The sequence below is a fragment of the Nothoprocta perdicaria genome, unplaced genomic scaffold, assembly GCF_003342845.1.
Source record: "Nothoprocta perdicaria isolate Ctin4 unplaced genomic scaffold, notPer1 scaffold_156, whole genome shotgun sequence".
NCBI classification, from domain to species: domain Eukaryota; kingdom Metazoa; phylum Chordata; class Aves; order Tinamiformes; family Tinamidae; genus Nothoprocta; species Nothoprocta perdicaria.
The window spans coordinates 1,229,010-1,301,098 of record NW_020454716.1 but is presented as its reverse complement, the minus strand read 5'-3'; the positions used below and the strand labels follow the sequence as shown (position 1 = coordinate 1,301,098).

The 72,089-nt window shown below is 38.0% G+C and overlaps 2 protein-coding genes and 1 long non-coding RNA gene across 3 annotated transcripts in view; 2 read left to right on the top strand and 1 right to left on the bottom strand.

Annotated features, from left to right (window-relative positions):
• SYT13 (synaptotagmin 13) overlaps window positions 1–2,831 on the bottom strand; it is a 15,849-nt gene extending 13,018 nt beyond the window's left edge. Inside the window, exon 1 of the mRNA XM_026035128.1 lies at window positions 2,308–2,831. Within this exon, the coding sequence (XP_025890913.1) occupies window positions 2,308–2,490 (183 nt within the window). The 5' untranslated portion in view covers window positions 2,491–2,831. The remainder of the gene's footprint in view (window positions 1–2,307) is intronic.
• A 17,107-nt stretch (window positions 2,832–19,938) lies between these two features.
• LOC112943827 (astacin-like metalloendopeptidase) lies at window positions 19,939–31,728 on the top strand. Its single transcript, XM_026035124.1, has 13 exons — window positions 19,939–20,007; window positions 20,247–20,271; window positions 23,413–23,429; window positions 24,149–24,179; window positions 24,918–24,989; window positions 26,011–26,151; window positions 26,806–26,923; window positions 27,620–27,798; window positions 27,925–28,009; window positions 28,718–28,845; window positions 29,899–30,014; window positions 30,442–30,667; window positions 31,694–31,728. Exons 1-13 carry the CDS (start codon window positions 19,939–19,941, stop codon window positions 31,726–31,728), a joined length of 1,242 nt encoding a protein of 413 aa, XP_025890909.1.
• A 6,100-nt stretch (window positions 31,729–37,828) lies between these two features.
• LOC112943840 lies at window positions 37,829–52,092 on the top strand. The gene is made up of 4 exons (XR_003248664.1): window positions 37,829–37,952; window positions 39,062–39,125; window positions 50,150–50,234; window positions 51,808–52,092. It is a non-coding gene; the product is annotated as an uncharacterized LOC112943840 (long non-coding RNA).
• The last annotated feature ends 19,997 nt before the right edge of the window (window positions 52,093–72,089 follow it).

Below are 72,089 nucleotides of genomic sequence, written 5' to 3'. Positions count from 1 at the left end.
TAATTATGAATCAATGACAGCAGAGAGAATGCATGTTCCTGGCAGTAAAATTATTTTAATTGGAAAGAATTGGTAAACATACAGAATATGCAAACTAAGAACATTTTGCACTTTCTGTGACAGAATGTTCATTCAGCAGCTATAATTTGTCCAATTATAACTCTTTTTATTAAAGAAAGAAAAGGATAGTAATACTTCCAATTAGGAACTCTATAATGTTAAAAGAACGTAGTGGCTCAGAGTAGAATGATTCACTGAGAGAGAGGTGAATAATTTGATCCCATATTGGTCAAATATGATATTAAATTGCTGCAAAACTTAATGAATCAATATAGAATTTTGAGAGGACCATAACCTGTGACACACTGGGTACTGAGTGCTTAATTGGCCTTCATGGGAGTTTAGTGGTTATCTCAGACATGAAGGCTGGATGTCACCCTGAAGGAGAAGCTCCAGGATGAACTAACACTTTCTCCAGATGTTTCCCAGGAAGCTGTATGACAGAAAAAAAAAGAAGTCCAATCCAAGAAGGAAATTACAGCAAAGATTTGAGATGGTTTTGAACTAGAGAACAMCACATTAAAAAAAAAGTATCTTGTAGAAAAAGATGTAGTTTCTTGTAGGAAAAGTATCTTGTAGGAAAAGATGGTGAAGTGATGGTGAAAAGATGGTGAAGTGATTTGTGGGATTTGTAGCACTGTTCAAGACACTAACAGCTAGAAGAAAAATGCAAAGTGATGGGACCATTAAAGTTGCACACATACACACTTGTACAGAGGTTGGCAAATCCCCTCTATGTGTTAGTCAGAATGAAAAATGAACCTGGAATGAACRTGACAAAACTAGGTAGCAGAGGAGATTCATCCTGGGAAAGACAAATTGGATTGAAGAGGTATTCACCAAATCCAATCTGGACCAACTGGATGGGTACAGAATTTSCAGCAGTCCTTCAAGAAGTCCTAAACACAGTGATGGTTGGTCATAGTTAGTCCCTCCCTATCCCTATCACCCCTTCTCTCCACAAAAGCTACCATAAAAAATTCGGAGTACATGCATCAACTGTTGAAGTACAATTATTAGGTATGGTCATCTTCCCTCAGAAAAAGCACTGCAACAGGAGCATGAAGGACTCCTCTCTAGAAGAGAAACTGCCTAAAACTGGCAGCCAGAAAGCAACTGAATATCTAATTGTAAACATTACAGAGAAATCCTATTAGGACTCTTGCTAAACTCTTTAATAATACAAAAATAACAGGCACTTACAGATAATTAAAAGGCAAACAAAGACAATGTTTTACAATGGATTTTACAATGGATTTTACAATGGATTTTACAATGGATTTACAATGGATTTTACAATGTTTTACAATTGGCCATTGGAACTGTCTGCTGTAACATATCATTTTGATGAAAATGAAAAGGACTTATTCACATACAAACATTAAGAACTAAAGCCAACAGATAATACTTTCAGGGTCTGATCATTGTTATAGCTCATGCCAAACACCATAGTCAGACAAAGAAATTGTTCAAACATTTCTCACAGAAGAAGAGCTTCCCATCAATAAGTATACTAGAGGCATAGGACTTGGATTTAAATTATTTTTTTGTTGGATCCTAAGTAAGAAAGACCACACAGGGATGCCTGACATTATCAGCACATCACATTGCCTTTATAGTAACTGAGAAAGCAATATACAGTGTAATGAGTTTCTCCAGTCACCCCACTCCAGACATCCAATAGTGTCATAATTTTCATTTCAATACCTTGTTTTAACTTCTTCCACAATTAAAGCCCTCACTCAGAGAGGCAGAGGCAGGAGAAGACAGAGTTTTCATAAGAAACCAGCTGTTGACAGGGAACTATCCTGCTGGAGCCATTAGCTACTGGGGAAAGAGTTAGAGAAATCACTTTGTAGGAGATCCCAGCAGGAGGGATACTCTATCAATACTGTCATCTCTCCTTTGCAGTGCTAGCTTTATCTGGTAAAGTCCAGTCTTCTCAGCAAATGATCTCCCTTGTGATCTAGCTTGACAACTGAACAGCATTTCCAATTCTTCTCCCTTATTTTTGCTGATAGCAGCCTTCTCTTTGGCAATGTGACAGCTGTGTCCTGCTGTGGTAATTCTGTGGGTCACCCACCTCCCTGCTCTGTGCCTACCCTTAGTCCCCRTTAACATGGTGTTGCATCCTGAACCCGATAAGCAGATAGACTAGGCAGTATAAATCACACACTAACACGGAAGAAACATTCCCACCCTCTGCATTTAAAGAAATATCACAGTAAATTAAAGGCTATGTCTTACTTGCTGGGCTGGCTGAAGCACACTGGGTTTACCATTTTCCACATCCTCATCTTGGTCTTTTTCTGAGAGTCCTTTCCCAGCTTGCTTGCATTTGCAGAAGCAGGTGAGACCGCAGAGGGCAAGGATGCTAGTTGCAGTCCCTAAGGTAGCCCCCAGGGCAATAACTGGGGCAGATAAAACCATCGTTCTGAGCTGCACAGCCACAAAAAGCACTGAAATCCTGCGATTCCTTCTCCTCCCTGGGAAAGCAGCTTTCGCACATCCACTCTGACTTCTAGCCTGGCTTCATTCTCTTTGAAAGTCTGATAATTCTCTTGTACAGCAAAGAAAAGGGACCARTCTAGAGACAGAGATAAATCATCCCACCTTTGCTAGGCAATAATGCTACCTTTCCATCCTGCTGGTGGAGTTTCTGCTCCAGGTCAGGCTGAGGAAACAGTGATTGTGGTGCTGGCAATCTCCTTATAGCTGCAAACAGGCAGTTCTCATTGAAGCCTCTTCTCCAGCTCCACAGGGAAAAGTCTGATGTGCGATAGAGAGGAAAGACGTCAGCAGAAGGGGCTGGGCCTTGCTCGCTAACTCACAGAAAGTGCATCCAAATGTTGGATCAGCTCTCTAGCAAGCTGTCTGAGGGCTAGTTTACCAGTTTGCTTAAGAGGTTTTGAGAGTTGGGATTTTTCTTTTTTTTTTTTTATCTTAAATGAAAGACAGCCATTGCCTGCAAGTGCTGGTGTGGGAGCCATGGCTATGAAAGCCTCGCATGACAGCACTGGCTGCAGTCAGGGCAAAACCTGCACATGTATCATAGAAAATTTTCTCAGGGGGACAGTTCTGAGGCTGGGGAACAAGAACTAAGCAGTGTCCCACATTTTGGCACCTTCCTCCTGAGTACTGGGTGTACACCTTTCACAGCCGTGCTCTCTAACATCAATGCAGAACAATATTCCCATTAAAGCAAAAGGAGGCAGAAAATCCTCTCACACACCTGCATGCTTGCTGCTTCCTCTGGAGAGAGGATGAGAGCAAAAACAGCCTGTGCAGGGTATTAGTCATATTGCTTATTAGACCAGTGCCAGGCAATGAGTACAAGTGCCAGATCCCACCTGAACACGCTCAAAGGCTCCGCTTCCCCCTTAGCCAGTTGCCTTYTCAGCTGATGATGTCACTGGCTTTTTCTGGCTCGTTCATTTTTACCCTTTTTCTCAGAGTCCCTAAAGAAGGGGAGAATGAAGAAGGAGAATAAATGCCACCTCCCAGTGTGTTTCTTGTGGCATGTGCACCTGATTTCGGGGTCACTTCACAAGGATTAGCTAGTAGCCAAAATATGATTACAGTTTTCGGTCACTACATATCTGGGCCAGAGTAGCACTAACGAGGGAAAAGCCAAAGGTTCCCTATAAAGCTCTGGAAAAAAGCATCCATTTCTACTGGGAGCCTTTCTGTTTTGGAACACAGTTGCTGCCTGTGAATCAGGAGAAAGCGAACTATCTATACAGATATTTTAACTCTAGCTGCAGCCACTGCATCTGTCTATAATGGAGGCTTATTTTTAACACTTCCTGTTCTAAAAAAAATGGCCCATAATTGTGCTTCAGAGTCAGTTTTATCCTTGATGCTTGCTTTGCTACAATTGATGATTGTTTCTTTTTCTATAAAGAAATAGTGAGCTGACATGGGGCCATTTAATGACAATTTCACTGGCTGTTCCCACTGCTCTTGTCCACAATTACACTGTTTTTTATCTATCATGTGTGCCTTTGGAAAGTGTTTTGCCAAGGCCCAGTTAGACTGTTCTTGCAAGCAACACTTTAAGGGCATGTTCAAGCCTAAAAACTCACTGTGCAGTTAGTCTAACTACATTTTTTTTTCTACAGATTCTGACAGAAGACCCATATAAGAATGACCAGAATCTATATATGATTCTAAATTCATCATCTTATGTGCCATCTGCTTAATGCACATTTCTAATATAAACATTTGCCCTGGCTAGATATATCAGCACCACTGAAGAGAAGTAAGAAAAGAAAAATGAGGACAGCCCTTGGGCAATAATGTGCATCTTTCTTGACAGGACAAAGAAAGATGTGGCTTTCCTTAAAACAGAATCAGCCTATTCCATCTCCATCAGGAATCTGGTAAGTGAAGGTTCCCAACTTCCATCCCAGTACTACAGTAACACTTCCATTCAAGCTCACTGGCAGCTGATTGACTCTGTCAGCTCTGGGACTGTGCTATAGGACTGACAGATTTGTTGTTGTTCTTCATGACTTCATCCAACCTCCAGGGCCAACTGCCAGGTAGATTGCTTAAGGACAACAACAGTATCGCAGACTTACTCATTGCTGTGCATATATAAGTCAAAAGACTTTCCTATGCTAAAATTAGGATCAAAAGAACATACAATTATTTTCCTCTGGGTTAATCTATCAGATTTGGATTAATATTAACAACAGGGCATGAATGAAGTGGAGAATAAGCAGTACATTCCAATTTTAAAATATTTCCTTAGCATGGTTTTCAGCTCCCACTACTTCAGACATATGAATATTATGTGATGAGAAAATAGAAAGTCCTGGCCAACCTTTGGTGCTTATGGATTCTTTGCTCCTGCTTTGAGCTTTTCAGCTGAAATRCTGAAGCTTTCCATCCATTAGTTGTTTCCAAAGAAGGCAGTTTCAGACCCCACTGAAAAGGACCCCTAATGTCAGGAACTAGAATAAGCTGGCCAGGGACTTGCAAATTTATGCTGGCATTAGTAGAGTTAAGTTAAACTTCCAATATCCCTCATTATCAGAAAGAAAAGCCCACATACATCCAAGTGAAAGATGGTGGGAGGCTATATTTCCTTACTTAGCCCTTTCTGTCAGGGGCTAGTATGTGTCAGAGATCTGCATGATTCYCCCTGAGATGCTGAGAAATTCTGCAGAGCAGAAGTAGAGGCTTATGGAAATGAGAAGTGGAGAAGAGTGGTTTCTGCATGGAAAACCTTGTACCACTCATATTTAGCCAGAAGGCATAAGCTCAGGTTTCTGCTTGTATTGACYTTTAAAAATATTCTAGGACTCTACACTCTAGAATTTGAGCTGTTGGAGCAGGATGATGGTCTAAAATAGCTTACTAAATCAGATAAAATTGTTTATATTACTCAGCTTTGGCACTGAATTAGGCAATCAATGACAGATGATCACATGTGGCTACCATGCACTTTTTAAAAGAAAACAAAGCACAGTAAAAATGAAAGTGAAGGTAAAAGTCTTGTGGTTACAATGACTGCATCCATCCACCTCCTCGTGCTTTTGTGCCCTGATGTTTCAAGCTGTAAATGCTTTGGGAAAGGGATTTTGTTTTCCATCTGGAGTAGATAGGGTGTTGATAGGTGATAAAGTACAGACCACTAAAAGAATAGTTTGTGGTGCTATTAAGACACAACAGCTGAATCTACATTTTTTATATGTAAAATATGAAAAAAAAAAAAAGATTTGCAGAAGGGTTTTCTCCTCTCCTTTAATGTCATGCTCCTCCTATACGGTGAAACAGACCCACACATGTAAATAAAGTAAATTAAATGATTTAGAAAAGAACAAAGAATCATATTCTAGAACAGCTACACAATTAGCCTCAAAAAAAGGCAATGGTCAAGCTATGGTCCTTCAACAAACAAGTCCTTCAGGATAGCATGCAAAAGGAYAGAGCTAGTTTTAAGCGTACAATTTAGGATTCATTGTAAATGATCCTTTAGTATGACATTTGGTCCTGAAACCAAAATCTTTGGGATTCAGGAGATCTCTGAAAAATATCTTGTTGCACACCTATTCCAGGAGGTAACCATGTGGCTTGTGTCACCAGAATCCATTGCTAGCTTGGCTTCAGTGTGGCCTTTGCATCTCTGAAGGCAGCACAGGATGAATACTTGGGAAGCAGATTTTCAAGCCTCTCCTCTTTGTTTTGATTACGAAACAAGATGATACCAGAATAGACTTGCATACTCTCTGTGGATTCAGGGCTGAGTAGTCAGCATGTTTAAAAACATAATTGTGAGAGTAAACACCACCAAGGAGCCTGCCCTTTGTTTATATATCCTTGCTAATAGCTTAGGAAGAAGTCCAAATCATTGATGAGAAGTCAATGACTTCTCACTGAATGGCTTGAAGTTGAGGTGGGGGATGAGGAAAGAAGCAAAGAGCAGGGACTGTGTGATGGTTAAATGTAAAGTCAGATATTGTAGGACAAAGAASAAGAGCTATGCCCATAGGATGGGAATCACAATGCTAGGAAGCATGGACTCTGGGAAAATCCTGGACTCTCAGAATATCCTGGATTCAAGAAAATGACAAGGGCTGAAAATGGTTAGAAAGGGTAGTGTTATCCRTAAGAGGACAAGAAGAAAACACTGGTTAGGACCTGGAAGCACCTATAACATCTGCATTTGGCAGATGGAGATAGTTGCACTGCTGTAGAGCAGGGCTGCATCCTGCTGTGCTGAGCAGAGCACCAGCTCACTGGAAAAAAATAGAGTTTAGGGAAGAGTCACATAAATGAGTAAAGTACTGAATTGCACGGGATCAGAGAACGATTCAAGGAGGTCAGGCTACCTATCGGCGTAAAGCCTAAAAGATTTTTAAAGCTAAGGGACTCAATTAGAATCCATAGGTACTAGGAATACCTAGGGAATATTCTAGGGAATAAATCTTTGATAACAGAGCTCTTCTGTCTAGAGGACAAAGTGTTAACAAGAGCTAGTGGACAGCAGCTCATACCAGACAAACTCAGGCTAGAAACATGTTCCAAATGTCTAATCCTAATGGGCATAATTCCCCTGGGAGTAATATCCCAGCAGTTGTGGAGGGTTCTCCATCACAGACAGTTGTTTTAAATCAAGCCTGGTATTTTATAACCTGTGGTTAAGGCATCTGTTTTTATTGACTCAAGAATTAAGCTGAGGAAAATCAATGGCCTGTGTGATATGTGGAGGTCACGCTAGAGGATCAGAATGAGTCTTCCTGGGCTTTAACTGACTAGTTCATCCAGCAGCTTTCTACCACCGCCACTAAGGACTTTCCTATTCCCATTTCAACCATCTCATTACTATATTTAAAAATATACTAGCTGATTATTGTAATAATTCCCTTGAAAACTAACTAAAGTACTTGTTAGGCTCCCCTTTTCCCCCCGCTGTGAAATTAGAAGAATTCATGTTGCTGAGCTGATCAGAGGATAAATTAGGAATTAAAAGCTTTGTATGTCAAACATAAGCAACAGTGAAGTAGAGGTTGTGAAGACCTCATTGGCACGAAAAGTTTAGTGTTTCTGTGGTCTACAAAATCTTCAAGCCATAAATCAACGTGGTGTCCTCCACTGCTTTATGTTTATATAGGTCCCAGTTGGGCTGCTATAAAAGTAATAATGTGTGAGGTAATTTTTCAAAACTCACAACTCCTTTGAGAGCGCCAAAAGACCATCTGTGTTTGCAGATGAGAAGGCAGCTGTGCTTTAGAAAGTCACATCGCACCACAAAGCCCAGCAGAAAAATAATGCCTTTACCTCACCAGGTGAATTGCTTTAGGATGAAGTCTTAGCATCTTAGTAACAGTGACCCAAAAAGCAATGTTAGTTTCAGCTCAGGATGGAGCTGAGTGAGAGCAAGGAAAATAACATCACTGCAAAGTTGATGGGCTGATTTAGGAAAGCAGCAAGTGTGAGCTTAAGTACGATTCCAGCAAACACGATTCCAACTTTTTCTAAGTGGAGGATGTCTTGCGAACAGCAGATGAACAACCTAAATATTCTGCATTTCCATCAAACTCTAATAACTTGCTATTGAAAATCTTGGAATAGACAGCCTATTTTATGCCTGACTATATCTGTATCATGTGAGAATTGGTTTTTGCTGCTTGGAGAAGCAGGGCTCATTTTTGCACAGATAGCTCCATCGCAAATATAAATGTTTATTTCATTTCTACTACAATTTTTTTTTAATCATAAGAGATTAAGTGTCAGACACTGCAATTTATGCATTATATGTTTTTGCAATAAAATGCTGCCTCCTAGAGGTTACAGTGTTTTTCTTATGGCTTCTTCTAAGAGTGGGTGAATATGCTGACTTTCTGTAATGCCATTGCTGTGCAGGCTGTTTTATAGAGAAAAGCACAGGGATCTTGTACTTACAGCTAAAATGACTTCCATATCTATGTAGAGAATGAAGGCTGCCTGTAAAACCTTAGCTCTATCCACTTGTGAGTTGGCATTGTCTTTATATATTTAAGTATAGGATCATATATTATTTTATTTCCAAAAGATCTCTTGAAAAATTGATGCTAAGATGCATCCTTTCTAGATTATGTAGTGCAGGACTTTGTTTTTTGTGGCACCCGCCTGGACAGTGAAGAAGCAGACTTAGAAAAATAAGATTTCACATTATTTCCTTCCAAATAAGAAGGAAATATCATGCATGTTTGCCCTGTTCTTATGTACTCTTCTAGGCAGCCACTTTGGTATCTGTTGGAGAGAGGGCACAGGGTCATACAGGTCTGTCCTGGATGGCTGTTCTAACAGATGCCACGTGATGTACAAATTTTGTTTTCTACATTTTTTAGGTAAAATGCTGAAARGAAAACCTTATTTTCAGAAAATGTTGAGTTATGCAAAGTACCAGTTTGACAAAAATGTTAATCTCTTACCCTTTTCTTCCCACCGTTCCTTTGACTCTTAGTCTGAATTTTCACATAGTCTTTCCCTCTGTCAGTGGCGCTGGTAGGAAATTGCCCTGAACAGATTGTGAGCCAGACTGCCTTGTCTGGCCACTCAATGTGTTTATTAAGGGGCTTTTGCTAGGTATTCAATCAACAGAAGCTGCAGGTACCTCAGCAGTGGTACTTCCTAGGTCTGTGCCAAATGGCAAATCACTTTGCAGGGATTTGTGTACTATTAATATCAGGAACTCCACAGGAACTGTTTTTTCCCAAGACAAAATTGCTTGACCCTTTTGCTTAACAGAGATAAAGAGCAAAGACAATTGTTACAAATAAGAGAGGCTCTCAGACTCTACTTCTGGAATTCAGAAATTACATTTCTGTTCATGTTCACCTCTAGTAATTGCATGTGACCTAATGATTTCTTCTATTTTTGGAACATTTTCTATAACACTGAGATTTTACATATTTCAATCATCTCTCTGATAAAAAGAGTTGGTACACATGATTATACACCCCAGTCAGAAACACGCCTTATAAATGCTCTTTATAAAATGAATCTTTTTAGAAGCCATCCTTCAGCCATCAGCACAGATGCCTCCTATTGAGTTCATAGACAATTAAATGCAAAAAGCAGCATAAGTTCATTGTTCATGTTATCCTTACTGCTCTACTACTGTGAACTACCTATGCCCCATGTCCTCCCATGAAATAGTTGAGACTGGGGATTGTTTTTGCAGAAATATATGCTATTTTTAGCATTTCAGTCTGAGATCATAGTACAGATCTGACCTTGTCCCAGTCAAGTTTGACAGATAATTGCTGCTCAGAATCAGTGTTGGACAGTGTGAAACAGGGCAATAGATCTTTGCTGTCCACATCTCAAAACACTAACCACTCCAGCTAGCACTGTTATTGACAGTCAAACTCCAAATTAGTTATGGCAGAACCTTTCTCTAACATGAGGCCAAAAAAGTTGCATCCAAATTTGAAACAAGGCTTCCTGTGTGAGTTCTTTCTAGTAGCTCTGGGCATTCTTCATTTTCACAATTGCCCAGATTGTGTTTCCCAGAGAGGGGGCTGCTTTTCCCCAGGGGGTTCCCTAATCTGCAGCCTTAGATCCTAAATTGCGCGCTAGTCCCTCACAAAACTTCTGAGTAAATTGTCTTCCAGRTGCAAAACTGCATAGTGGGTCAGAAGCTCTTTCCTAGGACAACAGAGGAGAAAATCTGACACAGGCCTGACAAAGGGAAAAACCCTTATTGCAAATGTCCCTACTTAACTCCATCTCAAATCTTTTCCACTCTGGTTTCCATAGCCTCTACTCCATTGCTTTGCTTTTACTGGCCAGTTTATTGTGTCTTTGTCTCCTGGACATACTGGTGACTTTTGACATTTGGTCCTCACTTTCATGTATGCCCTCCCTCTGCTTTCATTAAAGTCCGTTGCTCGTTCTCCTCTTGCTTCTTCTATTCATTTTGTATGTCTTGTCATAATATGAGACTCCTTTAAGACAGAAGTTGTCGTCGTCTTCTATATCCTTTCTCTATCTGATCTTTTCCTGGTACATTCCCACAGCCATATTTCAGAGTTAACCAATCCCATCCCAACTTCTGATTCATCTGCCTTTTTGTAGTGCAGATTTTCAGGCTAATGCTGATGTCTTCTCACAAGACACTTCATGTGAGTTTAGGTTAACATAGCCATAAAACTCTTCATTTTCCCAACCAAGTTGCCTTCACCATCCAACATCCTCTGTCAAATTTATAGCCCCTATTGATCAGCTTTTATTTCCCCAGCAGTGCCCGTCACACCAATAGCAATTTTCTTCTTCCTTGATCAGTGCCAGGCTTTTCAGCTGCAAATACAGCCTGATTACTATGAAGTGCCAGTTCTAGTCAAGATATTTCATGAGATTATCAAACAAAAAGAAATGTGAGCAAATTCTAATCACTCCAGCATTATGAATTAGAAAGACATTTGGTTACAACAAAGTTTTTACATTTTCCCTTTCACCTAAATTGGATCAAAATACATCAATTCTGTGTCAAAATTTCTGTTCAAAGTTGAGACACAGTTGGTACCAGACAGCAAGGGGGCAAGGTCAGCTGCTCTCTGTAGAACAGGAACAGTTGTGTAATCTTCAATAGTTGCATGGCAAGGTGGATAGAGACTGCTGTCCACAACTTCCCTTCCCTCTTTGGCTAACTCTGTACGGATCAGTATGCAGAAATGATGAGGCAGAGAAATCAGGCTATGACTAAATTTAGAAGCTACTACTTCATTTAAAATAATAATCCTCCAAATATTGGTAGGGTTGTTCCAGGCCACAGTAGCACACACAATGCCTTCTGTGGCAGAGAAGACTCTGGATGAGCTCCCAAATCCCCTTCTTTTCATGACACAGGTAGAGAACAGACATGGCAAGGCGATCCCAATCTCTGCAAAATGTGGTACTGCTCTCACACTCACCTTATGATGTTGTTTTTTACTAGGGTCTACTAGGTCTACAATATGTGTGGCTTGAGCTCTTAAATGGCATGAGGATCTGACAYTTTGCTCATGTTGCCAAGAACAGGAGCTCTTCCAAGCCCAGCAAGGAGCTTTGTCTTTGGTGCAATCAGAAATTCAACTACTAGGATRAGCATGAGGCCAACCAACCAAGCAAAAAATATTGCCAACCTTTTCTCAGGCTGCATCACCAACAAATGTGAACCTGTGACAACTGTATCTATCTGGTGGCACAAGGATGCAGAGGCCAGATCACAGTAGAATAAGTGGGCCTTCCTCACCCTGTCCTGCAACACAAGGAATCATAAGGAAAGGTGAAAAGCACAGGAAGGGAGAAGAGGAACAACAGTATTCACAAGTTGAATGCAAAGAGAAGGTACCGAGTTATTTCTCCTCAACTTTTCTCCAAACCCACTCAAGTGATCACAGGTAGACATGACTTGAGGGCTGGAAATCCAGACAGTTATCCAATATAAGAAGCAACCCACTGTTTCACCATCTTTGGCATCTTCACCTGCATGGAACAGGGGAAGTCCCTGGGGCACAGGAGCTCCCTGAACCAACATGAGACCAAGTCGAGGCAAGAGAGCTGCCTGAGGGAGAAGGAGCCCTTTCTGATGGGATCCTAAAGGAAAAGCCCTTCTGCTGTCACTCTGGAGGAACACCAGTGCTTCCGTATTTCTAGACTTCTTTCACCCTTAGCAAGTGGCTGCCAGTAAACATGTATGTGGAATCAGCAGTATATGAGGAATGTAAGTCAAACTAGTGCTTAATGAAAGGCTTCTCCAAATCACCCCGGGCTAACAGTCAAGCAATCTGCTACAGTATCTTTATACTGGAGTGTGGAAAAGACGTAATTGTCCCATAATCACTCAGAATTTGATCTGGTTGCCTTCACTGACGGCAGAGAACAACCCCATTATTTTCAGCCCGTGAGTGACTTAATCAAGAACTCCCATCAGCAGACATGTATGCAGTCATGCTCTTGTAGGGACTACTGAGTCATGAGGACTGCTGTCCAGTTAGTGGCATCATTAGGAAAACAACCAACCAACTAAACCAAACAAACAAATGAACAAAAAAACCCTCTTGGATTCCTGGGCAATTTAGTTAAGTGGGTAACTAGGCTGACTTGATCATTTGGTACACATTGAGGGAATTCTATATGCAGTTTACATTTTGTTTGTTTGTTTTAGTTATAACATTACATTAATAAGCACCCCAGCAGCATAGGATTTTTTCTTCATTATCCCAGACATCAGAATTGCAAAAGTTCCAGGGTAGAGCCACAACCCATTTAATAGCAGGCCACAAAGACAAACACAATGACCTTAATAAATTCTTGGAGAGATGAACTGTGACATTCTCTTCACCTTTTTATGTTGGTTTAAAATGAGTAACACACAGGGCACTCTCTCCTTTAGAAAAGAAAGTTTACCAGGATAAAGGAAGTGATAAATACTCACTTCTATGTCTTTAGTCAGTAAGCAACCCCTTCGAATATTCCACATCACCCACTTCTTTAATTTCCTACAAAAAAAATTTACTTATTTAAAGGAGGAATACAAATATCCTCACAGCTTCTGTTTATGGCAGTCCTTATCAGAGACAGAACACAGATACATATGTAAATGATGGGACCGCCAAGCAGGAGCTTTCTTAGAATGCCTTGACCTCAAGTTCTTGCTGAACTCACACCATATCATTTACAGATCTGCAACAAATCCAGCTCTATAAGACACCAGATTTGCAGATCAAAACTTCCAGTACAAACAGATGGTTTTCCTGCATAACAGCCTGTGAACTGAGAGCCAACACTTAGTCCACTGAGGGAACAGAAAGTAGAGATGAATTTTAAGCCAAAAGACTAGTTTTGAAAGCCTTAAAATTAAAGTTTGGCCATGCAGGCRTCTGTTGGCTAATTACATAAATGTAAAATAAACTAAACAAGAAAACACAGGTAGGTATTTCCATTTAGCTTGGGATCTCTTCGCAATTTTTTAATTTACTTTAACTGCAGCTTCATTAAGGAAAGTGTCTCCTTGATAAATTTACCAACGTATCAACAGCAGAGAGTAAGCTGGTAAGGGCTTGAAAAATGGTAATTGTAGGTAATTTGGCAATGTCCCTTCAATGTGTTCAGAAACTAATGCCAGAATCACTGCCCATGAGCAGAAAACATAGGCTGCTGTGGAAGGGTTTTTTTTTTTTTTTTTTTTTTCATGTAATCACAGATATAAGCAAAGGATAGGATAGCTGTAATATCTGTAGGAAGCACCACATATATATTGCTCATGAGTCAGGTAGCAGCCATCCTCTGTCCTTGACTAAGTTCCCTCTTCCTTGAGGGAATGAAGAGCACAGTGGACTGGCATTTACCTATTTTGGGATCCTTACAGGCTCCATGGTGGCTGAGATTCCTGGATGATCAGCAAACCTTGAACAAACCATTAGCTGGGGGYAAGAGGCATGTGAGCAATATGTGTACACGTTCAACTCTCTCTCCTGTCAAATAGGGGAAAAAAAATCTTCTTTGCCAGATGGGAGTGCTGTAAGGATAGATCCATGAAAGTTTATGGAGCATTCGGACATGATGATGCAGGAGCATCATCCCTGACCAATAAAGGGAAGCAATTTTTCGCTCCTTGTRGAACAAGACATCAATAATTGAAGTAGGAAGGAGGGATTTTTGTGTGACAGATGACATGCTTGAATGTTGGCTTCTAATTGTAGGTTTTAGAACATGCATTATTTTCTTGTAAAAGCAAAAATTCTTTAACAAGGGGTAATAATGATGACTAGTCCAGACTGAAGCAGAGCTGTGCAAACGACCTCAGGGCGTCCCTGCCAACACTGGCAATGCATGCCTTTGGATTCCCACCTTCCTTTCCCTACATGCTAAAGCTTTGTCCATACTCATCCATCCTAATTTCAGCAAACCTGCTATTCCAGTTATTTCTCCTGTTCTCTCCAGCTCTGCTGTGGCACCCCCATCTAAAGGGCTGGCAGGCCCTGTTGTTCCAGTCTGGACTCCCCAGGCCCTCAGGCCTGATCAGTGGCCCCTGGTCCAGCTGTCTGGGACCCACTTGTTATTACTAATGTCTTTACAGCAGACAATGAACAAAACAAATTTTCTGGCTTTCCTTCTGTCATTCCAGGAACCAACCTGACATTATTTGTAGTGGTCAAAGCCATCAAAAGCTGTCAAGGAACTACTATTTCTTGTCCTTAGGCAAATATTCTCTTTGGATAAGACTCAGAGCAAGAAGCATATCCTTTGGCATTTAGTAGTTTAAAGTTTATTATCAGACAGTCTTTCAAAATAGGCATTTAGTCTGTCTAGATAGAAGCTCTCTCATGAGACAGGGACAGTGAAGGCTAGATTCTAACTTTCCTCAAATACTATGCTTTTGACTATGTTTCATCTGGATTCTGTTCACTTTACTAGAACTCCTGTTTTTGTTGTTGTTGTTGTTGTTCCTGAGCTCATCTTCCTACCTGCCTGCAAAACTGGAGGGATGTCAAGTCCTGCTGTGGTGAAAATCAGGATGTCAAGTCCTGCTGTGGTGAAAATCAGGTATTTCTCCGTGGAACTCTGTGGAAATCAGAAGTGGTAGGCTAAGATGTCCTAACTTAGCCAGGAGGCATGAAGGAGCTACAAATCCTACTCCCAAAGAGGAAGCTAAGAAATGTACTAATCTGATAAATAGAGTAATTCACTGTGAGGCTCGTATTGATAAGAGAATCTGCATTGAGAAAAATACAGTAAGACCTGAAACCACCTTCTCATCTTAAGATTCCCACTGAAAAGCCCAAAAATTCGAAAGAGAGAGAGACATTCAGAGAACCACTAAGTGAGGCAGAAGCAAARGTATTAGATGAGACAGTCTTTCTGCTGAAGTAAAAAGAAAATAAAATTGATCAACAGCTGATGCTTTTGATAGTGCATAGGAGAATATTTGTCCAAGGTAGAGACAATCATCAAGATTTACAGTGGTCTCTATCTGGCAGATCTTTGTAAAGCCAAAGATGGGCWTTTTTTGCTGATGGCACACACAGTTAGTTCCATGCATCTGAGAGGMAAACCTGAGACCATATTTCAATTCCTTCAGTTAAATACTCAAAGAAGTATTCACAGAAGCAACTTTTGTGGAACAATTAATGTGATTAAAAATAAGAAGAGTCTAGAAAATGAAAAAAAGCAGGAGAGCTGGCTGACATTGCACAATCTGTCACAAGGAGACCAGACAGAAGACCTCCCCAGTGTTATACGTGTGCTGYTCAGTGATGGCATGTCTCCTTTCAGAGGGCAGAGACCAAAGATACCYTCAGGCACTGCTGTAAATCTCTCACCTTAACCCATCACATGGATTCCTTTGCAATCAGACTAACATTGTTCTGCAGGTAGAAAACATCGTGTAAAACCTTTGATCAGTCYTTTCTCCACCTAAGGGCAGCAGACAAATCAGATGGCTTCTCCTGATAGCAGACAGGAATTTTTTGTTTCTTTCAAGACAATCAGAAGTTCATTACTAGAGTTGTCCAAATTAAAGTTCCAGATTGATCACCTCCATTTCCCCCCTCCCAATAATCTTTGGATCATACAGCAAATAATTTGAAGTGGCAGTTTAATTGCTAAATTATGTTTAGCTAAATTTGGCCTTGGGAACTCTTTTTGAAATGAAAATTTGTCTTATTTATACATTTATTTCAAAAAGTTATGTTTTGACTTTTTCAAATTGTTTCAAGTTTTTCAGCTTTTTTTTTTTTTTTGTAAAGAAGAATTCATCCCCAAAATATTTATTTTCTTCGTTGTTGCTCATTTTCTGATGACAGACTGAGGATTTGGTTCATTTTCACTGTCAGTTAGATAGAAAAGCATCTAACCAAAGACAAGTAACAGTTCATCATTTATGCCGAAATTCTCTTACATTTGCTAGACCTACCGTTGGAGCTAATTGTTAACACTATGGATGATGTGTAAATGCCCTGATAAGGAATCTGCTGAAACAACATTGGGAATCRCTGCACGTGCTGTTAACAGGGATATGGAAATATTCAGCAGCTCTCAAAAAAATGGAAACAAAGACACAAAAGCAATCTGGAATTAGGCTGAGGAACTCAAGATCTTTTCTGGGAGAGAGAATACAAAGGAGTGAGGAGTGGGACAGAGGGATATGAAAGAACAGCTAAATCTTTTGATCCATCACGTATACTCTTGGGTGTGTGAAAACAGCTTTTAAGAACACTTTGCCTTATCTAAACTTGTCTTTTATAACACTGTCTTCTACACAAGGACGTGAAGTCTATGCAAGCTACCTAGGAGACCCTCAGAAGCTGTCAGGGCTCCAATAATAATTTTTACCAGCAAAACACAGTAAAGACTGACATGAATTCAACTCAATTTATTCACTCCCAGTCACTCCATTGCCAAAGAACTATGGGCAATTTGTAACGAATTCAAAGACCATCAAATGTTGTTTGAACAGAAGAGGAGAATTATAAAATAGACTAAAGGTCTGGAACTTTAAGACAGACTAGAACAAAACTCTGTGAGGACTGATTTATATCAGAAAACTCTCTACCTGATCAATAAAGACACCAAAGAAAAGGTCAATTCTGTGTGAGAGCTTTTCACAGCAGCAGGAACTAGTGAGAAGGAAACTGGGCAGCATCACAGCAGAAGCATTGCAGGGAGCAGGCATCCTGGTCAGAAGATTCAGAATAAATGAACCACAGTTGAACTGAAACCAGCTAGTATTTTTGCTGACAGATCTTCAAATAAGACATTTTCCAAACATTCATTCATGTTGTATTGCTTTTTTTTTTTTTAACATCTATCAAATCTTTCTCACTTTTGCAAAGTACTGTCTTCCAGAAACAGGAATGTGCACAGGATGACTTGAGTCTCAACAAAATTCCCTGCATGCTTTTCTTCTATACATATGAAGGCACCTCCTCATTGTGAAGCTCCACTGTGGTTCATAAAGATTCAAAGACAATTTCTGTGGCACTTTTTCTCTTGGAGGTACCGGCTGTATTACATCTAGTAACGCCATGTCCTATCCTTGCAATATATAGGAAAGTTAGCTACCTTTTTGATGAAGGACAACAGGAATACTGGCAATCCTTCCCCTACTGAATACCATAATTAGGAAAACAAACAAATATTGAATATAAATCACAGTCACAAAACTAAGTTGATGGTTAGGAATTTCAGGACTAGCAGTAGCTTTCCTGCATGTGCACACACATCCTTGCTTTATTGCACTGTTTGCCAGCTGTAACATTTGCCACCATGTTCGTGATAACAGCAATCTCCTCTGTCATTGCTAGTGTTAGTATATGGAGAAGGCAACATGCACCAAACGGTCTCATGAATCGTTGATTATATCCAGCATAAAATGAGCACCACCTTCTCTGGCAATCCAGTTGCTTTACCCTTTCCTGATGAYAGGAGCTAATCAGCCACTCAGGAGGATGTAGTAACTTCCCAACAAGGTTCTACAAAGATGCTAAGGATACTCACCTTCCTAACTTGTTGTTAAAACTCATTGTTTCACTGTCTGATCTCTCCTTTTCTTCCTCAACTGGTCAGTTTGCTCTGGACAGTTTTGTTAGTAACTCTGTATATAAATCTGGCAATATCTTGTGCTTTGTCTGAGATACTTATTTGACTTTTCTATTTTTTTTTTCTCTCAACATTAATGCAAGTACATTACACACAAGTTCCATTCAGTGGGATCTTTTTGGTATGTTTCAGCATACCAAGGCATCTGGAATCAGAGACATCTACTTTGTCCCTGTGTTGAGTGAGAAGTCCAGGGATCCATTRTAGGCCTGCAGATCACAGCTGCACAACTTTGCTTCAGCACAAGGTAGATTTTCCTCTCTGTGAAACAAAATATGAAAAAAGCACTTAGCATTGCTTAGTGCAAATATTTGTATGCACAGAGGACACAGTCTCTGCAGCAGTGTCTGCCCAGTCTTTGTTCTTTCAGGGTGACATGTGCTACCCTTCTTTTTATTATCTGGTGTTCAAGGCACTTCACCCACAAATTGTCAGTGTAAAAAGAGAAAAAAATTCCCCTATGCTGCCCCCTGTGGGGTAGTCAAAGTTTGTCCCTGGTTTCAGTCAATAGCCTAAAATAGTGTGTGATTAGGAACTTTAATCTGCTAAAATTAAGAGTAATCCCCACCAATGCAATTCAAATTTCCATGGAATTCCTACCTTTGACTGGGTTTGATTTGGTGACAAACAAATAGAAAGCTTTCTAGTCCTCTACTGATCTTTGAATCATTCACCAACTACGATACATAATTTCTAATGCTAGATCGTTTTAAAACATCTTATTTGCTATGAAAAGATGCAGTAAAAGTCTAAGTTATTATTTTCAGATTTTAAGCTTACTGTGAGGGTATCCGAATACTTGCAGGGTCTAGAGGTAGAATCTGTGTAATCTGTAATTCAGTTTCCTTCTCCACAAATGGAAAATTGACTCAGACTCAAAACAGGAGCATATGAAGAACCAGACTATTCACCAGGTACAGGATATTCAGCAAATGGTTCACCAGACAGTGCTTTGATACCCTGAAAGGTTAAGTTTCAGTGGCTGAAATTTATTACCTACTAACACGATTTGCTGTGTCTACTCACTGCTTCCTACGCCTGCTTCCTGGAGCAGGGAGTTCCATTGAGCAGTGGACATGTTAATCATTTCCAAAATAACTAAATGCTATTTATGCTGCTTTGTCTTTCTTCTCCTCTCTGCCTTCTGGTTATAAAGTCTGCCACAACAGCTGGCCTGCTAGGAATTGTGGAATCCCAATAACATCAAGAAGCACAAAGGAAGAAACAAGAATTCTGCCCTCTACACATAAGCAGAGATCATGAAGGATGTCTTCTCTAGGCTAAGAAGGAGAAATACAGATCTCACCAAGCACTGCCCAAAATAAGTTCCGAAATAAGTTAATACTGTCACAGTCTTGTGTGCTCTCTGTGACATACAGCAAAAAGACACCAAGACACCTATCAGCTGAAATCCCAGCACTATAATACTCTGGAAAGCCATCCAGGAACAAGGTGGTATCAGCTGAACACTTGAGGAAAGCTCTAGCAAGAAAAAGTGCATGGCAACAGAAACATGAGGCTGATCCAGGTGTAGGGAGCAGCATGAATGACACTATGAAGACAAGAGATGCTGTAGATCACAGTGACAGCCACAGCACCAGGGGATGCCCAGAGGCTAAAGCGAGTGTTAGACTCCAAAAAAAAAAAAAAAAAAAAAAAAAAAGTTTGCTTCCTGCTTGGATTCCCATTGGCTAGGCAAGTTTTTCAGCCCTAGCAGAGCAGGCTCTGCGGGTATATTTAGCGAGAGTGCTCCTGCACTAGCAGAGACGATAAGCACTGATCCTCTGTCACAGTTGGAGAATGGATCTGAAGGCACTCCTCATCTTCACTGCATTGCTGCTACAGGCTACCTTGGCTTTTCCTATTCAGGTGAGAGCAGTTCCATGAAACCAGGCTCTTTCCTCTATTTGATCGGTCTTTCCTGGAGAGCAGCTGTGGCRTCCCAGTTTAATTTTAATTTCCTACAAGACAAATATTAGCAATATAATGCCATGTGTCCTAATGCCAGTCTAATAATTTAGTGCCTCTCTTTGGCCTGATTTTGCTGTTATTGCTTCTGCATTTAAGATCTATGGAAAATAATACCTTATACCTATTGATTTTTTCAGGAGAACTATGAGAATAGCACAACAAGTAAGTAGCATTAATACTATATTTTAAGAACAACCAGTAATTGCTGACTGTGAATCAAATTAATTTATGTAGTGAGAATTTTGGAGCCTGGTGATTATCTAAGGCAAATAAGGCAAATCCAGTGATCTTTTCAACATTACTAACTGAAAGTGCAACTATAGATATTTGATTGCCAGGAATAAATATGCCATGAAAGTGTACRTATTAGAGGTTTAGTGAAATTATGGCTTTCTGCTTGCAATTTCTAACACATAAGCTACTTACTGAGACATTTATTTTCTTCACTTTTATTAAGTGCCCAGTTTCCCAAAATCAAGAGATATTCAAAGCAGTGCTTCAGTTTTCAGTGGAGGACAGGAAAAACTTATGCTTGGAAGACAGAGAGATTCCCGTGTTCTGTAAATAGTGTAGTGTAGTGTAGTAGCTCCTGAAGTGAACAAATTGCTAGTGAGTGGCGTGACACTCATCATGTGGTCACACATAATTGTACTGCTGCGAGCTGCATAACTGGTACAYGGGGCTGGGAAGGAAGCTGGGGGACAGAGGACTGAAAGCAGAGCTGCAGCAATTGAAGCAGCTGCACATAACCAGTGTTATATGCTTTGTGATAGACAGACAAAATTTTGATAGGTCAATTTAAGTGATATAGAGAAAATGAGATATCTGAATCAAAGTTGTGTGTTTAAGGATCACTCCATCCATAATGCTGGGATGTAGAACGTTGAAATGRAGCTTTGACCTCATTCTGTCACAAAATGTAGAAAAATATGAAAGTTGTTGGAATGCAACAAAAGAATTGATTTTCATCAATGGATGTCACATAAATATAAATAACCATGTTAATATGTGGGTGACGACTTCAGAATGTGTGAAGGCCCCAACTCTCAGGCTTTTTGAAGGAGACCATGTTCCTGACTGTTACTGGAGTTAGAGTTACTGAGTGTAGATGTGCTTCATACCTTTTGGCCATGGTTTGTCAGATTTAGATGTGCTTGCACAGGTTTAAAAAACAAATTTTATTAAGACATTTTGACTTGCAATAGAGTGTGGATGTTACCAAAAGACTTTGCTACGCATTTGCATCCTTGCCCTAGTTGTTACAGCTGTAACTGTGAAAGGGATATCTGGCATCAGAGAAAGCTTTGCAATGTGCTAGGATAGAAAACTAGAAGTACAGTCAAAAACAGTAACTGAGCAGCTTTCTCAAAACATAAGACAGAGGAGGTCTTTGAAGAAAGTCAATGACAATAAATCTAGGTAGACCTTAACGACAGCAAGAAACTGTCAGGTCAGCGACGAARTATTGTGAAAGGAAAAGGCATTAGGATTTGGTTGACATTTTCAGAACAAGCAAGGGACTAATGAAAACTGACCAGATCTTCTTTTGTGCTGTCTTTTATGACATAGAAGCAAAGGGAGGCTTTGACATTACGGCTTAGTACGTTTAGAGCCAGCAGAGAGACATCTCTTGAGTTCAGAGCTGTAGTTGCTGAAACTCCAGTTTGCAGGATTACTGAGTAAAGATATATAATGAATTTGAATTCTTCTTATTATTAATCATTGTTGTGACTTTTGATACATTTTTGGTATTTATAGTTCAAGGAAAATTTGATCTGTGTTTTCAAAAATGTATCATGCCAGATGTTCACATAATTAGGCGCATGGCTGCTGCTTTCTGTAGTGTCTCAGATGAGCTTTACAAAAGTGCCAGGAGGGTCTAAGTTTCTAGAAATCTGGAGCCTAATTTTCACTGACTTGACCAATCAATAATCTTTCCTCTTGTGTGCATGGATTCTGAATTCAGTCAAACTATTTCAAAAAAGTGCTTCCCTGCAGAAATTTTTATGTGACATGGACCTCTCTGATGCAGCTGCTGGGAACTGACKTAACTTTTCTATAACAAACTGTCATTACAAGAGTTTCATTATCATGTAACTGAAATAATAGTCTGTAAAGACAAATCTAAAGCCTCTTTGGCTGAGTGGAGCCACACAATTTTATTGCACGTTCTTGATAACTGCTGAATGTAAGGACATACGCTTAGGCAATAACCACTTGGGTCAATGGAAACTGCAAAAAGGGAAAGATTCTACAGGCTGTGAAAATTCTTGGTACACTCTGCATCTATTGAACACACATGAATAAAATGATGAGGAACACGGATAGCTTTAGAAATATCAAAATTATTTTGCATAAGGAAAAAGAAATAAAATGCTTAAATTTTAACATGGACGATTGCACTTACTGACAAACTTAAATGGGCTGCCAGGAAGGCTTGCAGCATCTCCATCATACTTAAGAACAGGTTRAACACACTATGATCAGGAATAACACATAAAACTAGAAAGGAGACAAACTGGATGACTATTGCATGTCCTTTCTAAACCTATGCTTTTCTGCATAAAAAAACCACTGCATAGTGAGTTTAGGAATCAAAATATTAAAATATTCTCAAAAACTTTTAAGTTTACACCAGTGTGTCATATGAACAAGTATATTCTTCCTACAGAAGTCCTGATACCTTCAACAAAACATTCAGTTCTTTAAAAAATGAGTATTTTTGTTATTAGATATCTGCTTGGAAGTGTATATATCGGATTAGATTTTCACTTTTGCATTAGCAGCCCAGAACTGGCATTTGCCCAGAATCAGAAGATCCCACACTAGCAAGGCATTCTTAGGATTCAAAATTGCTCAAAACTACTGAAAGGTACAGAGTGACTTTGAGATTTTTTTGTTGAGATTTTTGGCAATTTTTATCTTACTCTTTGACGCTGTGAAACCAGAGATGACTGTTGAACTGGTTGGCCTGCATGTGTGCCTGAGCAATCCAGGAACGAAGCATGTTTTTATCCCTAAATTCTTTTGACACTTTCAACACTACAACTTATAAAACACTTTGCTGATTGTTAGAAAGTAAATGACCAGAATTCTGTCCTTGCACACAAACTGCTAGAATTGATCTAAGTATAAATTCAGTTCCTGTTCCTAGTTAGCATGCCCTGCTCCCTCTTCAAGCAAGGGGACCTACCAAAGGCATCCCCATGACTGAAGAGGCCTGAATTGTTGAATAGTGTGAAGCTGTATTTCAGAATCTAATTTGCCTCTTTTGCTTGTTTTTTTCTTCCTTACTCTTTGCAGCAACAGAACCTACTCAGGTAAGGACAGCTCAAGTCAACTCTTTTGTTCATTTGGGTTCCTGATCACTTGGGGTCTTAGCATGGTGAATAGTGAGGCTGGGGCCAATCTTCTTCACCCTTAGCTCCATTTCTGAAAAAAGGATCTCAGACTAAAGGTGTAAGAGTAGGCAATTTCCATTATTATTTCATTTGTTGTCCCACACTGTGCAGTCTGGGAGGATTTTGCTTTCTCTGAAGTCGTACAGAAAACTTTAAACTGTTTTTGCTTTATGAAAGGTAAGAGCAGAATGACTATCTCTTTTGTTATAGGCATGACCCCCTAAATGGGTATCCCTGTAACCCCCARTTCTCTGTATGGTGGTACCGGCCCCAGCTGTATGCTGAGGTGATACTGGGAGGATTTCATTAGCTATTTCAGTAATCTTGCATTCATACCAGCAGGAATATAAATACAGCTAGAAGATGGAAACCTAGATCTTGCTTCAAATTTCCTGAGTCACCTGTACTGAATTCCTTTAGAGTAACCTTATTTGCCAACAGTTTTCAAAGAAAAATATCAGCCACACTGTGGTATTTTTTTACATATGGTAAAGTAAACAAGAGCTCAGGACTGCAATGGTTAAACCATGGAAGCCTGGACACTTATGATCCTAATATACCCTCTTTGTATGTTGTATTATTTGATATTTATAGTATAACACAAATTACTATATTATAATAATGAATCCTCCTTGCAGGTTACTCTTACTACAGAAGAGGATATATATGGTATGTACGACTCCAACTAAATTTAAGTATTTGCCCTTATTTACATCTGAATTTTAAGTACTTCAGCCCTCTGAAGTAGCAGTAAGTGCAAAGGCCAAATGCACTTCCATTTTTTGATGTTAAGACCCATGGCATAATACTTAGATTCATGGATTCAGCTGAGTTCTGCTTAGTGTAAGGCCTCAGAATCCCTGATGCTGGGATTAACTGGCCCATGGAGCTCTGATTTCATTGGTTTCAAGGGTTTAGAAAGGGTCATGGTGTCCAGCATTAAGCACCAGGAAAGCTATCTTTCTAGATTTGCTCCGGGTGTCTTATGTTGGGGGTTCAGGCATGCAAAAGGGAAGCTCTGCTGTCTAAGGATATGAGGGTTCCTGGAGAAAAAAAAAAAATGCCAGTGGGCCTCTTGAGCTGGAAGAACAAGACCTGTAATAGCCAAATGTCCAGTTCTAAAATGCAGTGATTAAAAAAGAGAGAGGATGRGGAAGAGAAAGCCTTTTGGGACTAGATTAATACCAAAATAATCACAGCTGTTGGGAGGTTCACAAGACTGCACCTGAGCAAACACATACATGACTTAATGTCATGCCCACCCATAAATACTCTGTGCCAGTTTCATGTGCACCATTGTAATCAAGACCGGATTTAAGGGTATTCCTGGAAATTCATCTGGGTTAAAAAATTAAGATTTCTATTTTCTTTGGAATAAGAAAGTGATATTTTTCCATCTCCGTGCAGAATCAGATCCAACTGCAGAGACAGACTCCGAGGAGGAAGTTATTTTTAACAGAATTCTGAAAGTTAACAAAGGTAACAGCACCAAAGCCCTGCTTATTCTGCCTCTATGTTTTATGCCTTCTTGTGGGGAGGACCAATGTCTTACCACAGACTATACAAATATTTTTCCTAATGCATCTACACACAAAGCCCACTTAGAGACAGGCCACTGGAACTACTTAATCTAGGCAGTTTACTGAAGTCCCAGGGCATCTCAGATTTATTGTGTTGATACTGAAGATGATCCCGAATCTAGAGGAAACTGAATTATGCAGGCAGCTTCTTCAGCTTTAATTCAAGGATCTTTGTACTTTTTTGTCTTCAAAAACAGACCATGGAATGTTTGTATATTTATATTTATCTTTATTTTTTATTGAATGCAAGTAGCACTGGAGCAGTCATCACRTGGTTTTTTAATAGGTACTCCTAAATTTAAGCTATGGTTAATACCAAGATTCCAGTTTCAGACCTCTCCTTCGCCTTTCCTTGAATCTTACAAATATTTTGGTTTCRTTCTATCAACATGTCTTTGTCACCTTTTCCCTTGCTCAGTAACAGAAGATGCTTTACTCCTTTCACTATAAACAGATACCAAATATTCCTATAGTTTTTTATATACCACCTTTTAATTCTGTCCCTCTGTGCTCTTGCCTCTTGATTTTCCTTATTGTCATCTCCCATCCTTGATCAACACCTTTCCTGAGCAAATATTCGATGACACTCACTCAGTGTTGCACAATGGGTGAAGCAGCTCAACCAGAGCTTGCATTACAGCATCCCATTCTCCTGCACCTGCATTCAGCCCTTGTCTGTCTTGCCTAAACCCTGCCTAAAGAGGTGAAGATGGAACCTCCTACTTTTCTATGAGCTAAGCTATGAGCTTGCAGCAGTGAAGAAGATAGGGGAGCAATGTCCATTTAGCCCAATAGATGGTTTCTCGCTCTAGCCAGCAGCAGATGCTTAGGCAAGAATTGAAAAAACAGGACAAACAGAAGGTGACAATGGATCAGCACATCCATGGCTCAGACACTTCTGTGCTTTCTTTCTCACACAGACAGCTCTCAGCTCTTGCAGGAAGGTGACATAGTTCCACAGAGGAGCCGCAGTGCCATCAACTGTCGAAATCGCCATTGCAATTGGCCCCAGTCCAGTGATGGGATTGTCCGTGTTCCCTACGTTTTGGATCCTACTTATGGTAGCTATATACTCTGATAATAATTTTATTTATCATTATTATTATTTGTAAAGAATTTTTTCCAATTGACTTAAGGTAGAAATCAATTTCCATTAGCTGCACAAATAGTTGATGAAGTTGTATTGCACAGGCACAGATGAATTGTAAATTACATAGGTCTGAATAAAAAAAAAAAAAAAAAAGATAAAATTTCATTGAGAGGTTTGCATCCATAATACCATAATATTTTGCGTCTGGTTTCTTGGAGAAGGGATGGTCATTCTCTCTAATAGTATCTTCTAATCTTCTAGAACCTCTGCCTTTACACAGCTATTGTGTGTGGTTGGAATGGACTATTTTTCTTCAGTAAAAGAGCTTCCGCAGCTGTCACCAAATGGTCAATGTGCAGCTATATCAGCAACCTCTGCAATAAGACAAGTAGTTTAGAAATCAGAATCTTATCTGAATCAGTCCTGGACAAAGTCATGGATAAAGAGAGCCTTGTGCCAGATTATTTATATTGCAAATGAAATTCACTACTGAGCAAAAAGCCTTAAAGAAACTAGTCTAATGTTTCTGCTCCTCCTTTAAACATTCTTGAGTATATATGAGATTTTAATGCCACAAGTCATTGTTCTTATGCGACCCCCAAATTATCCCCCTTCTTTTCCCCAGAGGAGCACCACATAAAGGCAATTCATGATGCCATGGCAGAATTTGAAACACTGACTTGTATTAACTTTGTGCAGCGCAAGACAGAACGTGACTATCTCAGCATCAGATCTGCTGATGGGTGAGTTGAATAAGTAAATGTGTTATTTCTATGTTGGTTTTCATGTGTTCACTACACCTGTCCCATGTAATCCTAGAGAGGAGAGAGGAGAGGATTTAGACAAGTAACTTCATGCTTTATCGGGGTGCAAAGCATCCTGCTGAAGATCAAACCCTTACATTAGGGACTCACCAAAGGCACTAAAGTGACTCACAGTTCATGAGAAACCAGCAGTAAGGCAGAAAGAATATCGTTAGCTATATTTGCCGTGTGGTATAATTCACATTTAGCACAACGTGTAACAGGCTGTTGTGGTTTTAATTTGCATAGGAGGCTTCGATTTCAACTTAGGATGAGCAGTTCTCTGAATGAAGCATATCTTTGGCTGGCAAGGTCAGAACTAGAAATTTTAATAGACTTTTTCAGTACTTCCTTAGCTTAAAAGTGTCATTCAGGTTAGCTCTGTAAGTGATACAGGATTCAGTAATTTGAGAAAAATGTTTAATTCTAAGGAGTTAACATCATTGTGTACCAAAGGCTAGCATAAAGGAATCTCCATGCTATTGAAAAGTTTCTAAGGAGGCCTTAGTGCTGTGCAGGATGTTCATTGATTTTCTACACAATAGCCACTTTTGTCCTTCTGTGGACTGTGATTGCTACAGACTGCAAACAAAAATCCATGTGTCTTTTCTCATTGATGTTCCATGTCTTTCCCAGCTGCTGGTCCAACTATGGAAAAGTAGGTGGTGGACAGACTGTCTCTGTGATGAAAGGAGGCTGCATGTGGAAAGGAATAATTCAACACGAGCTGGACCATGCCCTGGGATTTTTGCATGAACATTCTCGGAGTGACAGGGATAAATATGTAAAGATTATGTGGGAGTACATCAGCATGGGTAAGTACCTTTGAACTCCTCAATGTATAAAGGACAGTAAATATGACCTATTGTTTCCAGCTCTTCCTTCTTCTCTAAGAGGATGTGGATAAAAATATGCTTTAAGTATGATATCATATATTACAGCTGACAGAGCAGACTTCAGGAAATTTGAAAACTCCAATAACCTGGGTCTTCCATATGACTATTCCTCAGTAATGCACTACGGCCCGTAAGTAACAGTATGGCAATGTCTCCATGGAATTGAAATCTTGCTTAAGAATTAGCTTCCGTAATAACTCTCTTTTATTAGCTTCCTCATTTCCATGAAAAAAACATTGTGAGTCAGTTCAAGGCATTCCCCAAGATTACTATATTATTATTTAGCTTTCCATTAAGCTTTCTATTTTCTATTTTAAATGTTCTACAAAGCTGAACTACCTTTTCCATAATTTCTGCAGATCTTTTCAGGACTTAATAATCTTAACATCTCCATAGCTTCCGTGACAAGAAGGTTATTATTCCCCAAATATTTTTGAGCATAGGTAGAACTTAGAGGGTTGCTTAACTTTTCTTTAAAGTTGAGTTTTCATTCTATCTTTAATAAATTCTTAAAAAGAATAGTAGACAAACATGACTGAAGAACTGCGCCATAAACTTAGCACTGCAAACAGGATGGTTGGGAGACACTTTTGTATCATGGGGCAGCAGTTTGCTTTGAAGCTTCTGTTCCACATATACAAGAGACATCCGCATTCCCATTTGCTGGAATGTGCATTGAGATCTGGCCAGCAGAACAACTGATCTGTCAGATGGAATCTAAACAACTTATATGCGATTGTTCTGCTCACTGTAAAGCATGTAGACTATGCCATTAAATGTTGGAAAAAGTCATTTTCCTTAAAGGACCTTAAATTTTCCTTTTTCTTTTTTTTTGCAGACATACATTCACTAATACCACTGGGAAGGCAACTATTGTACCAATTCCTGATGAATCTGTACATATTGGACAGAGACAAGGACTGAGTAACTTGGATGTGGCCAAAATCAACAAGCTCTACAACTGTAGTAAGTACTTCAAAGCTCTCCCTTCATCCTCTATTCAGTTATTCCATGGAGGTGTTCAGGCATCTCTGCAGACACTGACATCACCCACAGACTGTGAGTCTACTCTTCCAATTCCATGGTACCCATTAGGGTCATTTCAGGAGGTAATGCAAAGGTGAAGCTGGAGGCACGTTGTGATAATGAGAAAATGCTTTCTGTGTCCAGATTAAATAAAACACTTTAATTGTTGGTGAAGATAGGTGCAACTCCACTGGCCTAACTTGTTATTCTGTTGTTTGCTTCACTGGAGTCATTGGGTTTCTTAGAGCTTAAGAGGAAACTAAAAAAACCCCAAAGTCAGACATCTCAGTCCCTCACTGCAATTTAAGGACAGAGCCAAACCAAAATAGCTATAGGTTCCCCTGCTGGAACAATTTCAAGRTGCCTTGCCCAAATCTAGCCTAATAGTTTTCAAATGTTTCAGCTRTCATTCTAATTGTGTTTAAATTTTCCACTCCTTAAAATTCTACTAGAATAAATTCTCCAGTAAAAGCAAAGAAATTTGTTCAGTCAAAGGGAAAAAAAAACATTATTTTTTTTTCCGTAGAGCAGAGAAGAGGCCAAGTCCTCTTTCCAAGCTCAGAATTTAACTTATTGTAGTCATCATAATTTTTTTTGATTGTTCTAACATAAATTGATTTTGCTGTCCTAGTGCAAATCCGTATGTCTACTGACCAGTGGCAGTGAAGTATAAACTCTTAAACAATTTTTATATTGAAAAGGAAGAGTAGAAAGGGTACTTCAACCTGAAAATCTTTGCTGTACTGTGGAATTACCAAAGAAGCCAATGCTTTTTTTCCATGTGCTATTTTACTGTCCATTTTGATGCAGATGCTTATGATTATGTGAAAATTAGTACCTCCTTCATTTTTAACCAAGACATGCAAATACTCTGAAATGAATGCTGTCAGATCAGGAAATCAAGACCATTACATTCTGAGGAGTGCACAGCTGCGGATGAGTGGAAATATTTTTAATTTTGGTGCTGAGGCAAATATTTTTTCTCTCTCTCAGGTCGCTGCAGCACTATTCTTGATACACCAACTGGGTCACTGAAATCTGCCAATCACCCAAGAAATTACTCAGATAACACAAACTGTGTCTGGCTCATCCGAACCCGATCCAGAAGGGTAATTACATGTCAATAATGGTCTTGGGATGTGGATGAACTGATGTCTATGTAAGCGATTTGCACTGTATCTGCACACCAGTTGCCAGATCTTTTTCATGAGAGAAATTTTAGACTAGTATCTATTTCTTCTTCATGTCCTTAAGCCAGGTATGGGCACAGACAACTGCACAGTTGCAATTCTGAAAAGCCTCCATACATTGAGCTTCAGGTTTGCAAAATCAAGACAAAGCAGTCTGAGCATGGGAGCATTCAGTCACAGGCCCATTATATCTGAACCCTGCAAATTCAGGGGATGAGAGGCAAGGCTGGGTAAGCAGTTCCAATTCTGACTTAGTTTCAGTTTGGATTCTGTGTGTTTTAAAGGACACTCCATGAAAGAAGTTATATGCATGTATTTTGAAGGCTTGTTTCCTCTTCTTTTACAGATTTCCTTGCACTTTCAAGCCTTCGACCTGCAGACAACCAGAGGATGTCAGGGTGATTACATTAAAGTTTATGATGGAGCTAGCAAATCTTCTGCAGTTCTAATGGACAAAACGTGTGGATCAAAGATACCCAATGACATAGTTGCTTCTGGCAATCTTATGCTCATAGAGTTTGTCACTGATGGTGTTGATACAGCTTCTGGTTTCCAAGCCATCTTTACTTCTGGTAGGTCTGAGAAAAGGGAGAGTGTCAGAGAAAGAAAAACAATGTTTATCAAAGCAACATGTGTTCTACCTTCCTTTTTGCATACGATTTGGGAAAAAACATTGTTTGAGGAGGTAGCTCTAGAAGAAGAGCCATCACTTCCCAACTAACAGCTCAGTCTTGCATTGATAACATTTATTCTTTCCAGAAGATAGGCCACGCTCATCACACATAGTGTCAACCAGGTGATTCCCAGGTTCCACTGTTAACCTTGCCACTCACATGTATGACATTCCAAAACATGTGCAAGGATGTGATCAGTTTAATATTATTGCTATCGTTAGCAGCAATATTAGCAGTAAATTAGACATTCTTGTATTGTGAAAGAGAATAAGTCATAATGTAACATTTAAATATGCTCCTCTGTAAAAGAGGCAGTTTTTAAATCAGATAAGTCAGAGGGCAAGAATGAAGCAAGTCACCCAGTGAAGCAAGGGTGAAGCAGGTCACCCAGCCACGTGACAAGAAGACAGGCAGTAGGTCCACGGTCAGAATCCTTGGAATTTATCCACACACTTTTCCTCAATTCCATTCAGTAACATGAAAACCAAGGCTACAACAACACAATTAAGCTACTGAAGGCTGAACTAGAAAATGTCTGTGAGCATATCTGAAGCCTAAAGAAAGAGTGCAGTTATTCAGCTTGGTTTAGTATGAAAGAAAGATCAGCTAAATCACCTCACCTTGAATTTGCCATGGGCTAAGAATGTGCACAATGAGCATTTGTGCAGATCCATTGAAATACAGTAACTTATGGTACATCAAAACTGTAACAGCAATATTGCACTGTATCAATGTAACACCTATTTCTGTAAATGGTAGGTATAAAGGGAAGAAAAATAAGAAAACTGCCCATGCCAGTGATTTGTAATCTACTGCAAAATGATCCCAGTTTTCAAACTGTGATTTAATGATTACGTATTTGAAAGATGATACTGTTTGTTCAGACAGCACTGCAAGCTAAATATTCTCTCATTTTTCTTACAGTAAGGGTGCAAAGAAGACCTAACAGACACATCTGATTTAATGGAGAAGAGCCTATTCTGTGAATATTGAAATTATGCTTTTCCTACTTTGCTCCTTTCCTGGCTTGGAACAGTATGAAATTCAATTCTATTTTGAATCGAAGTCTACAACTTACAAAGAAAGTTTGCTCCCCAAGCCATATAAATTTATGAATTCTGTACATCCTGTGTGCCCCCTTTTATCTACACAGTTAAGTTATTACCTCTTTCTATTTAACAATTTAATAAAAGCTTCATATAAAAAAAAAGTGTTTCCATTTCTCTTTTCCAATAGTCCCTTCCAGCTATAAACATAATGTCATCTTACATTTTACCCCGCTCTATTCAGCCATAAGTGTGTCTCAAGCATTTCATGTATCTTTGTCATGGGTTTAGTTACTTGGTTGACCATACCAGCTCCAAAACTCAAAATTTCATTTTATGTTCTTCAGAGTATGAGCGCAAAAAGAAGGTCCTAAATACAGTCTCCCTTCCAAGCCTAACTTTTAAGCTTCCAAAAATGACATTTCCCTTAATGATCCTATAATATCTGTAAACCACAAAAAAGATGGACATGACAGACAAAAGTACTGCCAAAAAGGAATGATACTTCATACTGTAGTTTTCTGTGTAGGAGTCAGGGGACAGCTAAGGTGCTTTTATATTCAAAAGCCATTTATTAGTCCACAGGTATGCTGAAAACTATCACAAGAAAAGAGGTGGACTAGAGACTGTTGCAAGAATTCATGTTTACTTTGTGGCCTGGAAAAAAGATTTCATGCCTGGCCAGAAGCTAAACATTCCTTTTTTGATCTTACTTGCAGTTAAAGAAACTTTACATTGTAGTTGGCATCTTCATTCACAGTGATAAATGGCTGTGCTAATGCTTCTGAACAAAACAATTTTGAATCTACTTTATAACTGACATTTCTTCAGGTCTTCAGATACCCCAAGCATCACTCAGGTATTGCTATCCACAGATCATATGAAGAGTTTTCTTTTGGAAATTGTTAAAACTGTAGTTCTCGAGAAACGGTTGAGCTTCCTGAACCCTTCCAGAACAGCATGGAGGACAGAATACTGCAAACCCACTATATACCAGGGGTTGGGAAGGGCYAATTTCTTATTAATATTGATGTAACTAATGAGAACTTCCTCCCTTATGGAAATACAAAATGGAAAAAAAATATTAATGTTTAGGAAGCTCTTGGGATATGCAATTTTAATTTATTTCACATTTTTTTTACTTAGGAACTTAGCATTTTAAAGCAGTTTAGAAATGTATGTCTCTTATTTTCTATCAAAAAACAAACTGCTGCTTAAAGAAAACATATATATACACATATGTATACGAAAGAATTTGGAGAGTTTCCAAAGAAATCTGCCTGTTTTTTGGCTCATCAGCTTTTGTGCAAGCCTCACAGAGCAAAGATTTTTCTCTCATGTCAGAAATCACCTCTGACTTTGACTAGCATGGGCATGTGCAACTTGCCCGCAGGTGGCATCTTACCTCTCAAGATTTTAGAGGGGTAAAGAGATCTGACTTGCTAACAGAAGTGTTTGCAAGGAGGCAAAGGTATGGCCTACACTGAAGCTTCAGAGCACAGGAAGATGCTTCCCAGCATTCATTTGCCAAATTGAAATGTTTCAAGATTAGCATTTGTTGAAGCGGTTCAAAAGGTTCAAAGAAAAGATTGCTGTTTGCTTTTCCACTGGAAATTAGTGGTTTGCCTTGTCTAAGAATTAAGAGTAGGATTAGGCAACCAGATTTCTTTGAAAATCTGTCCAAAAGTCTATTTGCCTTTCTTTAGGAGTCTAAAAATAACAGTTCGATTTTTATGATCAAAATGAGGATTTCTTTCCTTAACATGGTTTAATGCACACATGCACCACTGCCTGTAGCAGGTATCACTGTCTTCATGTTCCAAGTTTATTTGCAAATACATTGTATTTATTGTCCCCAAATATGAAGAAATGGCTTTGTACTGAGTGAGAAAAATACTTTGTGCTATCAAGAAGCTCAGGCTGGATACTCAATGCAGTCATCTGCTTGTAGACTCTTTATACCAGTTGTAGTCACTGAACTTGAAACCAGTACGTTTGACAGGTGAGGCTAAGAGATACACCACGCTTTTTCACATCTCCTACAAACTTCGAAACTTCAGCGTTTAACTGGACACCTGGTATAAGCAATAAATCTGTAAGGAATCATAACAAATAGAACCTGCCATAACTCTGGGTATGTGTAGCAGTGTGGAATGAAATGCACCAGCCAGGCTCTTTATAAAGAAATTACTATCTCACCACAGTGTCATAGCCACTTTGATTGACAAAAGTTCACAACATACAGCTCTAAGACCTGAGAAGAGGTGCCTCAGGAGATCATTTCAACAATTTTGCCTTCATAGGAGTGATAATTAAGCTACAGAGTGTTTGCAATTTTCTCAAGGTTGGCAACAGTCGTCTCCTGCCTTCCCACCTTAAAAACAACTGCTGACTGTTACTCAAGCTTGCAAAACTTGAGATCCTGTGTGGAGCAATGCAGTAATAAGACCAGTATCTTCAGGTGGTTCATTTGCAAACAGAATGTCTTCTGGGAATTGTTGCTGGGAATGGTAAATTGTCCTCTGGCAAACGTGACCCACTCAATATCAGTATCTCCCACACAATAGCTAGTGGCTGCAATTCATTCCAGCCCATTCTTGGGAGTCTATCACAGTCATCTTAATCAATGATTTCCTAAGATAAATCAACATACTTTTCAAGAAGCATAGTGCTAATTGCCAAATAAAAAAATAAAACAACTCTTTGCCTCGAGCTGAATGCCTGGTGAAGAAAGAAGGAAAATAATTTGTGTAACTGAAGTTATGACCCAAGTTTGCAAAATAGAAACTGAATTTCCCCTAAAGGCTGCCATAACAAGAATGATTCTCTGAGAGGACATTTCAGTTCTTGCTTTCAAGAGGAATTTCTGTTGGAATTGAGGTTTTAAATGCAGCAAACCCAGGCGATGCAGCTTTTTCCTGTGCATAGKGAAGAGATATGGCTAGTTTAAAATACGACTTTGAGGTTTCATTTTTTCCTTGCTCATACAGGATACATCTACACTGTTTACATAAATGTAAACTTGGGCTGCCCACTGTAAGCTCACTGAATGCAAACTGCCAACCACCAACTACCTGGCTCCACTTGGGACTAAAACTCCATTTGCTTGGGACAGCCATCGGAGCATTAAACACTTAATAGCTGCTCAGCTTCAAGTGTGGGAAGAGTGTGTTTGCTCCTGTGTGCTGAAGATAACTTATATATGTCCATGCAATAATGGCATTGCAATTACAGCTGATTGAGGTTTATATTTAAAGCAAGGAGGCTTAGTGATTTCATAAAACCAGTTTTGAGGAAAAAATCTAAGAGTACTGGCAGTGACTGAGAATGTATTAAAACTGTGAACATCTTTGAATAGATAAAACATCAGATAATACAGCAAATTTATCTTCAGAGAGATCATCTTTCTGGAGAGAAGTCTGTGCAGGGCAAGGAAGAATTTCATCAAGGAGGGCAGCCTCATAAATCACGAGTGGGATTTTCCAAGACCCCTATGTCGGTGTATGCACACTCTACTTACTGTGGGACATCACAAGGTGTCCCCCTTGACCAGCCCCAGCCTAGAGTCTTCCTGAGAATGTCCCGCTCTCAGCAGGTCTGAGTACCAGGCTGGCTGTGGGGCTTCCCTGTAGATCTGTATTTCAGAGGTGCTGCCTCACAACATGAAACTGGTGCTTCTGCTTCTGGTACAAGCCCTGGATCAAAGCTACTTTGGGCGTAGAGAGATCTTCCTTTACATACATAAAGCGTCCCAAGGACAGGGCAGGGCAACTCCTTTAGGATACCAGATCTCTTCTCCAAACTACATCTGCAGCAATCCAGCCTGGTCAGTCCTTGTGGAGAAATTCTTAACAGAAATACAAAGACTGGTAGGAATGCAGTAGGAATGGGAACGTGTGCATGTGAGAGAGAGTGCTGGGAGAAGCAGTAGAACAAGATCAGCTTGTCTTGATAATGAAGGACATCATTCCCATGACACTGCACCCAGGAGGAACATGGAAGACTGCATTGTTTATGCTTTATTGCATGACCACAGGGCCTGCACTCTGCTCAGGCCACAGCACAGATGATTTGTCAGTGGGAGATTCTGCACCCTCATTCCAATGAGTTCATTGCATACCACACGAGCCACCCCAAAAGGAAAACAGCCACATCCCTCCAACAAGCAATGACCTCTCTGAGCATGAGGGACTCTTCTATGGCGAGGCACTGGACTTTACTTGCTTGTTTCAGAGGTGGTTTCCTGTGCTGATCTGAACTCTTCTTCACTAGGCACTGAACAAATATGGGATAATAACACTGCCAYTCCCAATCCCTTTTTGATTTTTGCATTCAGCATGGTGGGAAGCATGCACACTGCTGGGGCTGCATAGCACCCTGCCCTGCTGCCACTGCCTTCAGTGATCACCCAGGGAGCCCGGGACCCCATAACCGTCTCCTCTGTTCCTTTCTGCCTAGCAGCTCTTTGACCACCTCACTAACTGTTCTCACTCTCCCCTGCTGCCCCGGACTTCTTGAGCTCACAGYAGGATCTTCACAGAGTGGGGATGATGCAAGCAGGTAAGTCCTGGATGTCTTGGACTAAGTACAGGACTAAGTACAGGAAACACTGCCCCCATGCACACTCAGGTAGGGGGGCAGAAAGAGCTAGCTGGAACTGGGCAAGATCAGACTGGCAAGGACGCCCAGCCAGACATGAATAGCCAAGGTCCCTTGAGCTCAGCTGGTCAAAGGCCCCAGAACGTCACCGAGATGAGGCCAGGATCATTGGCAAGATTCCCCAAAGCAGACACATCCAGATGCCCAGAGCGGAAAGCTGGGCTGAGCCCACCCTAAACAGCAGCTGGAGTGCACCAGCACAAATACTATTTGCAACTTTGCTTGCAGTTAAGTTCTGTAACTCACTGTCTTTGCTAAATTAACTTTTGTTTTTGCATAGAACTAGTTTCTGTGGAAAGCATTACTTTATTGTAAACCCGTCTTTCTTAAGCGGCTGCCACTTGGAGGGCTTCTGCCGGTGACCGTTACTCGCGCGTCTACTCGCCGCCCCGCCCCGCCCCTCAACGACCGTTACTTGCGCGCACCTCGGCGCGCGCCCCCGCCCGCCCCCGGAATGACCGTTACTCGCGAGCACCTCGCCCGTTAACGGTTGCCTACCGTCCGGTGGTCGTGGGCTGTTAAATTCTCCCCCTTCACCGGCGCCTGGGAGCAGGAGAGGAGGTGGCAGCGGCGTTTGCAAGTTCAAAGAACAGTTTCCAGGTAAAAGGAGTTAGGGATTTCAGCGAAAGCCTAGCTCCTGTCACTTGTTAAACGTCCCTTAGGTCGTTTTGCAAGTGTGCTCTCTGAGTCTTCAAACGAAGGGGCTACACTTCAGAGAAACCTCATCTTCAGGCTGTTACTTCCCTTTCTTAGTAACTTTTACCACAATTTACAGGATTCAGACTTCAAAATACAAATGTGTGTTGCTTTTGGAGCTGCAACTGGAGCCAGCTGCTTTGGCTGATGTTAGCACTGACCATGGCAAGGTTTTCATGCCCAAATTGTTAAGAAAAGCAGTATCAAATAAGAACTCTTAAAGCTACTTGCTAAATCCCAGCTAGAAACATTGATTTATTGTATGAAGTTTCTCTTTTGTTTGGAAAGTATTTTTCTCTATGAATCTCTTGTGAACAATTTTTGTGGATAGTTGTTATTCAAACTTTAGCATTAATTCATTGTTGGTTAGACTTTTACAGTTTCTGTACCTTAATTGAATGTAGCTTACCAATACGTTTCCTATTAAGTGTGAATAATCAAATTGAAATATATATTTGGGGGAATATTTGATCTTTCATATTTGAATTAATTTTTGCAAGTGAAAGTAAAGCTTCATTGTTTTCAATTCAAATGAATAGTAGGGTGTCTTTATTTTTTTTTTCCATTCTACACTCATCTCTAGTAAATGCTGGTCTCGATTCTACCTGCAGTTTCTACAGCTTCTGTTGATTCTTCATTTCATTTTTCTAGCATATTGAGAAAAGTCCATATGATCTGGGAACCAGTTGTCACAATAGACAACAGAGATGTCTTCATTCCAGTGAAGTCGATTCATCAGTGCAGCCATTCAGGAACTTCTGATGGAAAGATGCCCTTGAGATGTAAGATTGTTTTTGTGTTCTTTCTAATGATAACAGTCTATTAAACCTAAGAATGTATTGCTTGAAGTGATGCTTTAATGTATATGTTTATACAGTTTCAGATAATAGGCTTTTTTTTTTTTTTTTCAGTAGTTTCAGTTTTTAAGACTGTAGATCATCTTCTGGTTCCAAAGTCAGTGAGAGTTAAATACTTAACAGTTTAATAAACACTCGATGCCTACTAAAAGAAATATATATTGCAATATGTTGATAAGATACCATGTTTACAACACAAAAATAAAAAGTAATATGGCTTGAGTTTCTTTGTTAATAACTTGTGCAATGTGCGTAGTAACAATGGCATGTAGAAAAAGCAGTGAAAGACCTACAGCAGGTTTGGTCACATGGCTGAATAGACCAGGGCACATGCACAAGCTCTTGGGCCCATCCTGCTGGAAAAATTGGGCATTGGTGATGTATGTTAGATTAATAAATAACTGCTGTGCATTTGTTTTGTTTTTGCTGAAAAAAAATACAGGTTTTCATCAGATGTGTCTGAATGTTAGCATCTGTRTACTGAAAACTATCCTGAGCTCTTTTATTTAGCCCTATGACATTAACGTTTAAATTTACTGAAAAGCATGTTTGTTTTAGTTGATTGCGAAAGCGGTAAATGATTACAGAGCTGGAACCACTTTTCAACTACAGATACTATTATTTGCATTTGAAAGTAGTGTTTTAAATAACCAATGCATGGTGTTATTTCACCAGTTGAAGAGCTGGGAAATCTACCTAACATGATGAAGCAAACTACCCTTGTCTGAAAAAAATTCTTTCCAACTCCAGACACTGGAGAGAGTTTTATTTTTCCCTGGACAGTTTTTCAAAACTATGTGGATAGTAAAAATATGACTGTTGGATTTTTAGAAGAAAATGATCACAGAATAGTAGGAGACTTTGAAAAATTGAATTAAGATTCTCCAAATGTATGGGCTCTGTGACCTGACTTGTATTGTGTTCCTGTTGATTCTGGTTAAAAAAAAATAATAATACCAAGCATAGAACAATTGTTTTTAGTTAAACAAAGCACTTTTAACATTCTGAGATTCTCCTAACTGTTCTGACTTTAGCAGATTCTGCAGAAGAGGGAGATACCTAACCCTGAACTTCATATTCTCAAACTTTGTCTAACAGGTATGTAAAGGGTTGAACAAAGAGTACTTTGTTACTAATTTATATAGGAAATAGAAAATATGGAGTTGCGTGAAGGGTGGCGTTGCAGCACACAAAGCATGGAAAAAAGAGGGGACTGGGAAACAGCACATGGGTAGAGGAGCAAGCTGAGCATCCTTGGACTAGAAGTGCAGTCAGTTGTCAATTGCCTAGAGACGTATCTGGTTTGCAATTAACTATGCTGTGGATTTAGAGATAACACAATGGACTCCGTGGAGAGCCAGCCTAGGGCTACAGAGTTGATTAGCATAGATGAGCTTAGATGCATTGCTATGCAAAGACAGCTATGAAATGACTGTGGCCACCTCAATAGTGCAGGCATTTTTAGGCTAAGCTGARAAGTCCAGATAGAATTCACCTAGTGATAGAGCTCAGCTTGCTTTGTGTAAATCCAACACAATTCATTATGTCCTGTAGTATCTAGAAACCCAGGGTCCTAAATATTTGCCACCATAGCTAGTGAAGATCTGATTGTGTACTAGTTCAATTAATTTCTTCAGCTATAATTCAATATCTTGAAGCAAAAATATCTCCCAAACATAGAGAAGTTAATGAACATAGTTTTAAGTAACTAGTGAGTACTACTTGGTAACTTTTTGGCAAGGACTTGGGTTAAATCTACTTCTTCAGAGTAATGTTTAACTATCCAGATCATTAAAGACAATATTTTCTTTCAGTCTCCTGTTTCCATCACTATCTGTTTTCCAATTTCTCTAACAAGTGAGATACACTATTTCACAGATAGTTATACTCTACTTTATAACCCTGTAATATCTCAAGAGCAGAAGGGCCTGTAGACAAAAAGAAATGAACATAATTTAATATGACTTTTAAAATGCCACAGTTACAATGCAGCTTGTAAAGTCTGTAACGGATGTGTTTTTTATATATGTATATAATATATATGTAGTTGAACGTAATGTAGTTTTCTGTAGTTTAGTTCTTGGAAAAGGCTGATCTTGATCGGCTGAAATTTGGAATCTGTGTTTACAGAGTTTCTATTTTAAGCCTGACTTCAAAAAATATCTGAAAAATGACATGTGTTCTAGACATTGTTAATAGTGGTAAACTGCTACAAATATTCCTCTGCCACAATATCAGCTGAGGCAACGAAACTTTTCAGTTCCTTTCAACTCCTTCTAACAGTATGCTTAGGAACAACTGATTATGTAGTAAGAAACTATGTGGGGTTATGCCAAGGATTGAAGAAAACTTATCATGATAATGATGGATAAGCCTGCTGCCTTCCAGCTGGCATTGTTTTTCAAGTTTCTGGGGAAGTCATTGACAACTGCAGYAGCAGCAGCAGTTTAAATCCACAGATTGGCAGAAATAGAGCCTGATTTCAATACAAACCTGTTCTAGCAATACTAAGGACAAGTTCGGTTTGTGAACCTTGCCGAGAGAAAGAATATTATAGAAATCAATTACATTTTATATGGTTCAGGTGGTTCTATATTGTACTTTGATGAATCTCTAGCAAGTTTGTGTATCAGCCACTGCAGAGAGCAGCCCAAGTCRCAGAGAAAGGTTGTTCTCAAGTCACAGAGAATGGTCTAGGATAAGAAAAAGCAGGAGAAAAGGGTTTTCACCAATATTGTGCTTAATTTTAACTGGTAGAGAATAACTGAATCACTTCTTTGGACACAAGTGACTGTTTATGGAGATCTTTTGCGTCCTTAGGGGTGATGGTAGAATGTTAGGGGAGGGTTAGACTTAAATTAATCATTTGGAAGCTCTAATGCCTGTATTCTCCATAAAGTAAGAAGGATTCTGATGTTTGTTATGATTCAAACTTTTGTTCAGAAAGTTGAAGGCTTCTGTGTCTAATGATTATATCAGAAAAATAAAGCTAGAAAATATAATTCATCATTAGTTGCTAATGTTTTTAGCTTCAAATACTTGTATAGCTAAAGTGTGTCACAACTGCAAGCTACTATTAAAAAATTAGGCTTCTGAGAAGCAAAACACAGTAACTAAATAAATCAAATCTGAAGATAAGAATTGCTTCCTAGACTTACTTTCAGTTCATGCAAAGAAAAAATCTTTTTCCCCCTGCATATTAAATATGTAAATATTTTCTCTTTTGTGAAAATGATCTTGCACAGATCATAGGAAAAAGAACTGTCAAAATATGACTGAGACATAGAAATCAACATGAAACTGAACTCTTTGAGTTAGAAACAAATCAATCTGTTGGATGCCAAAAATAAGTCAAACCTAGATGGAGCCAGTAGTTTATTTTTCTTTAATGCTGCTGTTCAGAATAGGATATATGGGACCTTAGCAACCAGTACTTTTACATGAAAGAAGTCTACAAGCTTTCTTAGTGTCTGCAGAAGCAGGAGTGTGATCTCTTTGACTTTTCCCTTAGAACTCGGGCATAGTGACATTATGTCTGAAACTCATATTAATCCTGATATTTGATTTCACTATTTTTCATTCAATAATACATCCCTGAAACACCTCTAAACAAACTGAGAAYGAAGTATTTCATGACTTTTCATCTAGTGTCTTTAGCTCACAGTGCTACATTTTATATTCCTGAAAGAGGGGTACTGAGTTCAATCAAACTCAAATTTTGTGTCAAATGAAGAAACAGTTCTTCATCTAATATCCTAGGAGTTTACATCTAATTCCATGATTATTTTATATGCTATTATATCCTATATATTCCATTCCCCTTTCTTTCCTCCCTATTAACTGCTCTGCCACGCAATCTCATATGTCCTTCGAGTTTTATCCATTTCTGTTGGATTCTTCACCTTTACCTTTGACTTCACATGACCATAGCCCTAAGTCCTCAGCCAACATACCCCATTGCTTGTGGTTTTGACAGTCCGAATTGCACCCGGTTGCAGACACCTTCAGTAACAAATAGACTCCTTTAGCCTCCRTATCTCCATCATATACTAGGTGTCTATTCCAGACAAATTTTGTCTCTTCCCTAACCTGGATTGTTTCTTTACTCTTTTTTATGTAATATATTTTCTTTAAAATATATGAATGGGATACAAGTTTGTGAGTGTRTGTAAGACTAATATCAAGCTGTGAACAGGATTTTTACTTGTTAAGAGGCAATAACACCTCCCTAAAGAGGAAAAGTTAAAATAAATTCACTTTATGATCAGGTTTACAAAACTTGAACAATGGTCTAAAAGTATTCTATTTTGTAGAATCAGAAATAAGCTCACGGACAGAAATAGAATAAAAAAATGGCAATTGTAATGAAATTGCCAAGTATGCATACAGCATCTGTTTGACTTGTTTGGCCTTTCACCTTGGATGCATTTGGCCTTTTGAAGTCCAAGTCAGGATGGCATAAAAACCAGACTAATTGGACTCTGATAAAAACTGTCCACAGGTGCTGTTGAATGGGCAATTTTCCAGAGATTCAGTTTGCCACAAACTCAGAAATAAAATGGGAAAATGCCATCAAGACAAACCCCTGCAGATGGCAGCAGTACTTTATATTTCAGCACCACCACACACTGCTTCATGTAAACTGAGCCAGAATTCCATACTGAAAATACTATTTTTCTTTTAAATAAACAACCTATTTATTTATTAATCCATATGTATGWTAATATATTGCACAGTAATATATAGATATTGATTATATTTAYAGTACTTAATTATTTTGAAGACTTTTACAGTGCTAGTAGTCAGCATGTTATTGATGAGTGTTTAAGGAGGAATAATTGTCCAGTATCAGAAGGTTGTTTTGTAGCCTTGTGGAATCCCTTCCAGGTCCCAGTGTAGGCAGCTGATACCCAGTTGATTTCCAATAATGCAGGTGTTTRTTTGTTTGTTTTCCAAAATATTTTACATCATTCAGGCTTGCAGCAGAGATTTGACCTAGGTTTTCCCTTAGTAGCCAATTCAACTGTTAAAACTGTGGCTGTTAAAAAAGTCACATTTTTAAAAATCCTTTTAAAGTTTTTTTTTTTTTTTTTAACCTAGTTAGAGCTGGATATCTAGGTTAGAACTCGTACCTAGTTCTAAAGACACTGTGCCAGAGTAATCAAATGGGACAATATACCGGATAGGATATCCCTGCTTATCTATTTTAATATGAAGTATAGGATTTTCTTCCTTTTACTAGCTTTGTTAAGTCAAGTCAAGAGCCCAGGCTCTTTCTTCTGTGTTCTTAAGAATTTCTCTTTTTTTTCCTGTTTTATTTCACCAATGCTAATTCATCTGTAATTTGTATTTTCCATGTTTACCTGTAGATTCTTTCTTCAGTGGCTAATACTCGTTTCTACTAAGATAAAAACAATGCAGAAGAATRATGATCAAATAGAACATTAAGCAGATAAATCCATTTTTGTAATTGCTTTCTTTTGTAGTAGTTCCTTTATATTTAAGGCAGAGTTTAGTACCCAATTATGTCCATGCTACACTTAAAAATTTTAGCGGTAAACTTTGTTCCTCTTCTATTTTTAAGTAACAAACAATAGGAGATAGTTTACTGGAAGCATAAGTGAAATATGAATTATGAACCTTTTGATTCTAAAGTGTAAATGTCTTTAGGGCAACATTGAAGCACAGGGATAAGACAGACCTGTTGGGCCGCTTAGAAGATCTGTTTCTTCAAGATTACAGATTTTTATCCACTGCTAAAATCTGCTCTAAATATAAATAGATTTTCTCTAGCTTAATTTGGACATGACAATTTAGTAGTGTTCTGTTTCCTGTCCTGTACTAATGCGTAATGCTACAGGGTGCTTTTATAGATTATTATGTTCAACAGTAGGAGAAATGATCCCTGTAAAGCATTTGGGATCCAACAAGATGCAAGTGCTATGTAAATTATTACCAGTTTTACTATTTAAAACACTATGAACTGATGAAGGAAACAAGGGAATGCCACTTACCTCTCAATATAATGTTAAGTTTGCTTTTGGTGGGAACATTTTGCTCACTGAACTCTTCATTTACTCCCAGTGGAAAATCAATCATGTTGTTTACTCTTTCGTAACAACCCAGAGAGGATGTTGTGTCTTTGACAGACTAGTTGCCCCCTAATTGCTAAATAGCAAAGGAGAAGTAATGTGCAGCAAAAAAAAATACTGAAAACAATTCCAACTATCATTGTTGAAGTGCATGGATTCATTCCTGCTATAGACCAGTTTTGCCTTCAGCAAATCTTTTTGATTCACCTCTCACAGTGGTAGATTGCTGCTCCCTTTTCAGCATTTCATGTTTTATGTTTTGCACTGTGTGAAAAATAGAAGAGTACGGAAGAAAGAGGAGGGGAGGAGCTGTCCAAAGCAGCCTGCCATTATGTGTTTAMATTATTGACTAAATGGGATATTATTTGGCAGAAAGAAGGAAAGAAAAGCCAAGATAGCTACAATAATGGCCTAAAGGGGTTCAGAGATTCAGAAAACTATTTCCAGTTTGGTGAGAGGGAGAGACAGAAATAAACAGAGCAAGAGAGAGAGTGAGGATGAGAAAGGGAGGGAAAAAGACAACTTTGTGAATATTCTACCACTTAAAAATGTCCCAACAGTTGACAATATCCCATCTGTTCTGATTTCAAGCGAGAGACTTCTCATTGGAAGTAATTGGAAAGTTTTGTAATTTTCCATTTACATATCATTCTTGGCCTTTGTCATGTTTCTACCAGATTTCCTGAAAGCCTAGCAGGTTGCAGTAATAGCTGCTGGAGAAACAGTGCAAGAGGTACACTAAGATGTTCTTTGCCTAGGAGATAGCTTACAGTGTATCGCATATGAAATACACGGTATTATTTCAGATCTTATTCTAGGAGCTGGAGAGAGAATAGATCACAAAAGAGAAAAACTAAGCTTGGGAAAGAGCCAAAGCTTCCCTGTCTTATTTTCAAAGAGAAATAAGGGCACTTTAAAAGAGGCCATTCTGTACCACAGAAAATGTTTCTGAAGAGATACCCGAGACACAGGTGTAGCCAGAAGAAAAGGGACAAAATCTCTAAAAATAACGTCCTCCAGAACATGAAGAATGCAAATCTCTGTCCATTTGCTTGCTGACATGCTCAGGCAGATCTTTGCACAGCTCTTTCTTCCCTAGGATTTCTTTTTTATATGAACTGTCTTTATCTTACAAACCAGGGAAGAGAGACCAATTTACTTATCTATTCACTACTGAGCAGGGAACATTTCCCATTTTCAGATAATGGTTAGGGTGAAATGTAGGTAGCCAAGTTATTGCTATTGTTCAGGTTTTGGCCTGGAGAGAGGTGTTTTTTTTTCTTTTTTTTTTCTTTTTTTTTTTTTTGGAAGCCAATTGGTTTTATAAACCAATGGCAAAATTAGTGGAAATAATATTTCTGTGACTGCATAAAATGTAGAGTTGTTCATTAATGCCTAATCCATACACACAACTGCTGAGCTATGTGGCTGTACTAATTTGGCCCTGAAATAGGCCAGAGAACATAAYGGTGCTTGTGCCAGCTCTATACCTTTCAATGCCTCTACGTTGTTGAGTGCCACATCACCTGATCTGGCATCTACCTACTGGAATAAAGTCATCCCTGTAAGTAACATGACCAAATGAAAACGATGAGAATGAGATGGAGGCTTAGCTGCAATCAAGGCTGGAGTCAAGACCACTTCAGTCTATTGCTATTTGCAGTTCCCTTTTCCCATGCTGCAGGAGATTACCATTCAGCTCTGCCACCAAAGCCACRTGTGTATTTTCTCCTTAGCCTAGTTTAACTGCTGGGATTCAATGCTAAACATATTTATGCTAGCCTGCATCATCTTGACAGAAGTAGGTCAGGGAAGTGGTAGAAGAAGTGGTAATACAGGGGGATCTCAAAGGATGATAGACGAAATAAGAATATATGTAAAACAGTGCAAGTATTTATTTTTAATTGAGACCTAATTAGATGCCATGCAGAAAAGTGAGTGTTACAAAAGAGTCATAAGGAATAGGAGTTGAAGAAATCAGTGTAATTTTGCAGTGCCTCAGTAAATGTTATTGTGCAGTAGCAGAGTGATGCTTACTTAGGCAATTTACCTGCAATCTACTTCATTTTTAAAGCTGATGAATTGTCTGCTTCTAACCTGTGGCGTTCCTAGGATAAAACAGAAATATGAATTTACTGCTATAAAAAGGTTACAGATGATAGAAAAAGATTGTGACATACTGAGTTATAGGGCCAGTAGAATTATATTTATAGAATTATATATATTAGTTTATATATATTAGTTTATATATATTAGTTTATATATATTAGTATATGTATAATATATATTAGTTGTTTAGATCTGCTTCTGTAGAGCTCCTCTTGAACTCAGAGTTTAATATAGCAGAACAGGAGACTAGAGAAATGGCTCGTCTGGGCTGTATAAATACAATATGCTAGGATATGAGGGCTCTTAAATCTATCAAGGCAAAGCTAGAATTGTGGCAGAAATTAGGTTCAGTTTTAGTAGACTGTTCATTAACTATTGGAACAACATCTCTAAGAATATGGTGAATTTATTTTGCTTTGAAGTCTTTAAACCAAGACAAAAATCTCATCACAGGAGATATACCATTACTCTGCTAGGAATTACCTGTTTTGTAGTGAAATTACTTGATGAAATTCAGTGGTCCGTGCTAGGTGAGATCTGATAAGATTACTGCAAATGTCTTCTGAACTGAAAAATATGCATCAGTTCTTAGAGAATCTTAAATGCAGAGCCACAGAAGATCCATATTTATGTGCAGAATTTTGAATGAGCTGTGTGGATTTGGTTTACTGTGATACATGCACGTAAGACAGACCAATTACTCACATTTGTCTCTGAGAWAGAACCAAATTTGTTGATGCTGCTTCACTATGCCTACTTTAAAGTAGTAAGTCAAAAAAATACTTGCCTTCAGTGCCTTCATTGCAGTGTGACCTCCAATGCACATTACACAGGTGAATTATGTGAGGTAGTTATTTTAGCACTAGCGGATGTTATCAAGATTTGTAGATAAAGTTTTTTTTTAAGCTCATTTCAGCAATATGTTGGATATGCCTACCATATTAGGACAGTAAAGTGAATTAGAAAGAAACAGAACTCTTCGCTATTTAATTTCAAGGCARTGAAGATAACAATGAAAAATAATAGAATACATTTCATGTGTAAACAGAGAAAGACTGTTTAAACAGAATGTAGCAGTTGGGAAATTTTACAGTTCAAGTTAAATATGAAAACTTCATTTAGCAACAGTGCATATACATTATGATATAGACTTTGTAATACATGCTGTCAAACATAGATTTTTGTAAGCTAATCTTGTGATTCCCTCACTGTCCCCACCATGGGCTTTTAAGTGATGTAACGTAGGGGAAATAAAAGCAGAAAATAACTGAGAGCCAGAGCACTGAGACATCATAGTAGAAGAAGAAGCAACAGAGAAAGGAATATATGAATGGAATAGAAATAGAAGAATAATATTGATCCTAAAGGTAACTTGTTTTTATACTGAATAATGCTAAGTAGCAATATATTTAATAGTGAAATGTTTTATTAGTATGAGAAAAGTAGGATCATTCTTGCCTCATCTTCTTTATCACTGAAATTGGAGAAATTGTTCGTTTGGTAAAACAAACATTACTTTCTGGACTAAATCAGTGCTGTGAGAAAGAGAGAAGTTCAGAAGAGGTCCTAATCAAGAACCTATTAACTAAGTACCTCTGATCAACTTTAGTTAACATACTAGAGCTACAATGACCTATTATCCCATCTATAAAGAGACAGAGTAGGGTCCCTCAGCAACATTAATACTAAGCTTGTACTAAATGAAATTAGAAATATGCTGACTAGTTGCCACAGTTTTATTTATGTATTGTATTATATGACATTTTTTGCTTACAAAATTTTAAGTCCTACTGATGCCAGCAATATTAATATTAATATTAATATTAATATTAAGGCGCAAAAAAATCATCTGTACTATGACGAGGTTGTGTCACAATATGAAATGCCTATTATTAAAATAATAAAGATCTTCCAAGAGATATAAGTCTTCCAATAGATTAAGCCAAGCAAATGTCCTTGGAAAAAAAAGAGGATAGAAGAATGTAGGAAAAAAAGGGAAATAAACAYTATGTATGTAGAAGAAATGATCATTCAAATACAATTTGATGTGACAGTTCTGCACACAACTCCTAATACATGCTCAAAGAAAAGAGGCGGGGGAAATCAAAGAGCAGAAGTTTTCAGTTTACCAGATGAAGCTGATACCTATACCTGTCTGCTTCAGCTTCACTGTTATGGCCTCTGGCAATCCAAAGACATGTATGATAGTTAAGGAAAATCAACATCACATTCATGGCCTAGTGTCTTTCTGTGTAGATGTGTGATTTATCCATTTTAATTCTTTTTGCTTACACATACTTGATTTTTTTAAGTGTCCATTTCTTATTTTCAGCCTCAAGACCATTACCAACAGTAAGATGGGTCAAAAATTTCTCAAGGAAATATGCATAGCTAAATGTTTTTATAATTGAGATAAATTGGATAAAGTTTAATGTATGCTGATTGGGGAGCTGGTTGGCTTGAAAATTTGGCAAGATATTAGCCAATATATTTTTATTGTCACTCAGTGATGGGGAAACATACCGATTTCAAGATAATTTTAGCAGTCCATATAATCTAGGATCTTTCAGGGGACCACCTTTGACCCTGTTAATGGTATTAAATGTATTTAATCGTGTATATATATTCTCCTAAAGCTTCATTTAGTGCAAAGACTCTAGTCTAGTAGTGCAACCAGCATTAATAGTGTCTATGCCCACATAGAGTTCAGAGTGGCTGCGACTGCACAAATATTTATCAAATTTCTTTTGGGGTTTTATAGCCTCAACTTAGGTGTATGATATCACCACCTGACTGTTATCAGTGCTCCATCTAGCTTATTTAAGTTGCAGTGGAGTATGTYCTCACTCTAACAGTGACTGCAAGGAATTTTCCCTAAAATCTTACAATTCTGTTTATTCCGGTTTCCTTCYTTGTCGTATTTTATACTGAATATTATAATGGTATGGGCCTTACACCATGAAAGGAATTTCCTGTTATATTGAGAAAGGCTAGATCATGTAGCCTGATCAAAGAAAAATGATTTATTTACGAAAGACAAGTTTACATTATGAAATATTCAAACATGAGAAACAATTTAAAAACACCTTTTCCTAAGCCGAAGACATGACTAAACATCAGCTTTGTGTTTTTCTCTCTTTTCATATTATGTCTTGCTCTTAGTATTTTTGAAGCTGTCAGATATCCTCAAAACATTAGTGCACCAAATACTGGCTTTGCCAGAAGATTTTGAGGGAAAAGTTCAATGTTTTTTTTTTTTTTTTTTTTTCCCAAGAAGATTAAAGTCTGCCATCTAGTGACTGCCTTCTATAAATCCATTGAACTCAAGCAGAGACTGTAGTCTTGGAAAATTACCACTATAAACTGAGATTTGAAGGGATTTGGTGTAGTTTCTGCTTGAGGAAAGTTTTAGGTATTAGTATGTCATATCTCCTCCTGATAGCCTTTGGTGAATAATTAATCTGCTCTTTCAAGTTACTTTGAAGTTTGAAAATCTTGGAAAGCAAATAAGCAGAACCATAGCACATGCAGATCTTTTTTATCTAGGGCAGATCTGTACTTCAGTGCAGAGCCTGTGTCAGTCATGTGACATTTGGAGTACATTCTCTCTTATAAGCTCACTTCAGAATATATTGTTGCTAAGGCTGCTGTTCATGAAGCTGCTTTACACTTGCCTTAAAAGATCTGCCCACTTATGACTGCATGGTACCCGCTAGATGAGTAGCCTTGACCAAGCTACTCAATAGCACACTGCTCACAGAGGTCCTGTGAAGCCTCTGAACACTGGTAATGATTCTTACTAAGTACTGGATTTAATAGACTGCGCAACACATTGATAGTGGTGAAATTATTCTTAATAGAAATCATAGACGAAATGTTGAGGAGGATTATAACAGAGTTATAATTGCCTATATKTTTTAGAGTGAAGTCAGAAAAATCACAGTGATGGAAACGAGCAAGACGGCACTTGGAATGAGCATTATCTCTCAAACATAAAAGGAACAAGGTAGAATATTGTCACATCTTTGAACACAGTCCATAAAATTCCATTTTATTTTTAAATATCTTTCAATCAAATRCTGCTTTATTTTGTGTAAAAGATACTGTCCACAGTGCTTTCATAAATAGCAGCAATGACTTCAGTAACAGTTTTGTAACAGTAGTGTCAAACGGATGCCTAGAAAATTACTGCAATAGTCTTTAAATCTGTAACACTTTTAGGTRGAGAAAATAATTTTCTAATGAGTGAGTATGCTTAGACTAGGTGGTACTGACCTGAATATTCTTCGCTACCTAAACTAGATATAGGATGCTGAAACTTTTGCAGACTGAAAGAAATTCTGATAAATATATTCTCTTTCAAAGCTTTATTTTCCCAGTTGTTATACACAAACTCTTTGTTGCATTGATGTTTACCTGCCTCAAATACTTGAAAAAAGAAAGGCAGTAGGATGAAAATGGAAATGGGAAAAACTTGTAGAAATCAGATATAATGTAAGATATGCATAAATATTTTTTGATTTGACTAGTTTTGTTTAAATTAGTTAATGAGACTTGTATCGGGAAAGAGCCTCAGCAGAGGAGAAAATTCTTTTCAGAAACTGAGACAGTTTATCTTCTAGAAGTTTCCTTTTTTTTTCACAACCAGTATCCTACTGTAGAGCTTTGTGATTTTATTTTATTTTATTTTATTTTATTTTATTTTATTTTATTTTATTTTATTTTATTTTATTCTGATTGACAAAAATCAGATCCTTTTTTCTTATTTCTAGTATTTTTAATAATCATTAAAAACTACAAAGCTATACTAGCTACAAGCTAGTATAGTCATATACCTGGATAAAGACCTTTGTAAATTTGATATATCAAGTTGTCAGTAGAAATCTGTTACTGATGAAAAGGAATATTGAAATGGAATTTCTTAGCAATAAAAAGCAGAAATCAAGATTTCGGTAGTTAGAAAACTTACCTCCAAACTTGCATATTGACCAGCAATCTTGTTATTTTTAACAATAGTTAAGTTGAAGTGTTAATRTACATTTTTTGGTACTTTGAGGGAGTCTTTCTACTAATAATTGTAATGCTGTACTACAATACAGTGCTTCCAGTGTGGATAAAAAACTTGTCATAATGGACAAGTACYATGAGCATGTGATCTTGGTCTTCCATTCTGCACAGAGCAAGGCTTTCCAGCAGGAGGGAGAAGGATGTAAGGAGCTGAATAAATTCTGCTTTGTTATACCTAAGAAGCTGAGCTAATAATCCTGCTTTCTTCAGTTTAATTGATTCAGTAGAAAGAATTCACACTCATTTTCTGTTAATGATCCAACAAATGACACTAAGATCAATCCTTTCTTCCAAACACTTCATTTTTCATTCACTTTTCAAAGGTTACTACTCTCATTTTGAAACAAGTTACCAATTCACTTTAATACTTTCCTAAAGTTTCCACCCTCACTACTAGAATTCTCAACCTCTTGAATACGCTTTGCGATTTTTTTTCTGCTATTAGATTCTTCTATCAGTATATGTTCCTTCCTCATTTCAGCTTCTAAACTCTGTTTTTTTTTGATGCCCAGGGATAGACATCAAAGGCTAAGAAAACTGGAATTTACAAATTTGGCAAAACAGATGACTTTTCTAATTACTTTCCTCGAGATTCAACTTTTCGTTGTGTCAAAACAGATTTTTCTCTTATTGTAATGGACTTTTACTATTTAAATTGTCATCATGTGAGGAACTGGAGGACTTCTGGGCCAGTTCTGAGTGAAACTGATTAAAAACATTTCAGAATATGGTTGTGCAAATTTTGCCAATTTCTTTTTGTATATAACTCATAGAAGATATCTCAATAAAACACCACGGACTTTCTGAGTTCCTTTCCAACCTGAATTATCCTATAATCACATGACTATTTGATATAAATTCAGCCCAAGAAAGCATTAGGTACTCTAGATACAGTAAGTATGGTTTGCCACAAATTTTCAGGAAATATTAGCAAGAGTTCTTTGAATTAATTTTATGAGGCATTTTGCTCCTGAGACAAGTCTAAGACGGCAGATTTTGAGTCTAGTTTGAAAGAGATTTAGGAGTTGTCAATAAAAATGCATCTTTGATGGTTACTATTTATTATTGCTGTTATGTCACATCGAAAGTGATAATATTAATTTAAGTGGGGTTTGGCTATTTATCTCAATGGAAGAAGAAATGGTAAGTATATGAACTGAAAGGTGTATGTAAGTTTAGAAAAGACTTGGTAGAAAACTTGCTATCCATTTATTAAGGTAGTATTTTGCATGACTGTTAATATCCGTCATAACCAACAAACAAGAGAACATAAAGCTTATATTAGAAAATTGCTTATCTTTTATAGATATAAAGACCTTGGAGGAGAATTTATTTTCAATACTAAGCTGCTATTAGTTTAGATTTTCCATTTCTAGTTTATTTGATAATGACTTTTGTCTATATTATGTGAATTCTTTTATATTTTTATTATTGTGTATAAATACATATTTTGCTTTGAAACAAATTTTACGTATCCTACTCAACATTCTATAATGATAAAAAATACAAATGAGTTCTCCCTTGAAATATGGTGCATTAAAACATCAGAGAAATGCATATCCTACTCTGGAAAGCTGTAAACATGCGGTCTAGCAGTAGCAACAATTAAAGTTGTATTAATAACTATCTTCAAATGCTAAAATGCCATTTGAATGAAAAAGTATATCTGAAAAAAAAAGGAAAAATGAAAAAATTTTTATTTAGAAAATAAGTTTTTTGATTTTCTTTTTTTCCACCAAAAGAACTAGCCAAAAATAAGTAATAAAAAAGGCTCAAAATCTTCTTCTTTTTTACAGCAAAACAAAAGAGGAATCCAAAATCCTAATAAAATGTTTTTCATTGCTTCAATTGTAACAAAGGCAATTTGCAAAAAGACCTTTCTTCCTTCCCTAGAAAAAGATTCAGCACTTCTGAAAGCAACTGTGACATCTGAAAATAGGCTGTCTTTCTCTCTGAAAGCCATTAGGGCTCTGGACAAAAACTCTGCAAACACACTCAGGATAAACTCAATTTCCAGTCCTCTCTGCCCCTGCATTGGAGGTTTCTGCCAGCTACGCAGAACAAGAGGATGTGTAGATGTGTCAACAGACCTGAAGGAGCTGTTTTCTCTGGCAGAATGACAGCAATGTGTTTTTGATGATGGTAACCTCTAAACACAGCTTAACTGCACTCAGAACAGCATGTCTGATGCCCACTCAATCTTTGTCAAGTCCTACTTTCCACTTCACTTTTGAAATCTCCTCATATGTGTGATCTTTACCCCAACCACTAAGCCTTTGTATTGTCTCTCCTTGTTAGCACAAACAGCCTAGATATAGTTGCCACTGAAACCCAGCTTGATTAATAACATTTGTACATTTGACATTTGTACAGTTGTTGAATACACATATAAAGCTGAGATGAAAGTCCTGAATAAAGTCCTTGTGAGATTTGTAGCACATCTTGTTTCTTTACACACTTCAAATAACACTTAGCGAGAAACCATATTCAACAAAAGTTGCTATATAAGGTCTTCTGTATTCTCAGAATGGGCAGTTTCAGCCAGAACATAACAGCTTTCAGAATTTARAGTGTCTATACTAGAGTTAATTTTTTACTGTACTGTTCACTTTTCATGCAACTTAGTAATTGAACACAAAACTGGAGAAACAAAGATATAATTTGGTGTTACCACGCAATGATCCTGAAAGAAGGAGGAATTATATAGGTTTGACCAAAAACTGAGTTGCTCTTGCTGGAGCACTGCAGGACACGGTAAAAGCAGAATTCTTAGTGCTTAGGAAATGTTAAGGTTAAACAAAGAGATAGTAAATGTAGATGCCTCCAAGCTTAGACAGCAGCTGTTTGTGGTTATTTTTTATTTTATTTTATTTTATTTTTTTTTTTAATTGTAGCTTTGGATTTAGGAGAATCTATTCTTCTTAAGTCTTGCTGCAGGCAGCACAGACCTCTGTTGGAGCTAGCCCCAGAACCTCAGCTGGCACACATCAGCTGAGATTGGTTATACTCAGAAGTGCCATACCACATGATCCCCCTTGCTGCAGGCTGGAAGAATTTCACTTGCCATTGAAATGAACTGCTCTAGAACAGCTGCCTAACAATACAAAAATAATAGTCTGGTGATATTTAGTTCTGGATTTTCTCTTTAACTGCACTAACAGATGAAATCTGAAAAAAAAAATAGTTGTTTCATTCCTCTGATGTTTGGAGTTAATCTCAACAGAGTTACTAAGAGCTGYTATGAGTTCCAAGGCTAACAAAATATTTCTCCCCATAGCATGCATCTTGCCAGTGCTTCTCCTCTTGGCTCTTTACCTATGTATCCCTATGTTTGTGGGAAATTCAAAGCAGAACTTCTAAGCATGTGTTAGCAGCAGCTGCAACAAAGTGTCCAAATGATTCCAAAAAAGTGGTTTAGCAGGATAAGTTCTTTGGGCCTCTTAAATTTCCCATTCCTTCTGGAAGAAAGCAACACAAGGTAAGTGCATACAGTCTGTGATGCACATGGTGTGAGGGTTTAACTCTTCTGGGCTGGCCATTGGTCACCTTCACTAGCAGGCTTGCTTATTCTATAATTAAAATGATCTGAATTAACTTTTAATTCTCTTTAAGGAATCACCAAGTGACTTAATACCTTACAGAGTTAATCCAAACCTTGTTAGCCCTTTAAGAAGTACCTCCTTGGATACCAGCCCGGGATAGCATGATTTTCCTGGGCCAAGAAATAAAACTTGAATAATTTACAGTGTTTAAAAAAAAAAAAAAAAAAAAAAAAAAAAGGAAAAGAAACTATAGCATCCATATACTGCACCATAAATACAAAAAATATAGTCAAGCTTTCAGCCAACTGCCATGGTATGCTAAAATGTTTATGTCTCATATGCATAATAACTCTTGCTAATACTAAATGGAACAGTTGCTACTGATCATTTTTTTTGTTTAGAAGAGGTCAGCAGTGAATAACTATGCTCTAAAAATGCCAAGAGCTTGGTCTTAGGATTCCTTTATTTATTTGCAGTTAGAATGGCAGTTATCAAGAGGGACTTTTTTAAGTTTTTTTTTTTCCACGGGAAAATAGAGTTTTGTTAAAAAAGTCAATATCCTTTTATCAAATTCTCTTCTTAGAACTCTTCTGGTTTGTATGCAAATATATATTCTGGTTAAATATTCTTTAGTTCAGAGTAACTTTGTTGCCTGCTGCTAGTAACCACTGACTAGGTTAATTACATAGAAGATGAAGGCCACAGGTTCAATTTTTATAGTAATTGATGTAACTCTTATTCTGTGCAGATGCCATAACCATTGGATTTTCTGGGTACACTAAAATATTTCCATATACTATTTTTGTAACACTTAAACCTTGGTTTTCTATCTGCCTCCCCAAAGCAGAATTATTTTTCTGATTTGTTCTGTTAGTAGTGAGTTTTTCATTTAGAAGCAATTCTTCTGAGCACTTATCCTCTAGTTTTGCAGTGCCAGTTTCTGATCTTGAGTTATAAGCGATAGGCATTCTGTTCCTAGTGGCATAGAACACAGATGCTGTTCCTTTTGAGATGTAGTATTTGTTTTGCAGAAGTGAGGAAAGAAGAACCTTTGACTCTGTGCTGCCTTTGAGTCTGTATTTGTGGTAATTAKCAGCCTTGTAATTGATCTTTGTAACCTGATCTGATGGGGGTAACCTGACAGTCTCCATTCCAGAATAGTGATGGAACCAGCATGTGAATATCAAAATTGATGATTAAGTAGACAAATTGCCAGATTATCATAGTTAAAGAGGGATAGAAAACAGATGCAATTCTAAAAACATACAGAAAACACATAAAAGCCTGATAAGCCAAGAACAGACATTTTGTCTGATCTGAATAGCGTGAAAGACTGAAGAATAAATTTTCAAGATAAAAAGAAGTGAAAGTATGAAGACAAAAAAAAAAACCCCAAAACATAACAAACAAAAAAAAATCCCCACAAAAAACAGGAACATGAATTTACTATATACTAYGAATACCATAAATAAATACTATGAATTTACTAGAAATATGAATGCCAGGTTCACCTGGTCTCGTTTTTGATAACTGATTTTCCAAGAAGGTGCACATAGCRCATTTAATGAAGTATTTGATACTGAAGTATCAAACTGAAATATTTGTTCTGATTCCAGATGAGTCAGAGATGATAGAATAACCYGAGTTTGATAAGGATTTACTACCTGGGAGAGAATAACTCTCTCACAGGAAGAGAGGATTACTAAGCAGTTCAGCAATTAGTCCTGGGACTAATTTCATGTGTTTTTTTTTGACATGGGCACCAAAGGAAAAAGACAAAACTAAATTTTGTTCATGACAAAAAAGATGGGAAGTATCCTCAATAGGAAATATGCATTATTTGGGACTTTGGTAACTGGAATAACAGAAATGTCACAAATATGCTTAAACAGTGTCATGTGTTTAGGGACTAATGACAGGATTTAGCCCTATTAAATACAGCTTGAAGAGGGGCAGAGGAGAAAGGCTTTAGTTCAGCCCTTTCAAAATTTCTATGTTATTCATTTTTTCCATTCCTTCTTTTCCTACCTGTTTTGTCTCTCCTGTCCTGCTCACATACCCACACGTAATTCATACATCTATTGTAAGCTCTATTTCTGTGACAATTTATACATCTTGATCTTCCTACCCCAAATCCTTCCACCTTAAAATCTTGCAAACCCAACAGTGATCCCATTAGATTGAAATCCAGTCCCTGAATCTTCTCCCTCTGCCCCTATCTGGGGGTATGAATCAAGCTAGAGCCACCCCATACAGAGCATTTCTCGTGCCCCCAAGGCTGCTTTACGCTCTGCACGGCTTTCACCTGCCTGTCTCAACAGCACTGGAGTTGCAGCTCTGTCTGTAGCCAGGCCCCATACTGGCTTTTCTATCGCCAGCAAGTGCACCTGCTTTTCTAGGAAGAGCATTTAGTCCTTGCTATGGTGCTGACAGGGCCATGCCCCATTTCTCCACGGGAAATGGATGGGAAAACATGCGTGAACATCCAGATGACTGCTGCCAACATATCCAAGGCTAGACCRTGGGGTTTAATCCCACTTATGTTTTGTTCTTTTGTCCCAAATGGCTCAATCTGAAGGGTTTGTGGCTGCTGGAGGGAGCTTTCACAACAGGTGAGAAGAGAAGGAAAGAGGAAATGGAGAGAAAGCGACTGTTGGCCTGGGCCTATATTCAGATACTCTACACTGCAAGCGTTAGAGCAGATTTCATTTGTCAGTGCACACAGTCAGAAAGAAAGCCTTGTTCTCTTGGTTATTACAATCCATTCCAAAGAACCTTCCTGCATTGCATCAAATTAATGGGAGGCTGTAAATTAAGATGAAGAAAGTAAAGTGGAAATACATCTAACCTCAGATTTCATGTGGAGTACCATGAGCTCATTTTGACTGTTAGATTCAGTTTTCAGACTTTAGTATAATGACGACTGCTTTCAGGGACCACGTAAACAAAGCTCTTTCTCTGCTCAACATGCTGATATCTTTTCCAGACATTGATTTTCATGAGTGTTTCTACTGACCTTCTCTCCTGAATGGATCTGGACATTCCATCAACTTTAAATCTTCATAATTTTCCTGTGAAGGTTTGATGTCAATTACAGGGTTTTTTTTCCTGCACTGCTTAAAGCATGGCATGGCCTTTCAGGCCCCACTCCCTGCCACATTTTCACTTCTCAGTCTCAATAGTGTCAGGTTGTCACAATGAATAAGAGCTTTTTAATACTTCACTAAAGAGGTGTTGTCTGCCTTAAAAAAAAAAAGTTTGAGGAAGGTTAAATCGGGTAACAGCTGCAACAGGCAAACTATTTCACAAACTGGTTTGCAGCATGCCTGCAACATGTCAGTTTGTTCTACACTGCCCTTTTTATTATCTCAGTATATTCAGCCACCCCCTGGGAGCTTAGAAAGATGCTCTACTTGGCTTATTATTTGGTTTTGTGATTTTTTGGGGGCTTAAATAGTGCCATTAGGACTACAAAGGCACTTAAGATCTTTTCTGAAACATTTATAGTTCTTCTTTTCTTTAAGAAATGTTTAGCTGAGAGTTTCATTAAATTAAGATAGGTCTCTTCGAATATGTCTTTTTTCTAAAGGTTATCAATTTCATTTCATCATCCTCAGTTTATGCCAATTGGATGGCATATCTGGCAAAAATAGGCTCATTCAACAGTGTAGATTTTCCTTTAATTTTCACTTCATCATAATTGAATGCTAGATCTAATGTGTGGATTTACTGATCATTGTTTCTTTTGTCTTTTTTTTTCTTTTGCAACAGACTTCAGTCCAGCAGAAGCAGTTTCTACCTTACTCAGAACTATCAGATAACAGCTTTATCCCAGGGCTACCTAATCTGTTCCTATATCTTAATGATCTCCAACTACTGAAGTGGTTTCCAAATGGCCTTAGCCGTCATTCCTTCAATTCTCTGCCCCCTTCATCTGCCTGTCTCTCTGCATGTGCTTAAGTCAGTCACTCCAGAAGAACTGGCACATAAATCACAAGTCTGGAAGCAAAGGCTTTTAGTCTGTCAAGGTAAACATTGTGTGGCTTTGTTTATATTTAAAAGTAGAAAAAAARAGAAATTTAAAGGAAAAAGAGAAATAGAATAGTGCACCTACAGTCTAGCTAGGCTACCCCAGTACACTCCTGGGGGGAAAAAAATGCCTGATAGCAATCCTGCTTGGATATTGTCCACAAAAGAATTATGTTAGCTATAGTTCTACTCACAGCCTCATCTCTGGCTTGGGCCACCTTTTAGCAATTCACAAAAAGCCAAGAGAAGTAAAATGAGGATAGAAAAAGATTTGCCAAAGGAGACAGAAATATTGAAAATGACAAAATAGAATTCATGCTTTAGTTGGCTGCGTCATGGGCTGTAGAATGTACATGAACATCTTTGATATCGATGATACTTACCAGTATCATCAGCTAAAGCTCCAACAGAGACTCTGTTATTTACAGTTCTGAAAAAAAAAAGAAAAAAATCTCCCATGTTCTTAAGAATTTCAACTATTATGCAAATAATAAGCAAAGCTGGCCTTATCTCACTGCTAATAAATACACCAAAACCCAMGCAAATTGACTTGTGGAATGACCCACCGTCTAAAAGAAGCTTCTAGATGGTTGTTTGTATGTGTCTTAGCATAGCAAAAATTTTTTTCTGAGGTCCAACAGGCACTTCTGATGCATTCCCCTATGGCCCATTGATTCTTAGGAGTCCATTTACTGACTTCAATAAACTTTCCTGAGTATGCTCCACAGACAATTTGCAAAGGCTCTCAGCTTCTCAAATGCTCAAATCAGAGTAATTTGAGTTCTGTCTCTGTGCCTCATCAATGAGGCCATTTGGCTAATGGCTATTTCCATGCCATATTGCAAGTCTGATCTGCATTTTGGCTGTAGCTTACTTTTTGGCACAAAACTTTATTTTTATGAGAAAAAAAAAAACATTTTAATTACTTATTTTTATTATTTTATTCATTTATTTTCTCACTTAAATACCTGCACATTTTGTTTGCAATTAGAAAAAATAATTTCTAAAGTACCTTTGGGCAGAAATTCTCAGGAATCAGTGCTCTAGACACTGTCAGTTTTATAAGTTATTCTTGGTATGTGTGATTCTGGAGCAGGAGAGAAACTCTTCTGGGAATCCGAGGGTTACCAGCAGTGTGATTAAAGTGCATGAGATAGGGTCAGATGAGACAGTTCAACAGSCAACACATGGGACTTGACAGGCTTCTGCGACACAAGAGTGAACCCAGAAAATCCAAAGGACTTACAGCAGTATATGCCAAGAGTGAGATCTGTTTAGCTTTGAAGCAGTGGTTTATTTAACGTTTCTAGTTCATAGTGGATGGTTTTAGACTGCACTATCTGGATTCACCCGATATTTGAAAAGAGATGACCTTTCCCAAGAGCACTTTTTCCTAACATATGAGAAAAATTAACCTTAATGGGAAGTATCATTGGACAGAAAAATAAATACATAAAATACTAAATTTTCTTACATAAATCCTAATGATTCCCTTTCTACTGTTTATTTTATCTTAAAAGAATTTCGTTGTAGACATAATAGACAATACATTCATTCCCACCCTAAGCAATATATAAAATTTGCTGCTGCAACTCACATTACCAGACATTTTAACTGTAGAAAATAGAGGGTAATTGGTACTTCAGGCAACCACAAATCTTTCCTGGCAGTAATGTATCACTCACAGAACATTGATTGCAAAAATTAGTTAATTCCAGATGAATATTATATTCCTGAAGTCCTGGCATAAATCTTTCCAAATTCTGTATTCATTGCTACCATCAAGTTAAAAGACAGATTTCTGTCAGCCTACTTGACTATGTGTGCTTCTCATTTAGATACACTATGTAAAAATGTATATATATATTGCCTATGCAGTCTGCTAGAAGAGAGTGTATATAGCAGGATACAAAAATATTTGGCTATTTTTTTTTTATTTGTTTACCAGTTTTCTTATTAGGATCATAAATTCTCAACTAGATGGCATTTCCTTCCTCTTTATGAATGCAAACTAACGAGAATGCAGTGTTTATACATTGGGGATAATCTCTGTATATTTAGGATGGTGTTCRTTGTTAGAGCTGAGGAATGAATGAGAGCATATCTGCATTTGATATAACAACTGATCACTGCAGCCTGCTTGTGCTTGTAAACTTCCACCAGATTGTTGTACTTCATAATTTTCTATCATTTTTCTGATATACCTGAGAATCAGGTAAAAGGCAGTATAAGATGCGTAGGTATTTACAGAACCAGTTAAAATGTCTTCCTTATTCTCTTCTGCTGTGGGACATCAGTTTAAGATGTTGATCATGACACCCCTGCACTTCAGATGGCCTTTGTTGCTCAGGGAAGTTATGCCTACGTCTTATAGGTCTGAGTATCTTAATATTTAGTGTGCTTATGGTGATTACTTGAAATATTAATTATTTTCTATCCTTCTTTAGTAACTTCTCTCTGCTAGTTGAAAGGTGAAGAAATCTGTGAATTAAGTGAAATCACTGGTCTGATCAGTGTAGACAGCAGGAATATTTTCCAAGGTTTGCCAAAGTTTATACAAGAAAGTCAGCATTCTGCTGAAGAACTCATATTCAAAGGAAATTGCCGAGAGATTTCTTTTTCTCTGCAGAAAACTGAGGGAGCTGTGGGAGTTATAACTTAGTGAAGAGGGCTTCTTGTATGAGTCATTTGGATGGGCTATTTTGTGCAGGTTCATTTTAAGCAATGCAAGCACACTGACGCAGCTTAGACAAGGAAGGAGAGAGAGAGAGAGAGAGAGAGAGATTGTCAAATTCTGGACTCTGGAATGATTAAGGAAATCCTCTGCACAAAAAGAGAACAGGAGCTAAAATCACCAGCATACCTAAACCCACAAAACAAATAGAAAATAATTGGTAAGTGATTAAGCTGTACTTTATCCTTGAAGAAAAACCGGAAAAAAGAAAAGGGATAGTCAGACTACCATTTTGATAACTGAGTTTSGAAGTGCCTGCTGTAGATTTCCATTAGTTGCAGCAGAATATACATTATGAAACTATGTTATTGAAGTGTAAGGAATACTGCATGCAGTGTACACCTGATATGTATAAGAAGATGCAAAGAAAGATGAAAACATGCAAAATTTTAGAGCTAGTTAGCCATTCTGACCTTTTAAGAGACCTGAGGAACAGATCAGATAGGGAGTTACAAGACCTTAGGAAAAGAGAGACAGAGAAAAACTAAAGACAGAACACAGAAATTGACACAMAAATTATTCCTTGTGGCAAATGCCACAAGCTGAAGTAGTGCCTGGTTCTTGGAAAAGTGAGGCAAATATAGCTCATAGTGTCATGTGATAATTTATGCCCACAGCATGAGCAAAGTATCATTGCAGTTAGAAAAAATCAGAAGTAATCGGAAGTTTTGGACAAAGGTTGAGACCAGTGCCAGAAGGTACTAACTTTGCAGGAGAAACACTGGTAGAGTAAGATAAATGTTTAAAAAGGGAAAATATTTTGGCTATATGCAGCTTTACCACAGTAGTCCCACTATGATTAAATAATAAATGTTAAAAGTAGCAGCCCATAAGAATACATAGAAAAAGATGTTTAATTTGTTAAAAAAAAAAAAAAAAAAAAAAAAAAAAAGACACCACTGAATTAAATATTGGAAATGTGTTCCAGTACATAGGAGGCTTTCTACGAAGTACAGACTAGAAAAGGAAAAGCCTTCTTGTCCTGTGATTCATACCACCTGGAAAGTTCTAGTCATAGTTCTGTTTCTAGACAACAGAGAGGACAGAATACATCAGTCATTGCAGACATTTTTAAAAAACAAATAAGGTAGCATTTTTATCCCCATCTATTCAATCCCAATAACAAAATAAACATGTAAAAATGGCAATGTTTTCAACCAGTTTAATGAGGATATTAATGGATATAATGAAGAGTAAACACAGCCTCTGCAGATTTTAGCCAATGACCTTAAAAAAAAAGAGCACACTTTATCCTTCAGAAATACTGTTTSAGCAGATTGGCATCTGTGCTATGTTTAGCACCTGACATCTTTGAAAGCAGAGGGTGAGTAAATCTTCTCAGAAGATGTTTTGGTCTGTGGAAATGACCTTAGGAAGTAAAGAGTATCCTGAGGAAGAAAAACACAGTGATGTCAGGAGGGTCAGAATTTGAGACTCTATGTCTCTGAAGCCTTAATCCGTTGGTAACAAAGATTTTATTTATTAGAAGAGTTCCATGTTAGCTGAAACTGGACATAAACCAACTATTGCCATTGATTTAAAAAAAAAAAATGCCTAAAAAGAGCAGAGGGTTATTTTTTAAAGCACATATTTATGTTCTCCAAGTTGACCATAAACATGGGACATGATCTGTAGCTGGATCTTCCTTTTGAAGCATTGGACAGAAGCAGGGAAGAACAAAGTTCTGAGCTAGATTGTAGAGTTACCAGTCTGATATTGAAGGAACTCTTGTCCTGTCTGGAACAAAATATGAAATGATGTCACTGACTCCGGTACTGAGAAGAGGGAGCTTGCTAGACATAGCTGAAGTTATTAGTAGTGAGACACGGAACACATTCTGGGCCACCTTTATTTGTATGCAAGGATACTTAGGCAAGGACTAGGATGCAATCACTAAAATACTACACAATAATATTCAGGAGGATACACAAAGATCACCTAAGAATCAAAAAAAAAAAAAAAAAAAAAGAATTGCTTTAAAACTGAACAATTCCGAACACGACGCAGTTCTCTATAGCAGTAGAAAATTCATCATGAAACCAAAGTGAGTATTTTTTCTCTACTATTTTTCTTCCTTTAACAAAAGCATCCCTATATGCTTACACTGCAAGGATTGAGATTCAGTTTATACATTTTAAAATGAAATAACAATGAAAGACTGAAGAGCTAATTTATGTGCATATAATAGAATAGACTTTTAGAATAAACTTGGAACAGGGAAGGATGAAGAAGAATGTTATTTAATAGATAAAATTTGTCAGATAGTAAGGCTGTTAATCACAATATGTGTAGTCTGAAAGGCCTCTTAATTCATAAGTTCTGCCTATGCAGGGACAAGTAAATTTTGGTCTGACAGGATTATTGCGTGCCAGCTTCAATTTTTAGTGGGTTGCGTGAGCTTTTAGGAGCTCTTCTAGTCAACTAATTTCACCGCTTGAAATGATTTGCTCATATCTAGCCTAAATTCCAACTGCTTAAYCCTAGTTCCATCATTGTGCATCATCCTAACACTCAGTTTCTTGAAGTCTGGCAGATGTATTTCCACCTCCTCCCTCCTGCAACTAGCTTAGATAATATTAATACCATGTACAGATCCTGCTTAAAATAACAGCCTCTGTGCTTTGCTAGACAGACTTTGTGCTTTAGATTCCTCAGGGCGGTGGAGGAATGGCTGATTGCAATTGCATTGGCAGATGCCTTTCTCTGTCTGCTTCAAGGCTTGTCCTGCTTCATGGCTACAGCTCAGTGAAGTGAGAGGAATACCTTCTCCAACGTGCAGTTTTCCAGTGGCTCAGATGAAGCCAGTGAGCAAACACGCACTTTGGGGTAAATAATGTCTCCACAAATATATGTCAGATTTTGTACTCTTTCAAGTGCAGAAACCAAAACTGAAGTGGCAGATTGGCTAGACATTCAAAATGTGCTAATTTTTCTCCATAAGCTGAAACAGCAGAACCAAGCAACAGGAAGACAGCAATTGGTTATAACAGGAACCCACCTCAGAGCTATTGCATGGCAGGTTTATTCTGCACCCCTCTGGAATGTAGTACGTCATAAACTACATTGAACCTTAAGTTGCCTGTTTTTTTCTGCAAGCATTGCAAAGTATTTCGTATGTAAGAGCTACACAAGCTGAAAGGCAACCTTCTCCTTGGTGGAAAAAGACTGTTTAGGGCAGATAAAAAAAATGTTGTACCTAGATTAAGTTAAATTATACCTAAAAAGCTATTTATTAACTCAATGAAGACTAATAAAACTCATATTATCCTGATTTTTCTGCTGCCTGGTGTTTTCTATCTCGTTTCCTGTTTATATGGCCAGTGGTGAAGGATAAGACGTTGTAAGGTAGGAGTGATAGAGGTTCAGGCAATATGGTGATGGCAATGGAGGAGCCAGATCTGTATTTTGATATAGACAGGTTGGAACAACCATCAAGTTCAGTCCTATGGAAGTATTTCAGTAGTTGTTACAAAACATAGTAAAAAAGTTTTGGGTTTGGTGGAACAGAATGATATTTGAAACATATGTTTGCAGTCTGATGAGTCAGTCTCTTGAGGCTTTCTCCTCTACCTGCTATAATTTAGAAGACCTAGCTCCTCCTTATATTTTCAAGTGTGCTGTTTCCTGGGCTTTATTCTTCGTTGTTAGTCTTATAAATGATTAGGTAAGAAGTTTGCTGTGGTAGGAGTGCCTGAAAGTACTCAAACAACCTTCCTCATAAACCACTAAATTAACGGTTGTCTGATGCTTAGTTAAGTTGAAAAGAATCAGCAAAAACATTATAAGCATTATAAAACCAAAGCATTCTTGCATATTGTTTTCTTAGGGGTACTCTGTTACATTAGTCTTGCATAGGTATTAAGTAACTGGGATATCACAGGAATGTAAGTAGGAAAATACTAAGGAATTGCATTCCTGTTTTATATTATCTAGTGTATCATCTTGTGCTTTTTAAAATAATTCTAGTGACTAACTGACATCTTTTCTCTTGGAAGATTATTTCAGATACTTCAAATCATATTTGCCTTCCGAAATTCTGTTTGTAGTACAAAGGGAGCACATGGATGAAATAGCTTAAWTAGTCAAAGACCTTTGTGGTGAAGCCTGTACAAAGGATCTCACTGTGCTCTGTTGGAGGAAAAAGAAAAAAGGAGACTATGAAAGCTGTTATCTTCCCTGCTGATACTGGACTTATTTTGTCTATGCTGCCCTATCACACTCTGCCCAGATGCTTAAGTTCTGTTTCAGCCGTTACTGAGGTGAATGAAATGACATTTTTAAGTATTTGATGTGCGAATGTAATTTAGGCAGTGCCTCACATAACTGCACACATCCAAAGATACCTGATGTACCAATAATTTGTCATGAAAAAATGCATATGTTTTTAATTTGAGGCAGACAAAATTAACTTTTTACCAGGCCCACAGATCTACTTCAAATAATGCTGTGAAACCTGTTAACATGAAAAAGACAGTGGGAGTGATTCTGCCATGGGCAACTAAAAACCACTACTGTGATACTCTTTACTGTTTATGGTACAGAATGTGATACATCATGTGCTGCTCAGCCGATTTTGGTGATGTCATTTAAACCAAAAAAAGATTCTGTTTACTCTTTTCTAATTCTTTATTTAAAAGAAAATTTCCTATCAGCACCTCTTAATTTGCTCAACAGATATGCAGTCTGCTTCTAGTATTTTAGTGTATGGCAAAGTTAGAACCAGATGGAGCTATGTGAAACAGCAGATTGAGGATAAAGTTCTGCCATAGTCTGACAGTTGCTTTCAATATTTAGAACTGTCATTCATTTTTCCATACTAATACCTTCTGGATTTATCCTGATAAACTTCTCCTGTGTGACTATATRTCACTCTCATTAATGTTGTGTATTGTCTGGCAAATGCTGATTGTTTCCAAATGTTGCTTAGGTTGCTGTCCTCTGTTTTGTCTTACACGCCCATGATTTATAAGACTATAAAAATCTAAAGCCTAAAGAGCACTAGTGAGTATTGTTCTSAAGCTCAAGTGCTTGCTAGAACTTTTTTTCTCCATAGTTAATGAAAAGTATTACTTTTCTTGTCCATTTCTATTTGAAAACAGACATCAAAAGCATGTTGCAAATTACATTTGGAAGAAGCCTAAGGACTCAGGATTTTGGATCAAGTGGAAAGGAGTAGAATGCCTTTGGGCATCCTCAACTGTATCAGATTTGTGTTTGGATGTGTTAGGAATAATTAATAGGTGTGTTGTGCTAAACTTGATGAAGTTTATATGAAACTATATAAACTATATAAAACAACATAGGTGTTGCAATTAACTATAGTTGCAAAGCAAATACTCTTTAGCGGTGCTGGTAACAAGTAGTGACTTATTGACAACTGGTGTCAGTAATTAATAAGGAATAACTTAGGAATTTCTGGCRACAATTAATGATGATTCATCCATGACTGATTGCTGTAGTGTGGTCAATAATATCTGGGATAGATTCACAAGTGGTCAGGTTTGTGGGAATGTGTTTCAGTAACAGGTGGTCATTGTCTTGCACTGACTAATTGCCAGGGAATGTCATTTTATCAGTGCCAGGACTTACTAGCGACTGTCGTGGACTTTCAGAGATAGACTATACAAAATACCTGTTAATAAGCATAAGTCAAGTAAAACAACTTGGGTAAAAAAATGAACCAGAAAAGTGTAACAAAGCAGCCATGGTCCGACCGTCAGCCTTGTGGAGGTTTATGTCAGGTAATTCCAGGCTTGCTGTTGATATGAGGTGAGGAGGCCCCTGAAATCCATCCCAGTCTGAGGATGGTCCTTCTTTGGATTTGGGATGAAGACAGGCAAGACACCTCGGTCTTGCATAAGTTGAGACAGGTTCACAGGTGCAAAGGTTTATTTGCAGGCTCCAGAGCTGTTCACATATATCCTATGTATGAAAGTTATTTTTGTGGAGGAAATAAAAACAGAGAGAAGGGGAAACTCTCCCCAGTGACTATTGGGGAGGAGAAGCGAAAGGGCCTTCCAGACAAGCATCTGCCATGGTGCCTTCTCTTTTTTCTCTGTTTCTCCATTTTCCCTAGTATTATTCCCAAAATTCACTTTGCATAAGGACCCACTCAAACTTCCATTGGTTCTGTTCTACTTACACTATTAGCACTGCTCATCACATACTTTGATCAGWGTAGGTGCTGCCTGCTAACTAGCTTTGTGCATGATATTACTGGGTAACGCAAACCAAAAGCTGTAACTAAAAAGTAGGAATGTCCATGCCAGAGAAAATCACTTCCCATGAGAGTCTGCCATGACATTAGCGTCAGGACTTGCAGGTGCAAGGCCACAAGGATAACAGCAGGAGACCAACAGGGAAAACACTGACACAGAGGCTCAGGTATAAAACTGTCACAGCAGCTCAAGTGAAAGATTTCAAAGCTGCTGGTGAAAGGCAGGCTGACGAACTGCAAGTAGATGGCCCTTAGCATTATAGAGGCACCTAAGGCACTGTGCAAGAAAGTTTTAGGCCCTAAGGCTAACAACTTCATTGTGAATGCTTTATCACCTCAATYCAAGCAGCCCAAATACACTTGACTGAGTAGCACCTGAAGACAAGGTGCCATTTGATTTACTGTTTCTGCCCATGTTTGCCTGAGTGCATATCTCATAGTTCTTTAGTCTGAATTTTTTTGAGAGCTTTTTTTTTTTTTTTTCCCCAGCTGTTTAAACAGGTCTTTCAGCAGGGGAAAACTTTCTAAAAACATTGAAAGTATAGCAGAATTTCAAGGGTATTTTGCCTGCTCCTTTACTRTAGAGCAGGTAGATAGCACTGAAGTTAAAATAAACAACAAAGACCCAATCTTGAATTCTTGTACGTATCTGACAAGCAATCTAGAGATTAAAGTAGTTTTAAACTTCAGTATTGGGATGGCTTGGGCTAAAATCCAGTGAGAGTTGAAAATAAGATGAGTAGAGAAGATATTTTTAAGACACTTCTTAAATAGAGCATAAGATATCAAAGGGTTGGACTCAAACAGAATCTAGATGGGATTTAGGATCCAAGGTCAAGCATCTGAATCCATAGACACTGACTAATGGTTTAAGTGYCTGAGATTTTGTTGGTTTAAAAGCAGATGTGGTGGTTCAGTGAGCTTATTTTCAATTTATAATTGAGAATGTTTTATTTTTGTGCTTCTTTTTGAGGGCCTGGGAACCTAAAAGGGGCTGTAAATGGATTATCTTGACACTGTTTAATACAACATGTGATGAAAGTCACCAGTACAGAAGCAGAACCAGAAGCTGAACACTGCAGTAGTATGGTTTTAGTTGCAAAAATAAGCTGGAGGTTTGATAATTCACAGCTTACAATATAGTGCCCATAAATTTAAAAGGACAGAATGAGGCTGTYTGACTTTTATAGGTATTTTTGCCTCTTGATGAAACCATCAGTGTTCAGACCTCTAAAATGTAGACAATAGCATTCCTGTCATTCTGTTGTTTTGGAAGAAGTAATCAATAGTGACAGGCTGTACTTTGCAATTTGTGATTTTAGACTTTTTGAGACATAACTCCAAGCATCTCTCGCTCCATAGCCTGCACATTTAGCAGAATGTAGCTACATCCCAGTGATGTGTTTGTATGCAAAAATTCATGGTTCTTGGTTCAAAGAAACCTCTTAGCAGGCTCCAGAAAAGTCTGAACTGCTGCATAGTTCTACTTGTTAAAATGGTTGTACTGCTAGATGAGTAACAGAAGACTCTTTCTTTTGAAGAGTTCTGAACTAGGAACTGCACTTCTTTTTTTGGATTTCATCATCTGAATGACTTGCCTGGAAAAAGTTGTCCTGAATGACAGGAGAGAATCAGATGTGGATAGGATTAAAAAACATTTTTGTAGAGGAAATACCTAGCMTATCTATGGTTGATTTCAGCCAGACTGGGGAGCTGTAGGAAGTTTCTAAACAAAAGTTGCACTGCCAGATAGACTGTAACTTAGAAGTAGTTTAATATTTTTTATATTAACAAAGGTCTTATTTTTAGCTTAAGAATCTGTCCTATTTTGACATTTCTTACTATTGTCAACTGTCTCATCTCATTTTGTCATTTTCAGCCTAACAAACATGTTCTTACACTATGTGTCTGCTCCTTTTACTCCAACTTGAAATGCACATGGAAAGAGAACTGAATGAGGTAAGTTTATGGAAGGAAAGCATGAGCTTTCCTTATGAGGGAAATAAGTCCTAAAGCGTATGAAAGATTTAGATTTGTAGATTGAAGGTTTTTTTGAGAAATAGAGTAGAACTCAAGTCATGATATCCTGTGCAGGAAAGGAAGTAGCTATCAGTAGTTTCCTTCAGATGTTACAGCAAGCAATTTCTTGTCCATCTACCTTAATTGCGTAGCTTTGGACCTTTGTTGGATCAACTCTCATTTATCTTCAAGAGACTGTAATTATCTTCCTCTGGAGACAAAATCCCTCAAGACCATGAAGTGTCAAATGCTATTAAAAGGCAGTTGAAATTTTTCCTTTCTCTGGATCTTGACCTATCTTTGTGGCATCTCATTAGAATCTGGAATGTGAAAAATGTCAAGAATATTGGCGGGTATTTTCATCTTTTACCAGCTATCTTCCTCAGCTTTTCCCTTCACTCACTGTAGCTTATTTTTAGCTATATAATTTTGGAGCAAGTCTTGGCTTTCACTTCTACTGTACTTGATGACCATGTCTTTATTTATGTTAGCCAGMCATGTCTTTATTTATGTTAGCCAGCATCCATTACACACATGGTAATGTTCAGAGAAACACAGGCTAAACAGAAACTTAGTGGGTATATTGTTAAAATAAAGAAAGCTCAAAGAGGAGAAGTTCCCATTGTTTTGTGTCCTTCAGACAGAAGAAACAGTGACCAAAAATGTCTCTGCCTAGTTGCCATTTTTATTGAACAATTTTTTCTTCCTTCATGTTCTACTTCCAAGTAATTGTTRCTCATTCACCTGGAATTTATCATTGTCTTGGAAATTATTTCACTCATGTTTTCCTGAAAATTCTTTTAATTAATTTTTTTTTCAGGACTGTTCTGCTGGTATTTCCTTTATCATTAGGGGGCATCTTCTGTAATTGAATGCCTTTCCAATTAATTCATTGTGCCACCTTTTTTTGTTGTTGTTTTAAATAGTAAAATCATAGGAAAATATTTTCTGAGCATTTTTGTTTAATACAAACCTAGCAGGGTAATTTATAAAACAAAATTTCTGAAGGTGCATGGGCAAAACTTATTAATCATAACCACAGCAGACTGCAAAACTCTAATACAAATATTTGTACTTCTGCCTCAGCTGCTTATCTGATCCATGCCAAAAGCTGACAGATTTTAAAGACAATCACATTAAGTATTAATCAAGCTTGAAAGATGCAGCTGAGTAACCGCATACTAAGGAGACATCCATCTCCAAAGACAACTGCACACTTCAAATACTCAGACTCTTGTTGCCCTGAAAAAAATGCTTAAAATCTGTTTCAATACCATGAATTTTCCTAGAATCTTCGCCTTCTTTTATATTTTTTTCGGATTTATCTTTCCAAACCTTTAAATACCTCACTCTCTGTGACATGATTAAATGCATGGAACAAGGATGCTCTCTAAATGGTGTTGCTTAACTTAAGAAGAAGAGTAGTAATGTAAATCATCAATGTAAGCATTTCTCTGCTCCTGTGTAGGTCACTAATCACATTTCCACCTACACAGTCTCTTTATCCCTTGATTGCATCTATTTTATCTCTCTCTTTTTTTTTTCCTCCTCCTTGTACTTCCATAGTGTCTATTCTCCATTCAGAGCTGTGTGGGTTTTTCCATAGCATCTGTCTTTATAACTGCAGATAACTTACGTAAGCTCTGCTGCTACACAAGCTCTTCTAAACACTCTTCCATGAAGTTTCCTCACATAGTTTCCAGTGATTCCATCCTAACTCTTGCCATGTTTTCCAAAGAATATTTCCTTGATCACACAAGGCAGAAAGAATTCAGTATTTTGATCCATCATGAAGTACTCTCAAACAACACATTCCTTGCAGATCCAGTTATGCACTGAGAAGGCTTTGGAACAGAAGAGAAAATGGACATCATCGAAACAGATTCTGCATGTGACAATTTCATATGGTTATAAACTGATAAAACTTCATGAAAAGAGAGTACTTCTAGCCTTCTAAATGCAGATTCAAGCACTATCAGCACYATCAACTCAATCATATCGAGGCGAGTATGGACAGAGGTGCACTCTCAGCATATTCCAAGATGGGCTACTTCTGGTTTAGCCAGCTTTCTAGAAAATGAACTTTGGGCTCTGTCCCAAAAAATCCTCCTTGCTATAAAAGACTATGTCCTAGCTGACCAAACAAATCAAGGACAGAAGCAAGAGCAGGTTTTGCTTTTGAGAAATTATTGTGCCATCCCTGAGTAGTTTAGTCTGTTCTGATTTGTGTCTGTGGGTGCGCGTATTGGGCTA

Bases quoted from the DNA above. Each gene is read 5' to 3' on its own strand.
- LOC112943827 (XM_026035124.1), top strand. From the start codon at position 19,939: ATGGATCTGAAGGCACTCCTCATCTTCACTGCATTGCTGCTACAGGCT. The intron at 30,015-30,441 runs GTAATTACATGT...CTTCTTTTACAG, and splicing joins TCCGAACCCGATCCAGAAGG to ATTTCCTTGCACTTTCAAGC. The intron at 30,668-31,693 runs GTAGGTCTGAGA...TTTTTCTTACAG, and splicing joins CCAAGCCATCTTTACTTCTG to TAAGGGTGCAAAGAAGACCT.